Source organism: Lolium perenne, chromosome 1 (genome assembly GCF_019359855.2).
Source record: "Lolium perenne isolate Kyuss_39 chromosome 1, Kyuss_2.0, whole genome shotgun sequence".
In the NCBI taxonomy this organism is placed as follows: domain Eukaryota; kingdom Viridiplantae; phylum Streptophyta; class Magnoliopsida; order Poales; family Poaceae; genus Lolium; species Lolium perenne.
Window position 1 is genome coordinate 140,521,517 of NC_067244.2, and position 72,089 is coordinate 140,593,605.

Consider the following 72,089-nt stretch of genomic DNA (forward strand, 5'->3'; position numbering starts at 1 on the left):
CCACACGTGGGACAAGGAGTCTCCGGAGATCACATAAGTAAAATCCACTTGACTAGCATAATGACATCTAGATTACAAGCATCATCATATGAATCTCAATCATGTAAGGCAGCTCATGAGATTATTGTATTGAAGTACATAGGGAGAGAGATGAACCACATAGCTACCGGTACAGCCCTTAGCCTCGATGGAGAACTGCTCCCTCCTCATGGGAGACAGCAGCGGTGATGAAGATGGCGGTGGTGTCGATGGAGGAGCCTTCCGGGGGCACTTCCCCGTCCCGGCGGCGTCTTTGGAACAGAGACTCCTGTCCCCCGGATCTTGGCTTCGATGGCGGCGGCTCTGGAAGGTTTCTCGTACCGTGGCTTTTCCGTATCGAAGATTTAGGTCAGGGACCTTTATATAGGCGAAGAGGCGGAGTCGGAGGGCTGACGAGGCGACGACACAGTAGGGGGGCGCGGCCCCCCCTCTGGCCGCGCCAGCCTGGTGTGTGGGGCCCCTAGGGCTCCCCTCTGGTGGCTCTCGGGTGTTCTGGAAGCTTCCTGGGATTTTAAGATCTTGGGCGTTGATTTCGTCCAATTCCGAGAATATTTCCTTACTAGGATTTCTGAAACCAAAAACAGCAGAAAACGAGAACTGGCACTTCGGCATCTCGTCAATAGGTTAGTTCCGGAAAACGCATAAAAACAATATAAAGTGTGAACAAAACATGTAGGTATTGTCATAAAACAAGCATGGAACATAAGAAATTATCGATACGTCGGAGACGTATCACTGCCTATCTGAGATAATGGTGTAGTATCCAAATTTCCCTGTGAATGGATTGTAGCGAACAAGAGGGGGGGTGAATGGCGCTACGGCAAGTTTTAGTCTTTTTCAATTTTTATGCAACGGAAGGTAAAGGTGAGAACTTTTGCAATAGGGGTGATCCTACAATGAATATCGGACAAGTGCAACAAGTAAAGGAATCAACAAGATAACGAGAGTAAGGAGCGAGACAACCGGGGGCGCGAGGTGAGTCAAGGTTTGTTTCCCGCAGTTCCTTCCACAATAGGAAGTACGTCTGCGTTGAGGAGGTGCTAGTCTCACACAAGAGACTAGACGGCCACACCACGAAGGAAGGCCTCACCTTCTTCCTCGAGAGAGCTCCACGAAGTTGCTCTCCCTCTTCCACTAAGGCACCGGTCGAGGCGGTGATTCCTTCACAAGGTTGGGGCTAGCTCCACACACAAGGATGCTCCCAACACCCTATGGAGCTAGTACATCACCAAGCTAGACTCCATAGCTGCACATCTCCAATGCTCTACCATAGGAACCCTTCTCCAATGCTCCACCATAGGAACCCTTCCGATGCTCCACCAAAGGAACCCTTCCAATGATCCACCAAAGGAACCCTTCCAATGCTCCACTAAAAGAACTCTTCTCCAATGCTCCACTAAAGGAACCCTACCACCAAGATCCACTAAGGAATAGCTAGTATTGGTGAAATATCTCTTGGTAGAACTATAGATCGGGGTCTCCTCCACCAATCCTCAAAGTTTGGGCAAGATTGGTTGGATGGTGAAGGAGATCCTCAGGGATTAAGCTCAGCAACAATGGAGGAGAGAGAGAGAGAGGGAAGAGATAAAATCGTGTTGGGGAAGAATGAGCCCTTAAATAGGTGTCTTCCCAAGACCTTTGCGAAAGTAGAGGCGATTAGTAGCGTGGCATGCGGTAGAGATAGCTTCCGCCCAAAAATTGTAGTTAGACTTGTATTCAATCATCATGGTTCGAGCGGCTTCGATCGATGTTCGATTCTTCCTTTCGGCGATCCCATTTTGTTGGGGAGTATATGGCGTGGAGTATTGGTGTTGGATTCCTTCTTCGCCGAGGAAGTCATCCAAGGTGTAGTTCTTGAACTCCGTTCCATTGTCGCTCCTTATTGCAAGGATCTTGTTTTCGTACTTGCGTTAAACTTGGTTGGCAAACTCCATCATGGTCCGTTGAGTCTCACTCTTGTACTTGAACAAGAATACCCAACAATAGCGTGAATAGTCATCAACGATGACGAGGCAATACTTATTTCCTCCAAGACTTTCATGAGATGGTGGACCAAAGAGATCAACATGTAGGAGCTCCAAGCATCTTGTGGTAGAGATGATAGTCTTGGCCTTGTGAGGAGCTCCATGCATTTTTCCTTGTACGCAAGCCCTACAAACACGATCCTTGCAAAAAGAGACATCTTCTTTTAGTCCGAGAATGTGGCCACCCTTGTGGAGACTTTGCAAAGTCCTCATGTTGACATGGGCTAGTCGGCGATGCCATAACCAACCCTTGTCACCTTTGGCGAATAGGCAAAGAGCGGAAGACGTTGTCTTTCCGGAGATATCGACAACATACAAACCGTTCTCTACATATCCAACAAAAGCTACATTGAGTGTCTTGCTCCACAAGAGGACCACCATATGTTTATCAAAGAATGTGCATAGACCCATACGAGCAATTTGATGAACGGAGAGTAAGTTGTAACCAAGGGTCTCGACAAGGAGGACATTCACAAGTGAGATGTCGGGTGTTACCACCACCTTGCCAAGACCCAATACCTTAGAGCACGTGTTGTCGCCATATGATACGGTAGAGAGAGAAGGCTTGAGGTCGACAACAATATCCTTGCTTCCGGTCATATGACTTGTGGCTCCACTATCAACCACCCATTTAGCGCCACCGGAAGCATAGTCCTACAAGGAATCAAGTCTTGGATTTAGGTACCCATTTTTCAATGGGTCCTAGCATGTTAGTAACAAGGGGTTTGGGAACCCAAATAGTCCAATCAACATTGTCCTTTTGAGGACCAATAAAGCGAGCACGAATATGTCCATAGTAATCAACAAAAAGAACATGAGAAGGGTTGTTAGAGCCGACGAAACCCGTCGAGGCGGAGTTGGGTACTCCATCCCTTCTTGAGCTAGCATTGCTCTCTTCAAGGTTGGTCTCCATGTTCTCCTTGTTCTTCTTCTTCTTGGTCCTCTTCTTCCTCTTCCTCTTTGGCTTGGTAGCCACTCCTCCTTCATTGCACGAGCCCTCTTTGGCTCCATCTTTAGCTTCAATGATTCCTTCCAAGTACTTGGCTTGAACTTGGAGTCTATCAACTTTGGCCTTCAAACGATTGACTTCATCTTCATGCTCCGGGTGAGGATGGCAAATATCAAACACTTGGACTTCCTTTGCCTTGTTCACCCGGAAGTGTTCCATCAAAGCTTCTTCTTGGAGAGTGTTCATCTTCATGAGCATGCGCTTGTCATTCTCCATCTTGGTAATGTCACATTCATGAGTGCAACATGCACGGTCCTTGCTCAAAGGAAAGTACTCCTTCAATGTTTCCTCTTGCATGGAATTGACCTCCATGAGCTTGGCTTCCCTTCTCTTCAAGGCGGCTATTTTCTCCTCATGATCACAACATGTGTCCTTCTCCTTGCTCATGCGGAGACATTCCACCAAAGACTCTTCTTGCTTGTTTCTCAAACTCAATAGCTTGGCCTTGGTGATCTCAAGAGCTGCAATTTCTTCTTCATGGTTGCAACATGAGGTCTTCTCTTTGAACAAGCGGTAATATTCATCCAAGGCTTATTCTTGAAGAGCATTGACTTCCAAGAGAAGAGCATTGTGCCTCCTCAAGGAGGTAACTTGATCAACAAGCTCATCATGACAAGGATTGGGGTCTTCATCATCTTTCTCTTTGTTAGCTTCCTCAAGAGAGAGCATCTTCTTTTTGAGCTCACCAATCAACTCAAGAGCATGGTCTCGATCCTTGGTGAGTCGAGAAACAATAGCTTCTGTGGTGTCTTCAAGGACGATGACGCTAGCTTCAAGAGACATGCGAAGATTTCGTTCATCATCAAGCTCCTCTTTGAGATTGGCAATCTCATTCGCCGCTTCCCTTTCCAACATCTCCCTCTCCTCAATAAGATCTTGTGCCGCACCAAGTTGGGCTAAGAGAGCCCCAACATGAGTCTTGGTATACCCTTTCATGTTAGTGAGAAAAGAATCCAAAGAATCCAAACCCATAATCTCACGTTTAACGGTGAGACTAGTGGCATCATCAATATATAAGGCATTAGTTGAAGATGATGGTTTGGAAGGGGATTTTACCTCCGTGGATACCTTTGCCATAAGGCAACGATCATTGTTGGTGACGAGGTTCTCATTAGGAGAGTCGAAGAGGGAGATAGAGGGAGTGGAAATGGCAATGGCGGCCACTCCCTCTCCTTCCTTGTTGGATCGCTTGTCTTCATGTTCTCCATCTTCATCGGAGGAGTACTCTTCTCGAATGATGAAGGCTCTAGGCTTCTTGTTGGAGGAGACCTTGTCGTCATCGGACTTTGGGGAGAACTTGGAGAATCCTTTGGAGAGTGACTTGAACTTATCCTTGCGGATAAGCCTTCCACCATGATCTTCTCTTCTCTCAAACATACAATCCGCGACAAAATGATTCTTGTCGCCGCAATTGTAGCATGTTCTTCCCCTTTGCCCCTCCCTTGGGCTCTTGGAGAAACTTCTTGGAGAATCACGTGATCTTCTTGGTCTTGTGCTTCGGGACATGTTTCCATCCCAAAATTTCTTGGCGGCGAGAGCCATGTGCTCATGATAGTTGATCTTGAGATCATCCGGTCCCCACTCAACGGGATCCTCATCGCTTTCACTAGCTTCATGTACCTTCATCTTCAATGCAAGGTTGGGCTTGCGGGAGTTGTGGGCGCGAGCAACAAGATCCTCCGCATTCTTATTGGAGATGTCCAAAGCGATGACTTCGCTAAGAACTTCATCGGATGTCATAGCACGGAAGGAGGCGTTTTGGCGGATGGCCGTCAACTTCACTTCCTCATAAGGGAGGAGAGCGTTGTAGAACTTGCGCTTGATCCAATGGTCATCCACAAACATTGCTCCAAGATCTTGCATTTGTACGGTAAGAGCGATGAGGCGCCGATACATTTCTTCGGGGGACTCTCCTTCAATCATGACGAAGTTGTCGACCATGTTGTTCACTTCATCAAAACGAGAGCTTTGGATGCTTGCATTTCCAAGGAAGAGCTTCTCAAGTTTATCCCATGCTTCCTTGGCGGTCTTGAGCGAGCGGATATGAGCACGGTCCTTGGGCGTGATGGCCATGTGAATCATGTTGATGGCGGTGGCGTTGAGTTGGTCATCCACCACATCTCTTCTTGTCAAGCTCTTTGGATCTCGTGGTGAATAGCCCTCCTCGATGATACGCCAAAGCTCGGTAGAAGCACTGCGCACATGAGAACGCATTAAGAATTGCCAATTCTCAAAGTTGTTCGACTCAAGTAACGGTGGTGAACCATGCGACAAGATATGCGGCATAGGTATTGGAACGTTTATGGTGTAATCATTTGGTGGTGGCACCGCATGATAACCCCCTAGACGTTCCGCAACCGGTGTCTCATCCTCCTTCCCTTTTGATGAAGTGCCAGTATCCCCAAGCCCTTCCTTTTGTGGATATTTTGTCACTTGCGTGACAAAATCAACAAGAGGAAGGGGGTTAGCTTTTGGTGGCGGATCCTCGGCACTTGCTTTTGGTGGAGGGTTTGGTTGTTGTGTAACCAACTCCATCATCATTGCCTTCATTTGGGCAACGATGGATGACTCCAATTTCTTGAGGTCATCCAACGTAGCCATCGTGGAATCGATGGGCGATGATGGAGCGGGTGGCACAAGGGCAGGTGATCCATTCTTATCCGCCTCTTGTTCGGCCATTTCTTAGGCGGTAAAGCCCGAGCAAGAAAACCTTGCTCTGATACCACTTGAATGGATCGTAGCGAACAAGAGGGGGGTGAATGGCGCTACGGCAAGTTTTAGTCTTTTTCAATTTTTATGCAACGGAAGGTAAAGGTGAGAAATTTTGCAATTGGGGTGATCCTACAATGAATATCGGACAAGTGCAACAAGTAAAGGAATCAACAAGATAACGAGAGGAAGGAGCGAGACAACCGGGGGCACGAGGCGAGTCGAGGTTTGTTTCCCGCAGTTCCTTCCACAATAGGAAGTAGGTCTACGTTGAGGAGGTGCTAGTCTCACACAAGAGACTAGACGGCCACACCACGAAGGAAGGCCTCACCTTCTTCCTCGAGAGAGCTCCACGAAGGTGCTCTCCCTCTTCCACTAAGGCACCGGTCGAGGCGGTGATTCCTTCACAAGGTTGGGGCGAGCTCCACACACAAGGATGCTCCCAACACCCTATGGAGCTAGTACATCACCAAGCTAGACTCCATAGCTGCACATCTCCAATGCTCCACCATAGGAACCCTTCTCCAATGCTCCACCATAGGAACCCTTCCAATGCTCCACCAAAGGAACCCTTCCAATGCTCCACCAAAGGAACCCTTCCAATGCTCCACTAAAGGAACTCTTCTCCAATGCTCCACTAAAGGAACCCTACCACCAAGATCCACTAAGGAATAGCTAGTATTGGTGAAATCTCTCTTGGTAGAACTATAGATCGGGGTCTCCTCCACCAATCCTCAAAGTTTGGGCAAGATTGGTTGGATGGTGAAGGATATCCTCAAGGATTAAGCTCAGCAACAATGGAGGAGAGAGAGAGGGAAGAGATAAAATCGTGTTGGGGAAGAAGGAGCCCTTAAATAGGCTCCTCCAAATCCAACCGTTATGTCCAGTTTTTGCCTAAGCGGTACTACCGCTTCTGGGAAGCGGTACTACCGGTCTGAGTTCGAATTTCCCCAGATCTGGTCAATGGACGCAGAGCGGTACTACCGCTCGAGGTACCGCAATGGGGTCCAAACCTTACTGGATCCAAAGCGGTACCGGAGCGGTACCAGAGCGGTACTTCCGTAACTAGTTTACGGTACCTAGGCGGTACCGTGAGCGGTACTACCGCTCGTGAGCGGTACTACCGCTCCAGGTAGTGCAGGGGTACCACAACTCGTACTGTGGGACACTTCAGCTCAGAACTCAGAGCGGTACCGTGGGCGGTACCTATAGGGGTAACGGTACTACCGCTACAGGTACCGGTAGTACCGGCCTGGCTAAAACTGGTTTTCTCCCCTTTTTCTCTCCATCCATGTCACCTCTCTAAACACACACAAAACCAGAAAACCTATCAACTACGCTTCAGTCTTCCGATCTTGACGAGTCCAGCGAGGTCACCGTGCTCTTGCAAATCTAACAATGATACTCAAGACACACGGTGAGATTACTCAAGTGTTGTCATCAAACACACAAAACTTGGGGTTTAAAGTTTGCTCTTACACCCTGCCTCACCACCAAGTGCATATTTGAGCTGTGTTAGAAACCAAGACCATGATGTTGTCTCCTCCTTGTCAACCAAACCAAAAGCAATAGGGAATAGGTTGTTGTTCCCATCCCTTCCAGTAGCACACAGAATTTGTTGTCCAGTGCTAAGGTTGAAAAAGCAACCATCTAACCTTGCAGAACAATAGAATAATGTAAGAAAATATGGAATTTATAACCTTTGCAGCATATTTGTATAAAGCTACCATGCAACTCACCAAAGAATGGTCTGCACCCTTTAAGAAACCCTTCAATGGATGCACCAAGACAGTAGAACAACCCATGAAATCTAGGGTTCTTACTAGGATGCTCCAGAAGCATTTTTGTTGTCACAATGCATCTGGAGCTAGGATTTGTATCTATAACTGTCTGCAGATAATCTCTCAGCCTCATGTACTGCTCAATCTAATCTCCTAGAACAACTTGCAAAGCTTTCTTCTTTGCTCTGTATGCCATCATCTTCTTGACATCTACACCATATTTTTCTTTTGTTGTCTCAATCACTGCCTCAACCCCAGTCCTAGGATCAATTTTGATGCTAGACTCACATACCTTTGCAACCCATTTTCCTGTAACTTTGCAGTGCTCACCTGATGTGCCACAAGTGTGTTCAAGGTGACACTTTCTCAGACAGAAGGTTTTTTCATGTTTAATGACTGACCCAATCATGTAAAAAGGACAACCTTCTGTAGAGCACACTGCCATCACTCTGTCTTTGCAATTCCTGTGGTACCCGAAGTTTCTAAGATGTGCAATATCCAGGGTTTGCAGTGCTCTTACGAACTTGGTACACATCTTGGAAACACATCTTCATGCATAAGCCTTGTTCTGGGTGCAATCTACTCTCATCATACTGCACCCTAGGGTCCATCTTCTTGGCCCTGCTCTTTCTTCCCTTTGGCAGAGCCCAGGACATTGTATCAAAGCCATCATCATCCTCTGGGTCTAAATCACCATCTTTCCCTTCATCATCAGATGGCAGCCAATCTGCTAGTGTTGTGCTCTAATTGGCTGCTATGTGATCTGGTGGTAGGTCCTTTCCTCACTGGCAATTTCTTTTTGGTTACTGCAACTGTCTCTTGCAAAACCTCACAGTCAGTTTCATCATCAGAGTTATCTGAATCACGAATATATCTTCAGGTTCCTCATCCTCACATAACTCCTTGGTTCCACCTCTCTTTCTCTTCTTCAAATCAATAAGTTTCTCATTGAGCTCAGTTTCTTCATCATATTCTGTCTCAACTTCATCCTCTTCCATGAAATCTCCATCTTGCTCATCATCTGAAGACTCTTACCTGTCTTCTGCAATTTCTTCTTGCTCATCATCTGAACAGCCTTCTGCAATTTATTCTTCCTCATCATCTGTACAACCTGCTACAATTTCTCTTTGCTCATCAACATTACCTTGCCTTTGTCATCAATATTGCTCTGTTGGGTGCACGGGTAAAGCATAGCTGAATCATTAGTGCACCGAACAATTTCTTCCTGGCTAGTTATAACCACACCATCATCATCCTTGTGTAAACAACATGGTAACCTATTTCTGATATAGGAATTTGCTCTTCTACTGCTGGTTTGTTGATGTTTACTGGCAATGAGCTACCTCTCTTAATAACACTGATATTTATGCACATCTCCTCCTCATATAGCTCAATCATCTGCTCCACCTTACTCATTCCATCCAGTACTTCCATTCCAGCAACCCCTATGTCCTTTTCTTTCACAAAATACATGCAGTCATTGATTCCATACCCCTCTAACTCAATTAGAGCTAAAAAATTCAGATATGTGATGTCTGATCGGCCTAAACTTCGTTCTAAATTGTCCTGTCCATCTAAATTGAACCTTACATCCCAATTTTCGTCATCCAGACTACAAATATTGATAGGAAGAACAATTAATTCTCTATTTTTCCTAGCACAAATCGGTTACACACTATGTCGACATAAAGAACAAAAAGATGTGAGAAAGGAAGTACTTACTCGATGCCGCCCAGGAATCCAGATGTAAAACGGCTGTTGGAGGCAGGGTTCTGCTTCCAAACCTCGGCCACGGCGGTGGCGGCTGCTTTCTCCGGTGAATAAAGCATCAGGGTCGACGGATTTGAGCTCCCGCAGCAATCCACGTCCGCCGCGACCTGGCCTCCCAAATCGGAAACCTCGCCGTCTACGCCATCCTCTCTTCCCAGCTCCGGCGCCGCCCTCACCATCAACGACACCGTCTCTTCCAGCTCCTGGCGGCGGCGGCTGAGGTGAGGTCGGATGAATCCACCACCGAGAGTAGGCCCCCGAAATTGGCTAACACGTCGTCGCCACCCTCTCCCTCAACGCCACCCTCTCTTCCAGCTCCAGGGCCGCAAACCGGTGAGGTCAGGCCGAAAGAATTCGCGGGAGACGTCTGGTGGCCCCGACTTGTCGGCGACAAAGGCCGATCGTCGTCGTCGTCGCATCGTCTTCCCGAGATACGGCACGCGTGCGTTTGGGGGGAAATTTATAGTTCTATATAACTTGAAGAGGTCGTCGTAGTGGTTGCGGTGTCGCGCTGCTTTTTAAGAGGACGTGAGTTCGACTCCACGGCCTCCCGCGTGATAATTTGTTCTGATCGTCTGTGAAGTTTGCACGAATCTCGAGGAATGATCCAACGGCTCTTAAGGTCGACTGAGACGTAAGGAAATCTCAGTCGCCTGAGATTTAGCAAAACCGATAAAATAGAAAACTGCCCTCCAGCGAGGAGGCCATGGTCCGCTATACCTCTAAGAGCTTCTCCAGCCGTCTCCCCGGGAAGGCCCCCAAGACGCCTTTTTTTCATCCGGATGGACGAAAATGGTCCAGTCGTGTCCCCGGATCCTGGTTTTCGCCCGAATTAGGCCTTTCACCCATCCGGTGAACCCAGTCCATCCCTGGGTCCCCGGGGAGCGCTCGGGGACTCCGTACGAGGGAAAAGCGCGGGAGCCGTCTGGTGGCCCCGACTTGTCGGTGACAAAGGCCGATCGTCGTCGTTGTCGCATCGTCTTCCCGAGATACGGCACGCGTGCGTTTAGGGGAAAATTTGCAGTTCTACGGCAATACCCTCGAACGAAAGCTTTGAATAAACTAAGTGGTGTAACATAGACAAATTACGTATAAAACTTCGAAAAAACATAAAACATACATATAAAAACTTTGAAACAAAATTAAACTACTTCTTCTTCCTAGATGGCCCCGCATCATCGTCCTGACGGTGACGCTTCCGGCTCGTCACCTCCTCTGAAGAGCCGGTGTCCTTCGACGTGTCGGAGGAAGTTGTGTCCTCCTCGTCGTCGAAGGTGCTCGCCGGCTGCGCCTTCGCCTTCGCCCGGGCCGCCGCGTGCTCAGCCTCTTCCTCCTCCTCCTCAGCCTCTTCCTCGGCCTGCTCCTCGGCCTCTTCGTCCTCCTCCTCGTCGGCATCCCATTCCTCCTCGCTGCCCGGCGGCGGGGAATCGTCCCGGCTAGACGATGCAGCTCGGTCCCACCAATGGCGCCATCCAGGCGATTTCCCCTCGCTGTCGGTGTCCGATAGCAAAGAGAGATTGCTCATGCTGACAGAGGATGGTGAGGAGAGAAGAGAAGAGATGAATGGCGTCGGTCGTCGGAAACCGTGTATGTAGGTCTATCGACGAAGAGAGCGGCGGTTGCTCTTCCGCGGAGTTCGTGCTCCATTAGGCGGTTCTCGCGTCGAGGCCACTGCGACCATTCCCGACGAGGCGGTTGGGCTCCCTAGAGCACTTCGCGGACCATTACGGCGGTTCAATGCGTCGAGGCCACTTCAACGGTTTCCCTTTCCCGACGCAATGCACCGTCGCTATGCACGCGGTGGGTGAGCGTCCAGCGACGACCATGGGCTAACCGCTGGAAAAATGGGCCTCCCCAAACCAAAAAAATACATTCATCCGGCGCTAAATAGCGCCGGATTTCGGCCTGGAGAGGCCCTATTTAGCGCCGGATTTCGGCCTGGAGAGGCCCAACGGCTGCTGGAGATGCTCTAAATCCGCAGGGCCCTCGAGGTGGAGCAAACCAGCAGTGTCGCCCACGACGAGGATGAAAGAGTAGATTGGTTTTGTGGCGGCTGCCGCCTACCGATCGCTCTGCTGACTAAATTATCATCTATTATCTCCTCTGAAATCTTTGGCTACAAGGTAGGAGTATTATGGATGTTAAGTAGTGAAACTCTCGTATGCAACAGACTTCTAAACACCTTCTCGCTCCAGCTCTCGACCTCGCCAATGCGTCTCTCCAGCCCTTCCAAGGCCGCGGCCACCGTCGCCGTCGCCGTCTCTGGCAGTGGCAGTGGCACTGCCTTCTTGGCCGCCGACACCACTCGCAGTCTCGTCAGCCACGCGTTCGATGACACCGTGTGGGCTACTGCCGATACGTCCGGGGACATCGCCGCGCACCTCAGGAAGATGGCCTCCGACGCTGACGCTGTGGCCGCCGCCACCTCCGCCACCACGCCGATCACCTCACCGTCCGCCGGCGACGGAAAGGCGTGCCTCGAGGCGTGCCCCATCGCGGCAGCGAGGTGGCACAGCTCCTTCTCCGCGCGCTTGCGTGCCCGAAGCGATTCGGCGACCATCGCGCCGTCCCCGCGCCGGACACCCGCACGCAGCTCCGCGGCGCTCTGCTTGAGCGCGAGCAGCGCCGGCTCGAACGAGCCGTACGCGTCGGCGAGAGCGAGGGACCCGTCGAGGATCCGATCGTAGGCAGCCGCGTCTTCGCGGAGGGCCGCCGCGGCCTGCGGCAGCGCGAGGAACTCGCCGAGCACGGCCAGCACGGCGTCGACGCGCGCGAGCCCCGAAGGCCCGTCATTGACGCCAGAGCACGTGGCGGAAGCCGACCATGCCCCTAGCGAGCGGATGCCGGCGTCGAGGCGAGTGTGCACGTGGTGGCACTGGCAGTGGCACGGCTCGCTCGCCGACCGGGCGTGCGCGGCCTTGCTCTTCCCCGCGGCGCCGCCTCCGAGTGTGAAGTGCATCATGTGACAGCGTGCCGAGTATCAGTAGGCACTAGGCAGTAGCGTTTGCGACGTTGGATTCTTGGTGCGTCGGTGGGTGGCATTGAGACGACAAGGACGCCAGCTTATATGGTGGTGGGCTGGCGCCATGGCTGCAACTTGCATCAAAGAAAAGGGTCGCGGGGGTGGAGCTGGCGCTGGCCGTAGCTTGGGCTGCTGTTTTGTGTACCGCGGCGCCGGGGCAAAACTACTTCCTCGGCTTGACTTAATTATATATAGTGTATATGAACTCGGTTGGGAACAGCTTTGCCTACGAACGTGGTGCTAGGATCATATTCTTGTGAATTAGGTGTGCGTTGACAAGATTCGTACGATGATAAGGCGGGAGTGAACTGTCAACCTCCTCTAGTCATCCGATCGGATGGAGTGGAGAATTCCGGGTCGTCGGGGCCATTATGGTTCGGGGCCTCTGGTTTGAGGGATCGTGCGGGCAAATCAGAATCATGGGGCTGGGTCAATTCTACATGATCAACTATCAGTCTACATTCTCTCTCAGAAAAAACTATCAATCTAGCCCGTTTGATGTATGTGATCATGTACTTTGCCTATCTGAGGCTTTCTTCTTCTTAATCAAGCACATGCAGTTCTCCTGCATGGTTTGAAAAAAAAATGAGCCTACTCACAAAGGGTCCTTGGGATGGCTGGATCACCTCTGCGTTGTGGCCAGCACGTTCATTAAAACATCTCTCATTTAGACTCGATCGAAGCGCTCGATTCGGTCGTTTTCATGAAGACATTCTTGTTGCATGCTTCAGGAATGCAACTTGGTATGTAAGGTTGCTTTCACTTACTCCCCTTAATCTACTTCATCTCTTCTCTTCTAATCAATGCAACAATGTTTCAATTTAAAATAAGCTCTACATAAGAGAAAAAATGCACATTCACGATGTGATTCCAGTCTGGTGATTGCTTCCAACTTTTGTTAACTGTTCATTTTTAATTCTGTGTTCGTGTTTGGAGTTTTTGAGACAAATTTTATCAAATTAATCGCACAAGGTTGACTGTTTGAATTTTTTAGTAGTAGCGCTTCAACTCGCCATTTCACACAACTCATGTTTTAAGTTTTTCATCTTGGTGTTTATGTGTGCCTTCTTCACGTGGTGTGGTTTATGGTTTTAATTTAAAGTGTCCATGTTTGTAGCTCAATTTCTTACTTGCCTCTTGATTATATAGTTTATCTGTCCACCGTTTCATCACGAGGTCTACGAGAAAAGGATAAGGACTGACAACGTGATTCCATTTCGGCAATCAATTCCAAGTTTCATTAACTCATCGACAAAAAAAGTATTTTTACAGCAACTTCTGAATTTGTGTTCAAGTTTGGACTTGTTTTAAATGAATTTCATCAAATTGATTGCACGTGATCGACAGTTTGAAAAAATATGAAGTAGTAACTTCAACTTGTCATTTTGCACAACTCTTGGGTAATAAGTTTTTCATTTTGGTGGCCATGGATGAATAGATGTGTATCTACCTATGGCACCGTAAGATACTAAGATGTTCACTTATGAGATAAGTTCACTAGTTATGTGGATAAGAGATGGGAGTGATGTAACCAAACAACCAATGCTTGCATTTCTGCTGAGAAAATTACAAAAAAACCACCACATCTCAGATAGTCGTTTCAAAAAGCAACCACTATTCGAAATGTTTTCAAAAAAACCACCACTCTATGGTTAACACGTTGCAATGTGCACTGATTCACGTCCGAACCGATTTTAATCACGAATCTGAAGAATCGGACCCACCGTCAGGTCGACGTGGCACATCATAGATGGTGCGCGCGGAGCGCCGTTGACGACCGTTAACGGCGCAGTGGGGCCCACCACTTGGTCGTCTTTTATGGACGGATCGCGTGGAGTTGACCAGCTCACTCTCCCCTACCCAGCTCACTGCTCGTCGCCGTCGCCGCACTGGAGAAGCGCCGCCGCCTGAAGACTTGTCGCCGTTCCCGCGAGGCACCAACGAGGGAGGCGATGCCGAGCTGGCACGACGGGTCGACGAGCTCAGAGAGGCTCCCTGTAAGTGGCCGATTTAAATTTCTAGGGTTTCCGATTTGGGGATTTCTATGCATTGGTCGATTTATTTCGATTCCGTTTGCATTTTTGCTCAATAGGAGTTCAATGACATCGACTATGCTCCTGATACTACTGAGGAACCTACATTTCACGGATTGGCCGTGGGATCTGGCGAACGATGCCGTGTCCACAACCTTGAGCCGGTGAGATGTGTGGCTTTTGAAGGGACGAACACTGGGCGTCGTTTCTACCTCTGCTCCATTGAAAATGTGAGTGTTATTTTTTGCTATTGAACCATAGAAATATTTGTATGCCTGAACCATAGAAAATTGTAGTGTGTAATTATATGTGTGTAATACTCTAATTTAACCATAGCAAATGTCTGTATATTTAGTAATTTCATAGCAAAAATCTATGTAATTGAACCATATCATGTGAACCATTTGTTGGCAGCATATTTGAAATTATTTATGCCTAAACCATATTCTTTTCCAGTTGATATAAATTAAGTGCAGCATGGTATTATTATGTATGTGTAGAAATATAGATTGAGTACATGGAGTACTGCAGCATGATATACATAATTTCCCTAATTGTGTTCATTTTTATGCAACATGTTCTGAACTGTGGCTTCCATGCATGGGTAGATAGTGAGTGGCCTGAGCCACTACAAAATGCTTTGAAGAAACTATGGGAAATGTACTACTCTAGCAATTCAGGTAGAATTGATGACAAGTTAGAGCATGCCAGATTTGTTGAGGAGCTTGTTGTAGAGAAAAACAAGATTGAGAAGAAGTATGCAAGCCTGCTAGTTGATGTGAAGAAATTTGCAGAAGAGACTGAGAAAAGAGTGGTGGAGAGAAATTACAAGTTGATAACTTCAGGAGCTGCTGATGAAATTAATGAGCTAAAGAAGGAGGTTGCCGAGCTGAAGCAGTTGCAGAAAACACAGGCTGAGGTCATTAGGGCAAAGAAGGAGGAATTGGAGGCAGGAAGAGAAGCTTGGAAGACAGAAACTGATGCTTTGAAGAAAGAGAAGGATGCATTGAATGAGGAGAAGAGAAAGCTGGAGTACATGCTCTATGACCAGCTAAAGCTTAGCAATGGAAACAAGGACAAGCTCAAAAGGATTAGGAAAGTGTGTGAGGAGGAGTTGATCATTTGATGTCCTGCTGCAAAATTGCAATGGTTAATTGTGGAGCTGGTAGTTTGTAATGGTTAATTGTGCTACTACTAAGCTATATAAGTGAAGCCAGGTGATGTAGTATGTCATTTGTATGTGTTCTGTACCCATTTGTTAGGGTACAGATTTGTTGGACATGTGATTTGTATGGTACTTGGTAGTATGTCAAACTTATATTATTTATGAACATGTCCTTGTGAACCTATCCATTTGTTCTGTACCCATGTGTTATCTTATTTGGATTGTACTGGTAGTATGTCAAACTGGAGCTGGAAGTTATCTTCCAGGTTTTTTACAGAAAGCAACCACTTTTGGGGATGTGAATGACAGAAAACCACCACTCTGAGATCCAGCAGCACAAGGTCTAGACAGTACATACATAACTGGTAGACACATGGTTCAGTCACTTAAAAAACTGATAGACACATGGTTCAGACACTTAAATAACTGATAGACACATGTTTCAGACACTTAAATAACTGGTAGACACATGGTTCAGACACTTAAATAACTGATACACACATGGTTCAGTAGCTCCTGGTTCAGACACTATCCTGGTACACATATTGACATTACAGAAGTTCATTACAGAAGTTCATCACAGAACACCTTTTTTGATATCTGCCATGGTGAGGTTGTCAATGTTGCTTGCTGTCAGGTATCCCTTCATCCTAGTGCTCTCTCTCCTCTCTCTTGATGGCCTGGGTACTTTGAATGGAGCTGCAGCAGGTGTAGCAGCAGCAGATGCTCTAGCACTTGGAGCAGCAGATGCTCTAGCACTTGGAGCACCAGATGCTCTAGTAGCTGCAGCAGGAGCAGATGTTGTAGGACCTGCAGCAGTAGTACTTCCTGATGCTTCAGTTGATGTTGTTTTCTTCCTCTTAGGTGCAGCTGGAGCAGTTGCAACTGCTGAAGCACTTGTCTTCCTCTTCCATGGTGCTGGGTTCAGAGGTGCAGAAGCTTGAGCTGTCCTCCTCTTAGGTGCACCAGGAGCAGGTGATGAAGAGGCTTGGGTAGCAGCTGGAGCAGCACTTGGTGGTGCATCACTTGATCCTCCTGGAGCAGCACTTGGTCCTCCTGGAGCAATTGCTTCCTCTCTGTTCTCCTGTGAAATAAAGAAACATAAGGTACTAATCCAGGTGGACAAGGGATGAAGCATAGCAACCGTACCTGATGTTTGTTTTTCCTCATCTGTAATGAAGGATTCAGTGGGACACCACAGTTGGTGTACCTGTGCCCAACTTTGCCACAGTTGCTACATGTGATGCTTGCCATTCTAGAGGTTTGTTTTGGCTCTGGCACTTCAAACTTCCCCTTTCTCCTCTTTGTTTGACTTCACAAAGTCTTCAGGGTGTAGGAATGCCTTGTAGATGGCACTGATAGCATGACTGCATGGGATTCCACTAATTAGGTCCCATCTTTTGCAACCACATGTCATTGCTGTCAAATTCACAGCATAGGTTTTGTCAGTCCCATTGGTTACTTCCCACAAACCATCAACAGATTTCTTTGATCTGTACATTCTTGACTACTTCTTGTTCTCTTCCAGAATCTATGTGTTGGGCAGATCACCCATCTTGCCTTTGCTGCTCCAGTTCTCTTGTCATCATTCCTGACCATCAACTTCTTTCTGATGCCATCAAACATTGTTCTAACTGGTTTTCCTCTGACATCTAAAATCATCCTTTTGAAAACCTCACTTAGATTGTTGACAACCAGGTCAGTCTTGCAGTTGTAATCCATGGCATATCTAGCCCAAGTTGCAACATGGATCTTCATTAGCCACTCCCAAGCCTCTAGGCACTCCTCTTTCATGTTAGCCATGGCAACATCAAAACCATGTTGAGTGTAAGAGTAGATGGCTGCATCCATAAATTTCTTGAGCTCTTCACCTCTGAACCCAGCAGTTTGAAAGTTTGCATAAATGTGTCTAAGGCAGTATCTTTGAGGACAATTGGGAAATATTTGGTTGATTGCATTAAGGGGACCCTATTAATAGCTTTAATTAGTAAACTCCGATAATAAGTGTCGAGGTTTAGGTTAGAGTTCGAGGATAAATGTCGAGGTTTAGGTTAGAGTCCTAGGATAAGTGTCGAGGTTTAGGTTAGAGTCCGAGGATAAGTGTCGAGGTTTAGGTTAGAGTCCGAGGATAAATGTCGAGGTTTAGGTTAGAGTCCTAGGATAAGTGTCGAGGTTTAGGTTAGAGTCCGAGGATAAGTGTCGAGGTTTAGGTTAGAGTCCGAGGATAAATGTCGATGTTTATCTTCAAGTCCTAGGATAAATGTCGATGTTTATCTTAAAACTCGGAGTTTTAAGATAAACATCGACACTTATCCTCGGACTTTAAGATAAACATCGACACTTAGCCTAGGACTTGGAGATATAAATCGACACTTATCCTCGGACTCTAACTTAAACCTCGACACTTATCCTCGGACTCTAACCTAAACCTCGACACTTATCCTAGGACTCTAACCTAAACATCGACACTTATCCTCAGACTCTAACCTAAACCTCCACACTAAACCTAAACTTGTCAACCAAACTTAGGTACAATGGAACATATATCAAATTTAAATTAGCTAGGTACAAAAAAAGGGAACATACCTTCTGCCTGATGTCTACGGGTGCTTCTATTCTTGTAGACAGTGTTGGGCCTCCAAGAGCAGAGGTTTGTAGAACAGCAGCAAGTTTCCCTTAAGTGGATCACCCAAGGTTTATCGAACTCAGGGAGGAAGAGGTCAAAGATATCCCTCTCATGCAACCCTGCAACCACAAAGCAAGAAGTCTCTTGTGTCCCCAACACACCTAATACACTTGTCAGATGTATAGGTGCACTAGTTCGGCGAAGAGATAGTGAAATACAGGTGGTATGAATGTATATGAGTAGTAGTAACGGCACCAGAAAATAGCTTGATGCTACAACTGGCGTGTGGTTGATGGTGGAAATATTGCAGGCAGTACAAATGCAGTAAAACAGTAAACAGGCGATGATTTCAGTATTTGGGAACAAGGCCTAGGGATTATACTTTCACTAGTGGATACTCTCAACATTGATCACATAACAGAATAGATAAATGCTATATTCTACACTCTCTTGTTGGATGATGAACACCACTAATTGTGTAGGATTACACGAACCCTCAATGCCGGAGTTAACAAGCTCCACAGTATTCGATATTCATGTTTAAACAACCTTAGAGTGCACGATAGATCAACACAACTAAACCAAGTACTAACATAGCATGCACACTGTCACCTTCACACTATGAAAGGAGGCATAGATCACATCAATACTATGAAAGGAGGTTGCTACAATAGTAACAACTTCCAAGAATCAAATATAAAACAAAGTATTGTAGTAAAATAAACACATGGGTTATCTCCCAAGAAGTTCTTTCTTTATAGCCATTAAGATGGGCTCATCAGTTTTAATTATGCACTCGCAAGAAATAGTATTTGAAGCAAAAGAGAGCATCAAGAAGCAAATTCAAAACAAATTTAAGCCTAACATGCTTCCTATGAAAAGGAATCTTGTAAATAAACAAGTTCATGAAGAGCAAAGTAACAAGCATAGGAAGATAGAATAAGTGTAGCTTCAAAAATTTCAGCACATAGAGAGGTGTTTTAGTAACATGAAAATTTCTACAACCATATTTTCCTCTCTCATAATAATGTCTAGTGGCATCATGAGCAAACTCAACAATATAACTATCACATAAAGCATTCTTATCATGAGTCTCATGCATAAAATTATTACTACTCCCAACATAAGCATAGTCAATTTTATTAGTTGTAGTGGAAGCAAATTCAACAAAGTAGCTATCATTATTATTCTCATCAAGTGTAGGAGGCATAGTATAATCATCATAAAATGTACTCTCCATAGTAGGTGGCACCAAAAGGCTACTATCATTATAATCATCATAAATAGGAGGTAAAGTATCATCAAAGTAAATTTTCTCCTCAACGCTTGGGGGACTAAAAATATCATGCTCATCAAAGCCAGCTTCCCCAAGCTTAGAATTTTCCATATCATTAGCAACAATGGTGTTCAAAGTGTTCATACTAATATGTTCCATGGGTTTTTTAATTTTCGCATCAAACCATCCATGTCTTAACTCAGGAAAAAGAATAAAAAGATCCATGTTGCTTTCCATTATGCCAAACTAGTGTAAAACAAGAAACAAAAAGATGCAATTGCAGGATCTAAAGGAAATAGCTTCGAGTACTTACAACAGCGCCGGAAAATAGCTTAGTAGCCGAGATCCGGAGTGTGAGTACCTTTTACCTTTCCTCCCCGGCAACGGCGCCAGAAAAGTGCTTGATGTCTACGGGTGCTTCTATTCTTGTAGACAGTGTTGGGCCTCCAAGAGCAGAGGTTTGTAGAACGGCAGCAAGTTTCCCTTAAGTGGATCACCCAAGGTTTATCAAACTCAGGGAGGAAGAGGTCAAAGATATCCCTCTCATGCAACCCTGCAACCACAAAGCAAGAAGTCTCTTGTGTCCCCAACACACCTAATACACGTGTCAGATGTAAAGGTGCACTAGTTCGGCGAAGAGATAGTGAAATACAGGTGGTATGAATGTATATGAGCAGTAGTAACGGCACCAAAAAATAGCTTGATGCTACAACTGGCGTGTGGTTGATGGTGGAAATACTGCAGGCAGTACAAATGCAGTAAAACAGTAAACAGGCGATGATTTCAGTATTTGGGAACAAGGCCTAGGGATTATACTTTCACTAGTGGACACTCTCAACATTGATCACATAACTGAATATATAAATGCTATACTCTACACTCTCTTGTTGGATGATGAACACCACTAATTGTGTAGGATTACACGAACCCTCAATGCCGGAGTTAACAAGCTCCACAATATTCGATATTCATGTTTAAATAACCTTAGAGTGCACGATAGATCAACACAACTAAACCAAGTACTAACATAGCATGCACACTGTCACCTTCACACTATGAAAGGAGGCATAGATCATATCAATACTATCATAGCAATAGTTAACTTCATAATCTACAAGAGATTACAATCATAACCTACGCCAAGTACTACACGATGCACACACTGTCACCATTACACCGTGCAGGAGGAATAGAGTACTTTAATAACATCACTAGAGTAGCACATAGATTAATAGTGATATAAAGCACATTGTAATCATAAAGGGATATAAATAAGCACTTCACTATGCTATTCATAACAGTGAATAAGTATTCTGTGAAATATAGCCTAAGAGACTGATACGTCTCCAACGTATCCATAATTTCTGACGTTCCATGCTTGTTTTATGACAATACTTACATGTTTTGCTTGCACTTTATAATGATTTTATGCGTTTTCCGGAACTAACCTATTAACAAGATGCCACAGTGCCAGTTCCTGTTTTCTGTTTTTGGTTCCAGAAAGGCTGTTCGGGCAATATTCTCGGAATTGGACGAAATCAACGCCAAACATCCTAATTTTCCCGGAAGTATCCAGAACACCGAAGGAGAGTCGGAGGAGAGCCAGGGGCCACCACACGGGTGGGCCTCGCGGGCCACACCCTGGCCGCGCCCCCCTATGGGGAGGCCACCCTGTCGACTCCTGCGCCGCCTCTTCGCCTATATAACCCCTTTCGACCGAAAAACGCAGTACCAATTGAAAAACTCCAGAAAGACTCCAGGGGCGCCGCCGCCATCGCGAAACTCCAATTCGGGGGACAGAAGTCTCTATTCCGGCACCCTGCCGGGACGGGGAAGTGCCCCCGGAAACCATCTCCATCGATGCCACCGCCTCCATCATGCTCCGTGAGTAGTTCCCCCATGGACTATGGGTTCTAGCAGTAGCTAGTTGGTACTCTCTATCCCATGTACTTCAATACAATGATCTCATGAGCTGCCTTACATGATTGAGATCCATCTGATGTAATCAGTGTTGTGTTTGTTGGGATCCGATGGATGATACATTATGATTAGTCTATCTATAAAGTTTGTGAAGTTATTGTTGCTGCAATCTTGTTATGTTTAATGCTTGTCACTAGGGCCCGAGTGGCATGATCTTAGATTTAAGCTCTATACTTATTGCTTAGATTGTATCTACAAGTTGTATGCACATGTCGCTGTCCGGAACCAAAGGCCCCGAAGTGACAGAAATCGGGACAACCGGAGGGGGTGGCGGTGATGTGAGGATCACATGTTTTCACGGAGTGTTAATGCTTTGCTCCGGTACTCTATTAAAAGGAGTACCTTAATATCCAGTAGATTCCCTTGAGGCCCGGCTGCCACCGGCTGGTAGGACAAAAGATGTTGTACAAGTTTCTCATTGCGAGCACGTATGACTATATATGGAAAACATGCCTACATGATTAATGAATTGATGTTCTATCTTAATGCTTTATCAATCCTATCAATTGCCCAACTGTAATTTGTTTACCCAACACTTGTCACTTGTTATTGGAGAGTTACCACTAGTGTAGATCGCTGGGAACCCCGGTCCATCTCTCATCATTATATACTCGCTCTATATGTCATTGGAAGTAGTATCAACTATTTTCTGGTGCCATTGCTCTCATATTGCTATTACTGCTGCTGTGTTACTGTTACTATTGCTCTCATATTACTGCTACTTTCACATCACCTCTGTTACTAGTGCTTTTCCAGGTGCAGCTGAATTGACAACTCAGTTGTTAAGGCTTATAAGTATTCTTTACCTCCCCTTGTGTCGAATCAATAAATTTGGGTTTTACTTCCCTCGAAGACTGCCGCGATCCCCTATACTTGTGGGTTATCAAGACTGTTTTCTGGCGCCGTTGCCGGGGAGGCATAGCTCTACTCATATGTTCACCTGGGGAGTACACTCTACCTCTCTCTCTGTTTTATTTTATTTTGTTTTGTTTGCAAGGACCTCAAAGATTATGTCTCTTCTATCCTTAATTTTTGCAATGAAAGTTACAGTGATAATCTGTATATCATTGACTATAAAGAGAGACTCATTAATGCACAAGAATGCACTCACAATTTGCAGGAACATGTGGAAGAAGAAATTGATGAACCTGAAAGCTCATTGGATGAAAAAGAGGAGGAAATTGATGAACCTGAAAGCTCATTGGATGAAAAAGAAGAGGAGAGTGATGAACAAAAGGAGGAAGAATGGATTAGCTACCCATGCCAACCTTCTAATGAGAGTAACTCTTTATCTCTTGCACTATTTGATTGTCCTCCATGCTTACCGAAAGAGGTTGAATGTTATGTTCCTGTGGATTCTCTTGAAATATTACCTATGAGTAAAACTTGTGAGAATAATTATGCTATTGTTATCTATGATAATCCATGCTACTTTGATAAATCTTATGATAATGCTTTGTTTGTGCCTGATGTCGAAATGCATGGTACTAAAGAATTTTGCGTAGCAAATATTTATGATAAAGCTCTTGATGATGGTCCTATGTTACTTGATAATATTAATTGTACTACTAATGAAAATGGGATTGAAGAGTTCTTGACTTTATCTATGAGTCCCATATCTCTTGAGATTGATCAATCATCATGCTATATTATTGATAAAAGTGGATTTGAAAGTTTTGATACTACTATTTTTGAACTTGATAAGAATTATGTGTCTATGGATCATGAAAAGAATGCTTTATGTGATAGTTATATTGTTGAGTTTATTCATGAAGCTACTGAAAATTATTATGAGAGAGGAAAATATGGTTGTAGAAATTTTCATGGTACTAAAACACCTCTCTATATGCTTAAAATTTTGAAGTTACTCTTGTTTTATCTTCTTATGCTTGTCACTTTGTTCTTCATGAATTTATTTGTGTACAAGATTCCTATGCATAGGAAGTGGGTTAGACTTAAATGTGTTTTGAGTTTGCCTTTTGATGCTCTCTTTTGCTTCAACTCTTATTTCTTGCGAGTGCATCATTAAAACTGCTGAGCCCATCTTAATGGCTATAAAGAAAGAACTTCTTGGGAGATAACCCATGTGTTTATTTCGCTACTGTTTTGTTGTGTTTTGGAAGTTGTTACTACTGTAGCAACCTCTCCTTATCTTTATTTTATTGCAATGTTGTGCCAAGTGAAGCCTCTAATAGAAGGTTGATGCTAGATTTGGATTTCTGCGCAGAAACAGATTTCTATCTGTCACGAATCTGGTCTGTTTTCTCTGTAGGTAACTCAGAAAAATCTGCCAATTTACGTGCGTGATGCTCAGATATGTACGCAACTTTCATTAGTTTTGAGTTTTCTGATTTGAGCAACGGCAGTACCTCTTTAAAATTCGTCTTTACTGGCTGTTCTGTTTTGGCAGATTCTGTCTCTGTTTTTTGCATTGTCTTTTGTGGACTTTAAGCAAGGCATTCTAGACGTGGAGAGCTGTAGCTAATGTTTTATTGAGTTCTTGCAATGTGTCACTACAGGACCAAGGTGGATTCAAATTTTTTGAGTACTAACCCCTCTAATGAAGTTTATGAGAAGTTTGGTGTGAAGGAAGTTTTCAAGGGTCAAGAGAGGAGGATGATATATGATCAAGAAGAGTGAAAAGTCAAAGCTTGGGGATGCCCCCGTGGTTCATCCCGGCATATTTCAAGAAGACTCAAGCATCTAAGCTTGGGGATGCCCAAGGCATCCCCTTCTTCATCAACTTATCAGGTCACTTCTATTGAAACTATATTTTTATTCGGTCACAACATATGTGCTTTACTTGGAGCGTCTGTGTGCTTTTATTTTTGTTTTTGTTTGAATAAGATCGGATCCTAGCAATCCTTGTTTGGGAGAGAGACACGCTCCGCTTTTTCATATGAACACTTGTGTTCTTCGTTTTACTTTTAATGTTCAATGATAAAAGTTGGAAGCTACAATACTTATGGTTATTTGGTTGGAAACAGAAAATGCCTCATAATGTCTTGGATAATTTGACACTTGGCAATTGTTTTGAGCTCTCAAGTAGATCATAATTAAGTTTTTTCATGTAGTTTAAACCTATTAGTAGAGAACTACTGTAGAGCTTGTTAAAATTGGTTTGCATAATTGGTCTCTCTTAAGGTCTAGATATTTTCTAGTAAAAGTGTTTGAGCAACAAGGAAGACAGTGTAGAGTATTATAATGCTTGCAATATGTTCTTATGTAAGTTTTGCTGTACCGGTTCATACTTGTGTTTGCTTCGAATAACCTTGCTAGCCTAAGCCTTGTACTGAGAGGAAATGCTTCTCGTGCATCCAAAATCCTTGAGCCAACCACTATGCCATTTGTGTCCACCATACCTACCTACTACATGGTATTTCTCCGCCATTCCAAAGTAAATTGCTTGAGTGCTACCTTTAAACAATTCAAAATTTATCACCTCTGATTTGTGTCAATGTTTTATAGCTCATGAGGAAGTATGTGGTGTTTATCTTTCAATCTTGTTGGGCAACTTTCACCAATGGACTAGTGGCTTCATCCGCTTATCCAATAATTTTGCAAAAAGAGCTGGCAATGGGATTCCCAGTCCCAAATTAATTAACAAAAATAGACACTCCTCCATGGTATGTGATTGTTGGACGGCACCCGAAGGATTCGGTTAGCCATGGCTTGAGAAAGCAAAGGTGGGGAGGAGTGTCATCATAATAAAACTAAAATAAAAAGGCACTCCTTCATGGTATGAGATTGTTGGCAGGCACCCGATGATTCGGTTAGCCATGGTTTGTGAAAGAAAGGTTGGAAGGAGTGCCACTGATACGTCTCCGACGTATCAATAATTTCTTATGTTCCATGCCACATTATTGATGTTATCTACATGTTTTATGCACACTTTATGTCATATTCGTGCATTTTCTGGAACTAACCTATTAACAAGATGCCGAAGTGCCAGTTGCTGTTTTCTGCTGTTTTTGGTTTCAGAAATCCTAGTAAAGAAATATTCTCGGAATCGGACGAAATCAACGCCTGTGTTCCTATTTTGCCCGGAAGCATCCAGAACACCCGAGAACCGCCAGAGAGGGGGCACAGGCCCACCAAACCCTAGGCCGGCGCGGCCAAGGGGGGGCCCGCGCCCCCCTATAGTGTCGTCGCCCCGTTGACCTTCTGACGCCGCCTCTTCGCCTATATAAAGCCCCTCGACCTAAAACCTCGAAAAAAAGCCACGGTACGAGAAACCATCCAGAGCCGCCGCCATCGCGAAGCCAAGATCTGGGGGACAGGAGTCTCTGTTCCGGCATGCCGCCGGGACGGGGAAGTGCCCCCGGAAGGCTTCTCCATCGACATCACCGCCATCTTCATCAACGCTGCTGTCTCCCATGAGGAGGGAGTAGTTCTCCATCGAGGCTCGGGGCTGTACTGGTAGCTATGTGGTTAATCTCTCTCCTATGTACTTCAATACAATGATCTCATGAGCTGCCTTACATGATTGAGATTCATATGAGTTTTGTATCACTATTCATCTATGTGCTATTCTAGTGATGTTATTAAAGTATTCTATTCCTCCTGCATGATGTAATGTGGACAGTGTGTGCATCATGTAGTACTTGGCGTAGTATATGATTGTGATCTCTTGTAGATTATGAAGTTAACTATTACTATGATGGTATTGATGTGATCTATTCCTCCTTTCATAGTGTGAAGGTTACGGTGTGCATGCTATGTTAGTACTTGGTTTGGTTGTGTTGATCTATCTTGCACTCTAAGGTTATTTAAATATGGACATTGATATTGTGGAGCTTGTTAACTCCGGCATTGAGGGTTCGTGTAATCCTACGCAATGGTGTTCATCATCCAACAAGAGAGTGTAGAGTATGCATTTATCTATTCTATTATGTGATCAATGTTGAGAGTGTCCACTAGTGAAAGTATGATCCCTAGGCCTTGTTCCTAAATACTGCTATCGCTTGTTTACTGTTTTACTGCGTTACTACTGCTGCGTTACTACTGCTGCGTTACTACTGCTTGTTTACTGTCCTGGGCAAAGCACTTTTCTGGTGCCGTTGCTACTACTTATTTATACCACCTGTATTTCACTATCTCTTCGCCGAACTAGTGCATCTATTAGGTGTGTTGGGGACACAAGAGACTTCTTGCTTTGTGGTTGCAGGGTTGGATGAGAGGGATATCTTTCACCTCTTCCTCCCTGAGTTCGATAAACCTTGGGTGATCCACTTAAGGGAAACTTGCTGCTGTTCTACAAACCTCTGCTCTTGGAGGCCCAACACTGTCTACAGGAAAAGGAGGGGGCGTAGACATCAAGCACTTTTCTGGCGCCGTTGCCGGGGAGGAAAGGTAAAAGGCACTCATACTTCGGTTCCAGGTTAAGTACTTTTCTGGCGCCATTGTGTTTGTGCTCGAAGCTATTTCCTTTAGATCCTGCAATTGCATCTTTTTGTTTCTTGTTTACACTAGTTAGGCATAATGGAAAACAACAAAAATATGAGAGATCTTTATGAACTTTATCTTGAATTAGGACATGATGTGTTTGAAGAGAGAATTAAAAAACCCATGGAACTTTATATACATGCTAATGGGAATGTTATTAATATGAATGCTTTGAACACTATTGTTGCTAATGCTATGGAAAATTCTAAGCTTGGGGAAGCTGGTTTTGATGAGCATGATCTTTTTAGTCCCCCAAGCATTGAGGAGAAAATTTACTTTGATGATACTTTGCCTCCTATTTATGATGATTATAATGATAGTATCCTTTTGGTGCCGCCTGTTATGGAGGATAAATTTGATTATGAATACAATATGCCTCCTATATTTGATAATGAGAATAATAATGATAGCTACTTTGCTGAATTTGCTCCCACTACAACTAATAAAATTGATTATGCTTATGTGGAGAGTAATAATTTTATGCATGAGACTCATGATAAGAATGCTTTATGTGATAGTTATATTGTTGAGTTTGCTCATGTTGCTACTGAAAGTTATTATGAGAGAGGAAAATATGGTTGTAGAAATTTTCATGTTACTAAAACACCTCTCTATATGCTGAAATTTTTGAAGCTATACTTGTTTTATCTTCCTATGCTTGTTACTTTGCTCTTCATGAACTTGTTTATTTACAAGATTCCTTTTCATAGGAAGCATGTTAGACTTAAATGTGTTTTGAATTTGCCTCTTGATGCTCTCTTTTGCTTCCAATACTATTTCTTGCGAGTGCATCATTAAAACTGCTGAGCCCATCTTAATGGCTATAAAGAAAGAACTTCTTGGGAGATAACCCATGTGTTTATTTTGCTACAGTACTTTGTTTTATATTTGTGTCTTGGAAGTTGTTTACTACTGTAGAAATCTCTCCTTATCTTAGTTTTGTGTTTTGTTGTGCCAAGTAAAGTCGTTGATAGCAAGGTTGATACTAGATTTGGATTACTGCGCAGAAACAGATTTATTTGCTGTCACGAATCTGGGCAAAATTCTCTGTAGGTAACTCAGAAAATTATGCCAATTTACGTGAGTGATCCTCAGATATGTACGCAACTTTCATTAAATTTGAGCATTTTCATTTGAGCAAGTCTGGTGCCTCAATAAAATTCGTCTTTACGGACTGTTCTGTTTTGACAGATTCTGCCTTTTATTTCGCATTGCCTCTTTTGCTATGTGGGATGGATTTCTTTGTTCCATTGACTTTCAGAAGCTTTGGGCAATGTCCAGAAGTGTTAAGAATGATTGTGTCACCTCTGAACATGTGATTTTTGATTATGCACTAACCCTCTAATGAGTTTGTTTCGAGTTTGGTGTGGAGGAAGTTTTCAAGGGTCAAGAGAGGAGGATGATACAATATGATCAAGAAGAGTAAATGCTCTAAGCTTGGGGATGCCCGGTGGTTCATCCCTGCATATTTCAAGAAGACTCAAGCATCTAAGCTTGGGGATGCCCAAGGCATCCCCTACTTCATCGACAAATTATCAGGTTCCTTCTCTTGAAACTATATTTTTATTCGGCCACATCTTATGTACTTTACTTGGAGCGTCTGTGCGTTTTTGTTTTTTGTTTTGTTTGAATAAAATGGATCCTAGCATTCATTGTGTGGGAGAGAGACACGCTCCGCTGTAGCATATGGACAAGTATGTCCTTAGGCTTTACTCATAATATTCATGGCGAAGTTTCTTCTTCGTTAAATTGTTATATGGTTGGAATCGGGAAATGCTACAGGTAGTAATTTGTAAAATGTCTTGGATAATGTGATACTTGGCAATTGTTGTGCTCATGTTTAAGCTCTTGCATCATATACATTGCACCTATTGATGAAGAAATACATAGAGCATGCTAAAATTTGGTTTGCATAATTGGTCTCTCTAAGGTCTAGATAATTTCTAGTATTGAGTTTGAACAACAAGGAAGACGGTGTAGAGTCTTATAATGTTTACAATATGTCTTTTATGTGAGTTTTGCTGCACCGGTTCATCCTTGTGTTTATTTCAAATAACCTTGCTAGCCTAAACCTTGTATCGAGAGGGAATACTTCTCATGCATCCAAAATACTTGAGCCAACCACTATGCCATTTGTGTCCACCATACCTACCTACTACATGGTATTTCTCCGCCATTCCAAAGTAAATTGCTTGAGTGCTACCTTTAAATTTCCATTCTTCACCTTTACAATATATAGCTCATGGGACAAATAGCTTAAAAACTATTGTGGTATTGAATATGTACTTATGCATTTTATCTCTTATTAAGTTGCTTGTTGTGCGATAACCATGTTCCTGGGGACGCCATCAACTACTCTTTGTTGAATATCATGTGAGTTGCTATGCATGTTCGTCTTGTCTGAAGTAAGGGCGATCTACCACCTTATGGTTAGAGCGTGCATATTGTTAGAGAAGAACATTGGGCCGCTAACTAAAGCCATGATCCATGGTGGAAGTTTCAGTTTTGGACATATATCCTCAATCTCATATGAGAAAAATTAATTGTTGCTACATGCTTATGCATAAAAGAGGAGTCCATTATCTGTTGTCTATGTTGTCCCGGTATGGATGTCTAAGTTGAGAATAATCAATAGCGAGAAATCCGATGCGAGCTTTCTCCTTAGACCTTTGTACAGGCGGCATAGAGGTACCCCTTTGTGACACTTGGTTAAAACATGTGCATTGCGATAATCCCGGTAGTCCAAGCTAATTAGGACAAGGTGCGGGCACTATTAGTATACTATGCATGAGACTTGCAACTTGTAAGATATAATTTACATGATACATATGCTTTATTACTACCGTTGACAAAATTGTTTCTTGTTTTCAAAATCAAAGCTCTAGCACAAATATAGCAATCGATGCTTTCCTCTTTGAAGGACCTTTCTTTTACTTTTATTGTTGAGTCATTTCACCTATTTCTCTCCACCTCAAGAAGCAAACACTTGTGTGAACTGTGCATTGATTCCTACATACTTGCATATTGCACTTATTATATTACTCTATGTTGACAATTATCCATGAAATATACATGTTATGAGTTGAAAGCAACCGCTGAAACTTAATCTTCCTTTGTGTTGCTTCAATGCCTTTACTTTGAATTATTGCTTTATGAGTTAACTCTTATGCAAGACTTATTGATGCTTGTCTTGAAGTACTATTCATGAAAAGTCTTTGCTATATGATTCATTTGTTTACTCATGTCATATACATTGTTTTGATCGCTGCATTCATTACATATGCTTACAATAGTATGATCAAGTTTATGATGGCATGTCACTCCAGAAATTATCTTTGTTATCGTTTACCTGCTCGGGACGAGCAGGAACTAAGCTTGGGATGCTGATACGTCTCCGACGTATCGATAATTTCTTATGTTCCATGCCACATTATTGATGTTATCTACATGTTTTATGCACACTTTATGTCATATTCGTGCATTTTCTGGAACTAACCTATTAACAAGATGCCGAAGTGCCAGTTGCTGTTTTCTGCTGTTTTTGGTTTCAGAAATCCTAGTAAAGAAATATTCTCGGAATGGGACGAAATCAACGCCCAGGTTCCTATTTTGCCCGGAAGCATCCAGAACACCCGAGAACCGCCAGAGAGGGGGCACAGGCCCACCAAACCCTAGGCCGGCGCGGCCAAGGGGGGGCCCGCGCCCCCTATAGTGTCGTCGCCCCGTTGACCTTCTGACGCCGCCTCTTCGCCTATATAAAGCCCCTCGACCTAAAACCTCGAAAAAAAAAGCCACGGTACGAGAAACCATCCAGAGCCGCCGCCATCGCGAAGCCAAGATCTGGGGGACAGGAGTCTCTGTTCCGGCACGCCGCCGGGACGGGGAAGTGCCCCCGGAAGGCTTCTCCATCGACATCACCGCCATCTTCATCAACGCTGCTGTCTCCCATGAGGAGGGAGTAGTTCTCCATCGAGGCTCGGGGCTGTACCGGTAGCTATGTGGTTAATCTCTCTCCTATGTACTTCAATACAATGATCTCATGAGCTGCCTTACATGATTGAGATTCATATGAGTTTTGTATCACTATTCATCTATGTGCTATTCTAGTGATGTTATTAAAGTATTCTATTCCTCCTGCATGATGTAATGTGGACAGTGTGTGCATCATGTAGTACTTGGCGTAGTATATGATTGTGATCTCTTGTAGATTATGAAGTTAACTATTACTATGATGGTATTGATGTGATCTATTCCTCCTTTCATAGTGTGAAGGTTACAGTGTGCATGATATGTTAGTACTTGGTTTGGTTGTGTTGATCTATCTTGCACTCTAAGGTTATTTAAATATGAACATTGATATTGTGGAGCTTGTTAACTCCGACATTGAGGGTTCGTGTAATCCTACGCAATGGTGTTCATCATCCAACAAGAGAGTGTAGAGTATGCATTTATCTATTCTGTTATGTGATCAATGTTGAGAGTGTCCACTAGTGAAAGTATGATCCCTAGGCCTTGTTCCTAAATACTGCTATCGCTTGTTTCTTGTTTCAATGCGTTACACGCTGCGTTACTACCGCTGCGTTACTACTGCTTGTTTACTGTCCTGGGCAAAGCACTTTTCTGGTGCCGTTGCTACTACTTATTTATACCACCTATATTTCACTATCTCTTCGCCGAACTAGTGCATCTATTAGGTGTGTTGGGGACACAAGAGACTTCTTGCTTTGTGGTTGCAGGGTTGCATGAGAGGGATATCTTTCACCTCTTCCTCCCTGAGTTCGATAAACCTTGGGTGATCCACTTAAGGGAAACTTGTTGCTGTTCTACAAACCTCTGCTCTTGGAGGCCCAACACTGTCTACAGGAAAAGGAGGGGGCGTAGACATCAGCCACCCAAAAATAAAATAAAATGGGAGCCGCTCTTTGAAGGTTTGTCTGGCAAGGGGGTTAGAGTACCCGCTACCATTCGTTGACAACAACAAACACCTCTCAAAACTTTACTTTTATGCTCTCTTTATGTTTTCAAAACCAAAGCTCTAGCACAAATATAGCAATCGATGCTTTCCCCTTTGCGAAGGGCCATTCTTTTACTTTTATGTTGAGTCAGTTTACCTATTTCCTTCCTTCTTAGAAGCAAACACTTGTGTCGACTGTGCATTGATTCTTACATATTTGCTTATTTGCATTCATCATATTACTTTATGTTGACAATTATCCATGAGATATATATGTTGAAAGTTGAAAGCAACCGCTGAAACTTATATCTTCCTTTGTGTTGCTTCGATGCCTTTACTTTGAATTTATTGCTTTATGAGTTAACTCTTGTGCAAGACTTTTGATGCTTGTCTTGAAAGTACTCTTCATGAAAAGTTTTGCTATATGTTATCTATTTGTTAGCAACTATAGATTATTGCCGTGAGTCACTTCATTCATTTCATATGCTTTGTAATAGTATGATCAAGGTTATGTAAGTAACATGTCACTACAGAAATTATTCTTTTTATCGTTTACCTACTCGAGGACGAGTAGGAACTAAGCTTGGGGATGCTGATACGTCTCCAACGTATCCATAATTTTTGACGTTCCATGCTTGTTTTATGACAATACTTACATGTTTTGCTTACACTTTATAATGATTTTATGCGTTTTTCGGAACTAACCTATTAACAAGATGCCACAGTGCCCAGTTCCTTTTCTGCTGTTTTTGGTTCCAGAAAGGCTGTTCGGGCAATATTCTCGGAATTGGACGAAATCAACGCCAAACATCCTATTTTTCCGGAAGCATCCAGAACACCGAAGGAGAGTCGGAGGAGAGCCAGGGGGCCACCACACGGGTGGGCCACGCGGGCCACACCCTGGCCGCGCCCCCCTATGGGGAGGCCACCCTGTCGACCCTCCTGCGCCGCCTCTTCGCCTATATAACCCCTTTCGACCTAAAAACGTAGTACCAATTGAAAAACTCCAGAAAGACTCCAGGGGCGCCGCCGCCATCGCGAAACTCCAATTCTGGGGACAGAAGTCTCTGTTCCGGCACCCTGCCGGGATGGGGAAGTGCCCCCGGAAGCCATCTCCATCGACGCCACCGCCTCCATCATGCTCCGTGAGTAGTTCCCCCATGGACTACGGGTTCTAGCAGTAGCTAGTTGGTACTCTCTATCCCATGTACTTCAATACAATGATCTCATGAGCTGCCTTACATGATTGAGATCCATCTGATGTAATCAGTGTTGTGTTTGTTGGGATCCGATGGATGATACATTATGATTAGTCTATCTATAAAGTTTGTGAAGTTATTGTTGCTGCAATCTTGTTATGTTTAATGCTTGTCACAGGGGCCCGAGTGGCATGATCTTAGATTTAAGCTCTATACTTATTGCTTAGATTGTATCTACAAGTTGTATGCACATATCGCTATCCGGAACCAAAGGCCCCGAAGTGACAGAAATCGGGACAACCGGAGGGGATGGCGGTGATGTGAGGATCACATGATTTCACGGAGTGTTAATGCTTTGCTCCGGTACTCTATTAAAAGGAGTACCTTAATATCCAGTAGATTCCCTTGAGGCCCGGCTGCCACCGGCTGGTAGGACAAAAGATGTTGTACAAGTTTCTCATTGCGAGCACGTATGACTATATATGGAAAACATGCCTACATGATTAATGAATTGATGTTCTATCTTAATGCTTTATCAATCCTATCAATTGCCCAACTGTAATTTGTTTACCCAACACTTGTCACTTGTTATTGGAGAGTTACCACTAGTATAGATCGCTGGGAACCCCGGTCCATCTCTCATCATTATATACTCGCTCTATATGTCATTGGAAGTAGTATCAACTATTTTCTGGTACCATTGCTCTCATATTGCTATTACTGCTGCTGTGTTACTGTTACTATTGCTCTCATATTACTGCTACTTTCACATCATCTCTGTTACTAGTGCTTTTCCAGGTGCAGCTGAATTGACAACTCAGTTGTTAAGGCTTATAAGTATTCTTTACCTCCCCTTGTGTCGAATCAATAAATTTGGGTTTTACTTCCCTCGAAGACTGCCGCGATCCCCTATACTTGTGGGTTATCAGAGACCCACACGGTGCACACACTGTCACCTTTACACACGTGGGACAAGGAGTCTCCGGAGATCACATAAGTAAAATCCACTTGACTAGCATAATGACATCTAGATTACAAGCATCATCATATCAATCTCAATCATGTAAGGCATCTCATGAGATTATTGTATTGAAGTACATAGGGAGAGAGATGAACCACATAGCTACCGGTACAGCCCTTAGCCTCGATGGAGAACTACTCCCTCCTCATGGGAGACAGCAGCGGTGATGAAGATGGCGGTGGTGTCGATGGAGGAGCCTTCCGGGGGCACTTCCCCGTCCCGGCGGCGTGCCGGAACAGAGACTCCTGTCCCCCAGATCTTGGCTTCGCGATGGCGGCGGCTCTGGAAGGTTTCTCGTACCGTGGCTTTTCCGTATCGAAGATTTAGGTCAGGGACCTTTATATAGGCGAAGAGGCGGAGTGATACGCGTTCAACACGCGTCCGTTGGGAACCCCAAGAGGAAGGTGTGATGCGTACAGCGGCAAGTTTCCCTCAGTATGAAACCAAGGTTATCGAACCAGTAGGAGCCAAGAAGCACGTTGAAGGTTGATGGCGGCGGGATGTAGTGCGGCGCAACACCAGGGATTCCGGCGCCAACGTGGAACCTGCACAACACAACCAAAGTACTTTGCCCCAACGAAACAGTGAGGTTGTCAATCTCACCGGCTTGCTGTAACAAAGGATTAACCATATTGTGTGGAAGATGATTGTTTGCAGAAAACAGTAGAACAATATTGCAGTAGATTGTATTTCAGTAAAGAGAATTGGACCGGGGTCCACAGTTCACTAGAAGTGTCTCTCCCATAAGATAAACAGCATGTTGGGTGAACAAATTACAGTTGGGCAATTGACAAATAAAGAGGGCATGACCATGCACATACATATCATGATGAGTATAGTGAGATTTAATTGGGCATTACGACAAAGTACATAGACCGTCATCCAACTGCATCTATGCCTAAAAAGTCCACCTTCAAAGTTATCATCCGAACCCCTCCGGTATTAAGTTGCTAACAACGAGACAATTGCATTAAGTATTGCGCGTAATGTAACTAGTAACTACATCCTTGAACATAGCACTAATGTTTTATCCCTAGTGGCAACAGCACAACACAACCTTAGAACTTTCTCCTTTGTCCCGTGTGTCAATGCAGGCATGAACCCACTATCGAGCATAAATACTCCCTCTTGGAGTTACAAGCATCTACTTGGCCAGAGCATCTACTAGTAACGGAGAGCATGCAAGATCATAAACAACACATAGATATAACTTTGATAATCAACATAACAAGTATTCTCTATTCATCGGATCCCAACAAACGCAACATATAGAATTACAGATAGATGATCTTGATCATGTTAGGCAGCTCACAAGATCCGACAATGATAGCACAATGGGGAGAAGACAACCATCTAGCTACTGCTATGGACCCATAGTCCAGGGGTAGACTACTCACACATCACTCCGGAGGCGACCATGGCGGCGTAGAGTCCTCCGGGAGATGATTCCCCTCTCCGGCTGGGTGCCGGAGGTGATCTCTGGATCCCCGAGATGGGATCGGCGGCGGCGGCGTCTGCGGAAGGTTTTCCGTATCGTGGCTCTCGATGCGGGGTTTCGCAACGGAGGCTATTTGTAGGCGGAAGGGCAGGTCAAGAGGCGGCACGGGGGCCCCACACCACAGGGCCGCGCGACCAAGGGGGGGGCCGCGCCGCCCTAGGGTGTGGCCCCCTCGTGGCCCCTCTTCGTCTCCTCTTCGGACTTCTGGAAGCTTCGTGGCAAAATAGGACCCTGGGCATTGATTTCGTCCAATTCTGAGAATATTTCGTTACTAGGATTTCTGAAATCAAAAACAGCAGAAAACAGCAACTGGCACTTCGGCATCTTGTTAATAGGTTAGTTCCAGAAAATGCACGAATATGACATAAAGTGTGCATAAAACATGTAGATAACATCAATAATGTGGCATGGAACATAAGAAATTATCGATATGTCGGAGACGTATCAGCATCCCCAAGCTTAGTTCTGCTCGTCCCGAGCAGGTAAAACGATAACACAGATAATTTCTGGAGTGACATGCCATCATAATCTTGATCATACTATTTGTAAAGCATATGTAGTGAATGCAGCGATCAAAACAATGTATATGACATGAGTAAACAAGTGAATCATATAGCAAAGACTTTTCATGAATAGCACTTCAAGACAAGCATCAATAAGTCTTGCATAAGAGTTAACTCATAAAGCAATAATTCAAAGTAAAGGTATTGAAGCAACACAAAGGAAGATTAAGTTTCAGCGGTTGCTTTCAACTTGTAACATGTATATCTCATGGATAATTGTCAACATAGAGTAATATAATAAGTGCAATATGCAAGTATGTAGGAATCAATGCACAGTTCACACAAGTGTTTGCTTCTTGAGGTGGAGAGAAATAGGTGAACTGACTCAACAATGAAAGTAAAAGAATGGTCCTCCATAGAGGAAAAGCATCGATTGCTATATTTGTGCTAGAGCTTTGATTTTGAAAACATGAAACAATTTTGTCAACGGTAGTAATAAAGCATATGTATCATGTAAATTATATCTTATAAGTTGCAAGCCTCATGCATAGTGTACTAATAGTGCCCGCACCTTGTCCTAATTAGCTTGGACTACCGGATCATCACAATGCACATGTTTTAACCAAGTGTCACAAAGGGGTACCTCTATGCCGCCTGTACAAAGGTCTAAGGAGAAAGCTTGCATTGGATTTCTCGCTATTGATTATTCTCAACTTAGACATCCATACCGGGACAACATAGACAACAGATAATGGACTCCTCTTTTATGCATAAGCATGTAACAACAATTAATAATTTTCTCATTTGAGATTGAGGATATTTGTCCAAAACTGAAACTTCCACCATGGATCATGGCTTTAGTTAGCGGCCCAATGTTCTTCTCTAACAATATGCATGCTTAACCATAAGGTGGTAGATCTCTCTTACTTCAGACAAGACGGACATGCATAGCAACTCACATGAAATTCAACAAAGAGTAGTTGATGGCGTCCCCAGTGAACATGGTTATCGCACAACAAGCAACTTAATAAGAGATAAAGTGCATAATTACATATTCAATACCACAATAGTTTTTAAGCTATTTGTCCCATGAGCTATATATTGCAAAGGTGAATGATGGAATTTTAAAGGTAGCACTCAAGCAATTTACTTTGGAATGGCGGAAAATACCATGTAGTAGGTAGGTATGGTGGACACAAATGGCATAGTGGTTGGCTCAAGTATTTTGGATGCATGAGAAGTATTCCCTCTCGATACAAGGTTTAGGCTAGCAAGGCTTATTTGAAACAAACACAAGGATGAACCGGTGCAGCAAAACTCACATAAAAGACATATTGAAAACATTATAAGACTCTACACCGTCTTCCTTGTTGTTCAAATTCAATACTAGAAATTATCTAGACCTTAGAGAAACCAAATATGCAAACCAAATTTTAGCATGCTCTATGTATTTCTTCATTAATGGGTGCAAAGCATATGATGCAAGAGCTTAATCATGAGCACAACAATTGCCAAGTATCACATTACCCAAGACATTAATAGCAATTACTACATGTATCATTTTCCAATTCCAACCATATAACAATTTAACGAAGGAGAAACTTCGCCATGAATACTATGAGTAGAAACTAAGGACATACTTGTCCATATGCTACAGCGGAGCGTGTCTCTCTCCCATAAAGTGAATGCTAGGATCCATTTTATTCAAACAAAACAAAAAACAAAAACAAACCGACGCTCCAAGAAAAGCACATAAGATGTGATGGAATAAAAATATAGTTTCAGGGGAGGAACCTGATAATGTTGTCGATGAAGAAGGGGATGCCTTGGGCATCCCCAAGCTTAGACGCTTGAGTCTTCTTGATATATGCAGGGGTGAACCACCGGGGCATCCCCAAGCTTAGAGCTTTCACTCTCCTTGATCATGTTGCATCATACTCCTCTCTTGATCCTTGAAAACTTCCTCCACACCAAACTTAGAACAACTCATTAGAGGGTTAGTGCACAATAAAAATTAACATATTCAGAGGTGACACAATCATTCTTAACACTTCTGGACATTGCATAAAGCTACTGGACATTAATGGATCAAAGAAATTCATCCAACATAGCAAAAGAGGCAATGCGAAATAAAAGGCAGAATCTGCCAAAACAGAACAGTTCATATTGACGAATTTTAAAATGGCACCAGACTTGCTCAAATGAAAATGCTCAAATTGAATGAAAGTTGCGTACATATCTGAGGATCATGCACGTAAATTGGCTTAATTTTCTGAGCTACCTACAGGGAGGTAGACCCAGATTCGTGACAGCAAAGAAATCTGTTTCTGCGCAGTAATCCAAATCTAGTATGAACTTTTCTATCAACGACTTAACTTGGCACAACAAAACACAAAACTAAGATAAGGATAGGTTGCTACAGTAGTAAACAACTTCCAAGACACAAAATAAAAACAAAGTACTGTAGGTAAAAACATGGGTTCCCCATAAGCGCTTTTCTTTAACGCCTTTCAGCTAGGCGCAGAAAGTGTGTATCAAGTATTATCAAAGGGTGGTGTATTCTCAGCGGGGTGTGGAGCTTTCTCAACCAGGCATAATATATTAGATACATAAGTTTTAGTATCTCCCTTTTCATTGGTCTTAGGCGTGCTACTCTCGTCAAACAAATTTTCAGGAACAAGCCAGGCATAGTTATTTTCTAGTGCATCATTCATAGCTAGGAGTTTACATGGTATTGGTGCTTTGATCTCCCCACCATCATCCATATTATTGGTGTATCTTATTCTATCCATGTCCATCTTTTCAAGGAGACTAACAAAATTAGTATGCGAACCAAGCATATTAAATTTAGCAAAGACCTTTCTAGCTTCTCTTGCTAGACCACCAAATTCTCTAAGAAGGGTTTCTAAAACAAAATCTTTCTTTTCCCCTTCTTCCATATCACCAAGTGTGAGAAACATGTGTTGGATTATAGGATTAAGATTAACAAATTTAGTTTCCAACAGGCGAACTAAAGGCGTAGCAGCAATTTCATAAGTAGGCGCAAGGTCTACCAAGTGTCTATCTTCAAAATTTTCAATGGTACTAACATGATTGAAGAATTCTTCTATATTATTTCTCCCAACTATAGACCCACGTCCTACCAGTATGTCTTTCGTGGTAAAATTAAAAGGAAACATGATGAATCAAGTAAAGTAAATGCAAGTAACTAGTTTTTTTGTGTTTTTGATATAGCAAACAAGATAGCAAATAAAGTAAAACTAGCAACTAATTTTTTTGTATTTTGATTTAGTGCAGCAAACAAAGTAGTAAATAAAACTAAGCAAGACAAAAACAAAGTAAAGAGATTGAGAAGTGGAGACTCCCCTTGCAGCGTGTCTTGATCTCCCCGGCAACGGCGCCAGAAAAAGCTGCTTGATACGCGTTCAACACGCGTCCGTTGGGAACCCCAAGAGGAAGGTGTGATGCGTACAGCGGCAAGTTTCCCTCAGTATGAAACCAAGGTTATCGAACCAGTAGGAGCCAAGAAGCACGTTGAAGGTTGATGGCGGCGGGATGTAGTGCGGCGCAACACCAGGGATTCCGGCGCCAACGTGGAACCTGCACAACACAACCAAAGTACTTTGCCCCAACGAAACAGTGAGGTTGTCAATCTCACCGGCTTGCTGTAACAAAGGATTAACCATATTGTGTGGAAGATGATTGTTTGCAGAAAACAGTAGAACAATATTGCAGTAGATTGTATTTCAGTAAAGAGAATTGGACCGGGGTCCACAGTTCACTAGAGGTGTCTCTCCCATAAGATAAACAGCATGTTGGGTGAACAAATTACAGTTGGGCAATTGACAAATAAAGAGGGAATGACCATGCACATACATATCATGATGAGTATAGTGAGATTTAATTGGGCATTACGTCAAAGTACATAGACTGCCATCCAACTGCATCTATGCCTAAAAAGTCCACCTTCAGGTTATCATCCGAACCCCCTCCAGTATTAAGTTGCAAAGCAACAGACAATTGCATTAAGTATGGTGCGTAATGTAATCAACAACTACATCCTTAGACATAGCATCAATGTTTTATCCCTAGTGGCAACAGCACAACACAACCTTAGAACTTTCTGTCTTTTGTCTCGGTGTCAATGCAGGCATGAACCCACTATCGAGCATAAATACTCCCTCTTGGAGTTACAAGCATCTACTTGGCCAGATCATCTACTAGTAACGGAGAGCATGCAAGATCATAAACAACACATAGATATAACTTTGATAATCAACATAACAAGTATTCTCTATTCATCGGATCCCAACAAACGCAACATATAGAATTACAGATAGATGATCTTGATCATGTTAGGCAGCTCACAAGATCCGACAATGATAGCACAATGGGGAGAAGACAACCATCTAGCTACTGCTATGGACCCATAGTCCAGGGGTAGACTACTCACACATCACTCCGGAGGCGACCATGGCGGCGTAGAGTCCTCCGGGAGATGATTCCCTCTCCGGCAGGGTGCCGGAGGTGATCTCCTGGATCCCCCGAGATGGGATCGGCGGCGGCGGCGTCTCTGGAAGGTTTTCCGTATCGTGGCTCTCGGTACTGGGGGTTTCGCAACGGAGGCTATTTGTAGGCGGAAGGGCAGGTCAAGAGGCGGCACGGGGGCCCCACACCACAGGGCCGCGCGGCCAAGGGGGGGGCCGCGCCGCCCTAGGGTGTGGCCCCCTCGTGGCCCCTCTTCGTCTCCTCTTCGGACTTCTGGAAGCTTCGTGGCAAAATAGGACCCTGGGCGTTGATTTCGTCCAATTCCGAGAATATTTCATTACTAGGATTTCTGAAACCAAAAACAGCAGAAAACAGCAACTGGCACTTCGGCATCTTGTTAATAGGCTAGTTCCAGAAAATGCACGAATATGACATAAAGTGTGCATAAAACATGTAGATAACATCAATAATGTGGCATGGAACATAAGAAATTATCGATACGTCGGAGACGTATCACGGAGTCGGAGGGCTGACGAGGCGACGACACAGTAGGGGGGCGCGGCCCCCCTCTGGCCGCGCCAACCTGGTGTGTGGGCCCCCCAGGGCTCCCCTCTGGTGGCTCTCGGGTGTTCTGGAAGCTTCGTGGGATTTTAAGATCTTGGGCGTTGATTTCGTCCAATTCCGAGAATATTTCCTTATAGGATTTCTGAAACCAAAAACAGCAGAAAACAGGAACTGGCACTTCGGCATCTCGTCAATAGGTTAGTTCCGGAAAACGCATAAAAACGATATAAAGTGTGAACAAAACATGTAGGTATTGTGATAAAACAAGCATGGAACATAAGAAATTATCGATACGTCGGAGACGTATCATCATCCCCAAGCTTAGTTCCTACTCGTCCTCGAGTAGGTAAACGATAAAAGATAATTTCTGAAGTGACATGCTACCAACATAATCTTGATCAAACTATTGTAAAGTATATGAGATGAATGCAGTGATTCAAGACAATGGTAATGCAATGAGTAAACAATTGAATCATATAGCAAAGACTTTTCATGAATAGTACTTTCCAGACAAGCATCAATAAGTCTTGCATAAGAGTTAACTCATAAAGCAATAAATTCATAGTAAAGGCATTGAAGCAACACAAAGGAAGATTAAGTTTCAGCGGTTGCTTTCAACTTTCAACATGTATATCTCATGGATATTGTCAACATAAAGTAATATGATGAATGCAAATACGCAAGTATGTAAGAATCAATGCACAGTTAACACAAGTGTTTGCTTTTTGAGATGGGAGGAAATAGGTAAACTGACTCAACATAAAAGTAGAAGAATGGCCCTTCGCAGAGGGAAGCATTGATTGCTATGTTTGTGCTAGAGCTTTTATTTTGAAAACAAGAAACAATTTTGTCAACGGTAGTAATAAAGCATATGTATCATGTAAATTATATCCTACAAGTTGCAAGCCTCATGCATAGTATACTAATAGTGCCCGCACCTTGTCCTAATTAGCTCGGATTACCTGGATTATCATCGCAATACATATGTTTTAACCAAGTATCACAAAGGGGTACCTCTATGCCGCCTGTACAAAGGTCTAAGGAGAAAGCTCGCATTGGATTTCTCGCTTTTGATTATTCTCAACTTAGACATCCATACCGGGACAACATAGACAACAGATAATGGACTCCTCTTTAATGCTTAAGCATTCAATAACAATTAATTTTCTCATATGAGATTGAGGATATTTGTCCAAAACTGAAACTTCCACCATGGATCATGGCTTTAGTTAGCGGCCCAATGTTCTTCTCTAACAGTATGCATGCTCAAACCATTCAACTCATGGTAAATCGCCCTTACTTCAGACAAGACGGACATGCATAGCAACTCACATGATATTCAACAAAGAGTAGTTGATGGCGTCCCCGGGAACATGGTTATCGCTCAACAAGCAACTTATAAGAAATAAAATGCATAAGTACATGTTCAATACCACAATAGTTTTTAGGCTATTTGTCCCATGAGCTATATATTGCAAAGATAAAGGATAGAAATTTAAAGGTAGCACTCAAGCAATTTACTTTGGAATGGCGGATAAATACCATGTAGTAGGTAGGTATGGTGGACACAAATGGCATAGTGTTTGGCTCAAGGATTTTGGATGCATGAGAAGTATTCCTTCTCGATACAAGGCTTAAGATAGCAAGGTTATTTGAAACAAACACAAGTATGAACTAGTACAGCAAGACTCACATAAGAACATATTGCAAGCATTATAAGACTATACATTGTCTTCCTTGTTGTTCAAACACCTTTACCAGAAAATATCTAGACTCTAGAGAGACCAATCATGCAAACCAAATTTTAGCAAGCTCTATGTATTTCTTCATTAATAGGTGCAAAGTATATGATGCAAGAGCTTAAACATGAGCACAACAATTGCCAAGTATCACATTATTCAAGACATTCTACCAATTACTACATGTAGCATTTCCCGTTTCCAACCATATAACAATTAACGAAGCAGTTTCAACATTTGCCATGAAAATTAAAAGCTAAGAACGCATGTGTTCATATGAACCAGCGGAGCGTGTCTCTCTCCCACACAAGCATTTATTCAAACAAAAATAAAAACAAAAACAAACAGACGCTCCAAGTAAAGTACATAGGATGTGACCGAATAAAAATATAGTTTCAAGAGAAGTGACCTGATAATTTGTCGATGAAGAAGGGGACGCCTTGGGAATCCCCAAGCTTAGATGCTTGAGTCTTCTTGAAATATGCAGGGATGAACCACCGGGGCATTCCCAAGCTTAGACTTTTCACTCTTCTTGATCATAGTATATCATCCTTCTCTCTTGACCCTTGAAAATTTCCTCCACACCAAACTCGAAACAAACTCATTAAAGGGTTAGTGCATAATCAAAAATTCACATGTTCAGAGGTAACACAATCATTCTTAACACTTCTGGACATTGCACAAAGCTACTGAAAGTTAATGGAATAGAAAAATCCATCAAGCATAGCAAAACAGGCAATGCGAAATAAAAGGCAGAATCTGTCAAAACAGAACAGTCCGTAAAGACGAATTTTATTGAGGCACCATACTTGCTCAAATGAAAATGCTAAAATTGAATGAAAGTTGCGTACATATCTGAGGATCACTCACGTAATTTGGCATAATTTTCTGAGTTACCTACAGAGAATTAGGCCCAGATTCGTGACAGCAAGAAATCTGTTTCTGCGCAGTAATCCAAATCTAGTATGAACCTTACTATCAAAGACTTTACTTGGCACAACAATGCAATAAAATAAAGATAAGGAGAGGTTGCTACAGTAGTAACAACTTCCAAGAATCAAATATAAAACAAAGTACTATAGTAAAATAAACACATGGGTTATCTCCCAAGAAGTTCTTTCTTTATAGCCATTAAGATGGGCTCATCAGTTTTAATGATGCACTCGCAAGAAATAGTATTTGAAGCAAAAGAGAGCATCAAGAAGCAAATTCAAAACAAATTTAAGCCTAACATTCTTCCTATGAAAAGGAATCTTGTAAATAAACAAGTTCATGAAGAGCAAAGTAACAAGCATAGGAAGATACAACAAGTGTAGCTTCAAAAATTTCAGCACATAGAGAGGTGTTTTAGTAACATGAAAATTTCTACAACCATATTTTCCTCTCTCATAATAATGTCCAGTGGCATCATGAGCAAACTCAACAATATAACTATCACATAAAGCATTCTTATCATGAGTCTCATGCATAAAATTATTACTACTCCCAACATAAGCATAGTCAATTTTATTAGTTGTAGTGGGAGCAAATTCAACAAAGTAGCTATCATTATTATTCTCATCAAGTGTAGGAGGCATAGTATAATCATCATAAAATGTACTCTCCATAGTAGGTGGCACCAAAAGGCTACTATCATTATAATCATCATAAATAGGAGGTAAAGTATCATCAAAGTAAATTTTCTCCTCAATGCTTGGGGGATTAAAAATATCATGCTCATCAAAGCCAGCTTCCCCAAGCTTAGAATTTTCCATATCATTAGCAACAATGGTGTTCAAAGTGTTCATACTAATATGTTCCATGGGTTTTTTAATTTTCGCATCAAACCATCCATGTCTTAACTCAGGAAAAAGAATAAAAAGATCCATGTTGCTTTCCATTATGCCAAACTAGTGTAAAACAAGAAACAAAAAGATGCAATTGCAGGATCTAAAGGAAATAGCTTCGAGTACTTACAACGGCGCCAGAAAATAGCTTAGTAGCCGAGATCCGGAGTGTGAGTACCTTTTACCTTTCCTCCCCGGCAATGGCGCCAGAAAAGTGCTTGATGTCTACGGGTGCTTCTATTCTTGTAGACAGTGTTGGGCCTCCAAGAGCAGAGGTTTGTAGAACGGCAGCAAGTTTCCCTTAAGTGGATCACCCAAGGTTTATCGAACTCAGGGAGGAAGAGGTCAAAGATATCCCTCTCATGCAACCCTACAACCACAAAGCAAGAAGTCTCTTGTGTCCCCAACACACCTAATACACTTGTCAGATGTATAGGTGCACTAGTTCGGCGAAGAGATAGTGAAATACAGGTGGTATGAATGTATATGAGCAGTAGTAACGGCACCATAAAATAGCTTGATGCTACAACTGGCGTGTGGTTGATGGTGGAAATATTGCAGGCAGTACAAATGCAGTAAAACAGTAAACAGACGATGATTTCAGTATTTGGGAACAAGGCCTAGGGATTATACTTTCACTAGTGGACACTCTCAACATTGATCACATAACAGAATAGATAAATGCTATACTCTACACTCTCTTGTTGGATGATGAACACCACTAATTGTGTAGGATTACACGAACCCTCAATGCCGGAGTTAACAAGCTCCACAATATTCGATATTCATGTTTAAATAACCTTAGAGTGCACGATAGATCAACACAACTAAACCAAGTACTAACATAGCATGCACACTGTCACCTTCACACTATGAAAGGAGGCATAGATCACATCAATACTATCATAGCAATAGTTAACTTCATAATCTACAAGAGATTACAATCATAACCTACGCCAAGTACTACACGATGCACACACTGTCACCATTACACCGTGCAGGAGGAATAGAGTACTTTAATAACATCACTAGAGTAGCACATAGATTAATAGTGATACAAAGCACATTGCAATCATAAAGGGATATAAATAAGCACTTCACTATGCTATTCATAACAGTGAATAAGTATTCTGTGAAATATAGCCTAAGAGACCCACACGGTGCACACACTGTCACCTTTCCACACGTGGGACAAGGAGTCTCCGGAGATCACATAAGTAAAATCCACTTGACTAGCATAATGACATCTAGATTACAAGCATCATCATATGAATCTCAATCATGTAAGGCAGCTCATGAGATTATTGTATTGAAGTACATAGGGAGAGAGATGAACCACATAGCTACCGGTACAGCCCTTAGCCTCGATGGAGAACTGCTCCCTCCTCATGGGAGACAGCAGCGGTGATGAAGATGGCGGTGGTGTCGATGGAGGAGCCTTCCGGGGGCACTTCCCCGTCCCGGCGGCGTGCTGGAACAGAGACTCCTGTCCCCCAGATCTTGGCTTCGCGATGGCGGCGGCTCTGGAAGGTTTCTCGTACCGTGGCTTTTCCGTATCGAAGATTTAGGTCAGGGACCTTTATATAGGCGAAGAGGCGGAGTCGGAGGGCTGACGAGGCGACGACACAGTAGGGGGGCGCGGCCCCCCCTCTGGCCGCGCCAGCCTGGTGTGTGGGGCCCCTAGGGCTCCCCTCTGGTGGCTCTCGGGTGTTCTGGAAGCTTCCTGGGATTTTAAGATCTTGGGCGTTGATTTCGTCCAATTCCGAGAATATTTCCTTACTAGGATTTCTGAAACCAAAAACAGCAGAAAACAGGAACTGGCACTTCGGCATCTCGTCAATAGGTTAGTTCCGGAAAACGCATAAAAACAATATAAAGTGTGAACAAAACATGTAGGTATTGTCATAAAACAAGCATGGAACATAAGAAATTATCGATACGTCGGAGACGTATCACTGCCTATCTGAGATAATGGTGTAGTATCCAAATTTCCCTGTGAATGGATTGTAGCGAACAAGAGGGGGGGTGAATGGCGCTACGGCAAGTTTTAGTCTTTTTCAATTTTTATGCAACGGAAGGTAAAGGTGAGAACTTTTGCAATAGGGGTGATCCTACAATGAATATCGGACAAGTGCAACAAGTAAAGGAATCAACAAGATAACGAGAGTAAGGAGCGAGACAACCGGGGGCGCGAGGTGAGTCAAGGTTTGTTTCCCGCAGTTCCTTCCACAATAGGAAGTACGTCTGCGTTGAGGAGGTGCTAGTCTCACACAAGAGACTAGACGGCCACACCACGAAGGAAGGCCTCACCTTCTTCCTCGAGAGAGCTCCACGAAGTTGCTCTCCCTCTTCCACTAAGGCACCGGTCGAGGCGGTGATTCCTTCACAAGGTTGGGGCTAGCTCCACACACAAGGATGCTCCCAACACCCTATGGAGCTAGTACATCACCAAGCTAGACTCCATAGCTGCACATCTCCAATGCTCTACCATAGGAACCCTTCTCCAATGCTCCACCATAGGAACCCTTCCGATGCTCCACCAAAGGAACCCTTCCAATGATCCACCAAAGGAACCCTTCCAATGCTCCACTAAAAGAACTCTTCTCCAATGCTCCACTAAAGGAACCCTACCACCAAGATCCACTAAGGAATAGCTAGTATTGGTGAAATATCTCTTGGTAGAACTATAGATCGGGGTCTCCTCCACCAATCCTCAAAGTTTGGGCAAGATTGGTTGGATGGTGAAGGAGATCCTCAGGGATTAAGCTCAGCAACAATGGAGGAGAGAGAGAGAGAGGGAAGAGATAAAATCGTGTTGGGGAAGAATGAGCCCTTAAATAGGTGTCTTCCCAAGACCTTTGCGAAAGTAGAGGCGATTAGTAGCGTGGCATGCGGTAGAGATAGCTTCCGCCCAAAAATTGTAGTTAGACTTGTATTCAATCATCATGGTTCGAGCGGCTTCGATCGATGTTCGATTCTTCCTTTCGGCGATCCCATTTTGTTGGGGAGTATATGGCGTGGAGTATTGGTGTTGGATTCCTTCTTCGCCGAGGAAGTCATCCAAGGTGTAGTTCTTGAACTCCGTTCCATTGTCGCTCCTTATTGCAAGGATCTTGTTTTCGTACTTGCGTTAAACTTGGTTGGCAAACTCCATCATGGTCCGTTGAGTCTCACTCTTGTACTTGAACAAGAATACCCAACAATAGCGTGAATAGTCATCAACGATGACGAGGCAATACTTATTTCCTCCAAGACTTTCATGAGATGGTGGACCAAAGAGATCAACATGTAGGAGCTCCAAGCATCTTGTGGTAGAGATGATAGTCTTGGCCTTGTGAGGAGCTCCATGCATTTTTCCTTGTACGCAAGCCCTACAAACACGATCCTTGCAAAAAGAGACATCTTCTTTTAGTCCGAGAATGTGGCCACCCTTGTGGAGACTTTGCAAAGTCCTCATGTTGACATGGGCTAGTCGGCGATGCCATAACCAACCCTTGTCACCTTTGGCGAATAGGCAAAGAGCGGAAGACGTTGTCTTTCCGGAGATATCGACAACATACAAACCGTTCTCTACATATCCAACAAAAGCTACATTGAGTGTCTTGCTCCACAAGAGGACCACCATATGTTTATCAAAGAATGTGCATAGACCCATACGAGCAATTTGATGAACGGAGAGTAAGTTGTAACCAAGGGTCTCGACAAGGAGGACATTCACAAGTGAGATGTCGGGTGTTACCACCACCTTGCCAAGACCCAATACCTTAGAGCACGTGTTGTCGCCATATGATACGGTAGAGAGAGAAGGCTTGAGGTCGACAACAATATCCTTGCTTCCGGTCATATGACTTGTGGCTCCACTATCAACCACCCATTTAGCGCCACCGGAAGCATAGTCCTACAAGGAATCAAGTCTTGGATTTAGGTACCCATTTTTCAATGGGTCCTAGCATGTTAGTAACAAGGGGTTTGGGAACCCAAATAGTCCAATCAACATTGTCCTTTTGAGGACCAATAAAGCGAGCACGAATATGTCCATAGTAATCAACAAAAAGAACATGAGAAGGGTTGTTAGAGCCGACGAAACCCGTCGAGGCGGAGTTGGGTACTCCATCCCTTCTTGAGCTAGCATTGCTCTCTTCAAGGTTGGTCTCCATGTTCTCCTTGTTCTTCTTCTTCTTGGTCCTCTTCTTCCTCTTCCTCTTTGGCTTGGTAGCCACTCCTCCTTCATTGCACGAGCCCTCTTTGGCTCCATCTTTAGCTTCAATGATTCCTTCCAAGTACTTGGCTTGAACTTGGAGTCTATCAACTTTGGCCTTCAAACGATTGACTTCATCTTCATGCTCCGGGTGAGGATGGCAAATATCAAACACTTGGACTTCCTTTGCCTTGTTCACCCGGAAGTGTTCCATCAAAGCTTCTTCTTGGAGAGTGTTCATCTTCATGAGCATGCGCTTGTCATTCTCCATCTTGGTAATGTCACATTCATGAGTGCAACATGCACGGTCCTTGCTCAAAGGAAAGTACTCCTTCAATGTTTCCTCTTGCATGGAATTGACCTCCATGAGCTTGGCTTCCCTTCTCTTCAAGGCGGCTATTTTCTCCTCATGATCACAACATGTGTCCTTCTCCTTGCTCATGCGGAGACATTCCACCAAAGACTCTTCTTGCTTGTTTCTCAAACTCAATAGCTTGGCCTTGGTGATCTCAAGAGCTGCAATTTCTTCTTCATGGTTGCAACATGAGGTCTTCTCTTTGAACAAGCGGTAATATTCATCCAAGGCTTATTCTTGAAGAGCATTGACTTCCAAGAGAAGAGCATTGTGCCTCCTCAAGGAGGTAACTTGATCAACAAGCTCATCATGACAAGGATTGGGGTCTTCATCATCTTTCTCTTTGTTAGCTTCCTCAAGAGAGAGCATCTTCTTTTTGAGCTCACCAATCAACTCAAGAGCATGGTCTCGATCCTTGGTGAGTCGAGAAACAATAGCTTCTGTGGTGTCTTCAAGGACGATGACGCTAGCTTCAAGAGACATGCGAAGATTTCGTTCATCATCAAGCTCCTCTTTGAGATTGGCAATCTCATTCGCCGCTTCCCTTTCCAACATCTCCCTCTCCTCAATAAGATCTTGTGCCGCACCAAGTTGGGCTAAGAGAGCCCCAACATGAGTCTTGGTATACCCTTTCATGTTAGTGAGAAAAGAATCCAAAGAATCCAAACCCATAATCTCACGTTTAACGGTGAGACTAGTGGCATCATCAATATATAAGGCATTAGTTGAAGATGATGGTTTGGAAGGGGATTTTACCTCCGTGGATACCTTTGCCATAAGGCAACGATCATTGTTGGTGACGAGGTTCTCATTAGGAGAGTCGAAGAGGGAGATAGAGGGAGTGGAAATGGCAATGGCGGCCACTCCCTCTCCTTCCTTGTTGGATCGCTTGTCTTCATGTTCTCCATCTTCATCGGAGGAGTACTCTTCTCGAATGATGAAGGCTCTAGGCTTCTTGTTGGAGGAGACCTTGTCGTCATCGGACTTTGGGGAGAACTTGGAGAATCCTTTGGAGAGTGACTTGAACTTATCCTTGCGGATAAGCCTTCCACCATGATCTTCTCTTCTCTCAAACATACAATCCGCGACAAAATGATTCTTGTCGCCGCAATTGTAGCATGTTCTTCCCCTTTGCCCCTCCCTTGGGCTCTTGGAGAAACTTCTTGGAGAATCACGTGATCTTCTTGGTCTTGTGCTTCGGGACATGTTTCCATCCCAAAATTTCTTGGCGGCGAGAGCCATGTGCTCATGATAGTTGATCTTGAGATCATCCGGTCCCCACTCAACGGGATCCTCATCGCTTTCACTAGCTTCATGTACCTTCATCTTCAATGCAAGGTTGGGCTTGCGGGAGTTGTGGGCGCGAGCAACAAGATCCTCCGCATTCTTATTGGAGATGTCCAAAGCGATGACTTCGCTAAGAACTTCATCGGATGTCATAGCACGGAAGGAGGCGTTTTGGCGGATGGCCGTCAACTTCACTTCCTCATAAGGGAGGAGAGCGTTGTAGAACTTGCGCTTGATCCAATGGTCATCCACAAACATTGCTCCAAGATCTTGCATTTGTACGGTAAGAGCGATGAGGCGCCGATACATTTCTTCGGGGGACTCTCCTTCAATCATGACGAAGTTGTCGACCATGTTGTTCACTTCATCAAAACGAGAGCTTTGGATGCTTGCATTTCCAAGGAAGAGCTTCTCAAGTTTATCCCATGCTTCCTTGGCGGTCTTGAGCGAGCGGATATGAGCACGGTCCTTGGGCGTGATGGCCATGTGAATCATGTTGATGGCGGTGGCGTTGAGTTGGTCATCCACCACATCTCTTCTTGTCAAGCTCTTTGGATCTCGTGGTGAATAGCCCTCCTCGATGATACGCCAAAGCTCGGTAGAAGCACTGCGCACATGAGAACGCATTAAGAATTGCCAATTCTCAAAGTTGTTCGACTCAAGTAACGGTGGTGAACCATGCGACAAGATATGCGGCATAGGTATTGGAACGTTTATGGTGTAATCATTTGGTGGTGGCACCGCATGATAACCCCCTAGACGTTCCGCAACCGGTGTCTCATCCTCCTTCCCTTTTGATGAAGTGCCGGTATCCCCAAGCCCTTCCTTTTGTGGATATTTTGTCACTTGCGTGACAAAATCAACAAGAAGGAAGGGGGTTAGCTTTTGGTGGCGGATCCTCGGCACTTGCTTTTGGTGGAGGGTTTGGTTGTTGTGTAACCAACTCCATCATCATTGCCTTCATTTGGGCAACGATGGATGACTCCAATTTCTTGAGGTCATCCAACGTAGCCATCGTGGAATCGATGGGCGATGATGGAGCGGGTGGCACAAGGGCAGGTGATCCATTCTTATCCGCCTCTTGTTCGGCCATTTCTTAGGCGGTAAAGCCCGAGCAAGAAAACCTTGCTCTGATACCACTTGAATGGATCGTAGCGAACAAGAGGGGGGTGAATGGCGCTACGGCAAGTTTTAGTCTTTTTCAATTTTTATGCAACGGAAGGTAAAGGTGAGAAATTTTGCAATTGGGGTGATCCTACAATGAATATCGGACAAGTGCAACAAGTAAAGGAATCAACAAGATAACGAGAGGAAGGAGCGAGACAACCGGGGGCACGAGGCGAGTCGAGGTTTGTTTCCCGCAGTTCCTTCCACAATAGGAAGTAGGTCTACGTTGAGGAGGTGCTAGTCTCACACAAGAGACTAGACGGCCACACCACGAAGGAAGGCCTCACCTTCTTCCTCGAGAGAGCTCCACGAAGGTGCTCTCCCTCTTCCACTAAGGCACCGGTCGAGGCGGTGATTCCTTCACAAGGTTGGGGCGAGCTCCACACACAAGGATGCTCCCAACACCCTATGGAGCTAGTACATCACCAAGCTAGACTCCATAGCTGCACATCTCCAATGCTCCACCATAGGAACCCTTCTCCAATGCTCCACCATAGGAACCCTTCCAATGCTCCACCAAAGGAACCCTTCCAATGCTCCACCAAAGGAACCCTTCCAATGCTCCACTAAAGGAACTCTTCTCCAATGCTCCACTAAAGGAACCCTACCACCAAGATCCACTAAGGAATAGCTAGTATTGGTGAAATCTCTCTTGGTAGAACTATAGATCGGGGTCTCCTCCACCAATCCTCAAAGTTTGGGCAAGATTGGTTGGATGGTGAAGGATATCCTCAAGGATTAAGCTCAGCAACAATGGAGGAGAGAGAGAGGGAAGAGATAAAATCGTGTTGGGGAAGAAGGAGCCCTTAAATAGGCTCCTCCAAATCCAACCGTTATGTCCAGTTTTTTGCCTAAGCGGTACTACCGCTTCTGGGAAGCGGTACTACCGGTCTGAGTTCGAATTTCCCCAGATCTGGTCAATGGACGCAGAGCGGTACTACCGCTCGAGGTACCGCAATGGGGTCCAAACCTTACTGGATCCAAAGCGGTACCGGAGCGGTACCAGAGCGGTACTTCCGTAACTAGTTTACGGTACCTAGGCGGTACCGTGAGCGGTACTACCGCTCGTGAGCGGTACTACCGCTCCAGGTAGTGCAGGGGTACCACAACTCGTACTGTGGGACACTTCAGCTCAGAACTCAGAGCGGTACCGTGGGCGGTACCTATAGGGGTAACGGTACTACCGCTACAGGTACCGGTAGTACCGGCCTGGCTAAAACTGGTTTTCTCCCCTTTTTCTCTCCATCCATGTCACCTCTCTAAACACACACAAAACCAGAAAACCTATCAACTACGCTTCAGTCTTCCGATCTTGACGAGTCCAGCGAGGTCACCGTGCTCTTGCAAATCTAACAATGATACTCAAGACACACGGTGAGATTACTCAAGTGTTGTCATCAAACACACAAAACTTGGGGTTTAAAGTTTGCTCTTACACCCTGCCTCACCACCAAGTGCATATTTGAGCTGTGTTAGAAACCAAGACCATGATGTTGTCTCCTCCTTGTCAACCAAACCAAAAGCAATAGGGAATAGGTTGTTGTTCCCATCCCTTCCAGTAGCACACAGAATTTGTTGTCCAGTGCTAAGGTTGAAAAAGCAACCATCTAACCTTGCAGAACAATAGAATAATGTAAGAAAATATGGAATTTATAACCTTTGCAGCATATTTGTATAAAGCTACCATGCAACTCACCAAAGAATGGTCTGCACCCTTTAAGAAACCCTTCAATGGATGCACCAAGACAGTAGAACAACCCATGAAATCTAGGGTTCTTACTAGGATGCTCCAGAAGCATTTTTGTTGTCACAATGCATCTGGAGCTAGGATTTGTATCTATAACTGTCTGCAGATAATCTCTCAGCCTCATGTACTGCTCAATCTAATCTCCTAGAACAACTTGCAAAGCTTTCTTCTTTGCTCTGTATGCCATCATCTTCTTGACATCTACACCATATTTTTCTTTTGTTGTCTCAATCACTGCCTCAACCCCAGTCCTAGGATCAATTTTGATGCTAGACTCACATACCTTTGCAACCCATTTTCCTGTAACTTTGCAGTGCTCACCTGATGTGCCACAAGTGTGTTCAAGGTGACACTTTCTCAGACAGAAGGTTTTTTCATGTTTAATGACTGACCCAATCATGTAAAAAGGACAACCTTCTGTAGAGCACACTGCCATCACTCTGTCTTTGCAATTCCTGTGGTACCCGAAGTTTCTAAGATGTGCAATATCCAGGGTTTGCAGTGCTCTTCTGAACTGGTACACATCTTGGAAACACATCTTCATGCATAAGCCTTGTTCTGGGTGCAATCTACTCTCATCATACCAGACCCTAGGGTCCATCTTCTTGGCCCTGCTCTTTCTTCCCTTTGGCAGAGCCCAGGACATTGTATCAAAGCCATCATCATCCTCTGGGTCTAAATCACCATCTTTCCCTTCATCATCAGATGGCAGCCAATCTGCTAGTGTTGTGCTCTAATTGGCTGCTATGTGATCTGGTGGTAGGTCCTTTCCTCACTGGCAATTTCTTTTTGGTTACTGCAACTGTCTCTTGCAAAACCTCACAGTCAGTTTCATCATCAGAGTTATCTGAATCACAGAATATATCTTCAGGTTCCTCATCCTCACATAACTCCTTGGTTCCACCTCTCTTTCTCTTCTTCAAATCAATAAGTTTCTCATTGAGCTCAGTTTCTTCATCATATTCTGTCTCAACTTCATCCTCTTCCATGAAATCTCCATCTTGCTCATCATCTGAAGACTCTTACCTGTCTTCTGCAATTTCTTCTTGCTCATCATCTGAACAGCCTTCTGCAATTTATTCTTCCTCATCATCTGTACAACCTGCTACAATTTCTCTTTGCTCATCAACATTCTGCTTGCCTTTGTCATCAATATTGCTCTGTTGGGTGCACAGGTAAAGCATAGCTGAATCATTAGTGCACTGAACAATTTCTTCCTGGCTAGGTAAAACCACACCATCATCATCCACTGTGTAAACAACATGGTAACCTATTTCTGATATAGGAATTTGCTCTTCTACTGCTGGTTTGTTGATGTTTACTGGCAATGAGCTACCTCTCTTAATAACACTGATATTTATGCACATCTCCTCCTCATATAGCTCAATCATCTGCTCCACCTTACTCATTCCATCCAGTACTTCCATTCCAGCAACCCCTATGTCCTTTTCTTTCACAAAATACATGCAGTCATTGATTCCATACCCCTCTAACTCAATTAGAGCTAACAAATTCAGATATGTGATGTCTGATCGGCCTAAACTTCGTTCTAAATTGTCCTGTCCATCTAAATTGAACCTTACATCCCAATTTTCGTCATCCAGACTACAAATATTGATAGGAAGAACAATTAATTCTCTATTTTTCCTAGCACAAATCGGTTACACACTATGTCTGACATAAAGAACAAAAGATGTGAGAAAGGAAGTACTTACTCGATGCCGCCCAGGAATCCAGATGTAAAACGGCTGTTGGAGGCAGGGTTCTGCTTCCAAACCTCGGCCACGGCGGTGGCGGCTGCTTTCTCCGGTGAATAAAGCATCAGGGTCGACGGATTTGAGCTCCCGCAGCAATCCACGTCCGCCGCGACCTGGCCTCCCAAATCGGAAACCTCGCCGTCTACGCCATCCTCTCTTCCCAGCTCCGGCGCCGCCCTCACCATCAACGACACCGTCTCTTCCAGCTCCTGGCGGCGGCGGCTGAGGTGAGGTCGGATGAATCCACCACCGAGAGTAGGCCCCCGAAATTGGCTAACACGTCGTCGCCACCCTCTCCCTCAACGCCACCCTCTCTTCCAGCTCCAGGGCCGCAAACCGGTGAGGTCAGGCCGAAAGAATTCGCGGGAGACGTCTGGTGGCCCCGACTTGTCGGCGACAAAGGCCGATCGTCGTCGTCGTCGCATCGTCTTCCCGAGATACGGCACGCGTGCGTTTGGGGGGAAATTTATAGTTCTATATAACTTGAAGAGGTCGTCGTAGTGGTTGCGGTGTCGCGCTGCTTTTTAAGAGGACGTGAGTTCGACTCCACGGCCTCCCGCGTGATAATTTGTTCTGATCGTCTGTGAAGTTTGCACGAATCTCGAGGAATGATCCAACGGCTCTTAAGGTCGACTGAGACGTAAGGAAATCTCAGTCGCCTGAGATTTAGCAAAACCGATAAAATAGAAAACTGCCCTCCAGCGAGGAGGCCATGGTCCGCTATACCTCTAAGAGCTTCTCCAGCCGTCTCCCCGGGAAGGCCCCCAAGACGCCTTTTTTTCATCCGGATGGACGAAAATGGTCCAGTCGTGTCCCCGGATCCTGGTTTTCGCCCGAATTAGGCCTTTCACCCATCCGGTGAACCCAGTCCATCCCTGGGTCCCCGGGGAGCGCTCGGGGACTCCGTACGAGGGAAAAGCGCGGGAGCCGTCTGGTGGCCCCGACTTGTCGGTGACAAAGGCCGATCGTCGTCGTTGTCGCATCGTCTTCCCGAGATACGGCACGCGTGCGTTTAGGGGAAAATTTGCAGTTCTACGGCAATACCCTCGAACGAAAGCTTTGAATAAACTAAGTGGTGTAACATAGACAAATTACGTATAAAACTTCGAAAAAACATAAAACATACATATAAAAACTTTGAAACAAAATTAAACTACTTCTTCTTCCTAGATGGCCCCGCATCATCGTCCTGACGGTGACGCTTCCGGCTCGTCACCTCCTCTGAAGAGCCGGTGTCCTTCGACGTGTCGGAGGAAGTTGTGTCCTCCTCGTCGTCGAAGGTGCTCGCCGGCTGCGCCTTCGCCTTCGCCCGGGCCGCCGCGTGCTCAGCCTCTTCCTCCTCCTCCTCAGCCTCTTCCTCGGCCTGCTCCTCGGCCTCTTCGTCCTCCTCCTCGTCGGCATCCCATTCCTCCTCGCTGCCCGGCGGCGGGGAATCGTCCCGGCTAGACGATGCAGCTCGGTCCCACCAATGGCGCCATCCAGGCGATTTCCCCTCGCTGTCGGTGTCCGATAGCAAAGAGAGATTGCTCATGCTGACAGAGGATGGTGAGGAGAGAAGAGAAGAGATGAATGGCGTCGGTCGTCGGAAACCGTGTATGTAGGTCTATCGACGAAGAGAGCGGCGGTTGCTCTTCCGCGGAGTTCGTGCTCCATTAGGCGGTTCTCGCGTCGAGGCCACTGCGACCATTCCCGACGAGGCGGTTGGGCTCCCTAGAGCACTTCGCGGACCATTACGGCGGTTCAATGCGTCGAGGCCACTTCAACGGTTTCCCTTTCCCGACGACTGCACCGTCGCTATGCACGCGGTGGGTGAGCGTCAGCAGGCGACCATGGGCTAACCGCTGGAAAAATGGGCCTCCCCAAACCAAAAAAATACATTCATCCGGCGCTAAATAGCGCCGGATTTCGGCCTGGAGAGGCCCTATTTAGCGCCGGATTTCGGCCTGGAGAGGCCCAACGGCTGCTGGAGATGCTCTAAATCCGCAGGGCCCTCGAGGTGGAGCAAACCAGCAGTGTCGCCCACGACGAGGATGAAAGAGTAGATTGGTTTTGTGGCGGCTGCCGCCTACCGATCGCTCTGCTGACTAAATTATCATCTATTATCTCCTCTGAAATCTTTGGCTACAAGGTAGGAGTATTATGGATGTTAAGTAGTGAAACTCTCGTATGCAACAGACTTCTAAACACCTTCTCGCTCCAGCTCTCGACCTCGCCAATGCGTCTCTCCAGCCCTTCCAAGGCCGCGGCCACCGTCGCCGTCGCCGTCTCTGGCAGTGGCAGTGGCACTGCCTTCTTGGCCGCCGACACCACTCGCAGTCTCGTCAGCCACGCGTTCGATGACACCGTGTGGGCTACTGCCGATACGTCCGGGGACATCGCCGCGCACCTCAGGAAGATGGCCTCCGACGCTGACGCTGTGGCCGCCGCCACCTCCGCCACCACGCCGATCACCTCACCGTCCGCCGGCGACGGAAAGGCGTGCCTCGAGGCGTGCCCCATCGCGGCGGCGAGGTGGCACAGGTCCTTCTCCGCGCGCTTGCGTGCCCGAAGCGATTCGGCGACCATCGCGCCGTCCCCGCGCCGGACACCCGCACGCAGCTCCGCGGCGCTCTGCTTGAGCGCGAGCAGCGCCGGCTCGAACGAGCCGTACGCGTCGGCGAGAGCGAGGGAGCCGTCGAGGATCCGATCGTACGCAGCCGCGTCTTCGCGGAGGGCCGCTGCGGCCTGCGGCAGCGCGAGGAACTCGCCGAGCACGGCCAGGACGGCGTCGACGCGCGCGAGCCCCGAAGGCCCGTCATCGACACCGGAGCACGTGGCGGAAGCGGACCATTCCCCTAGCGAGCGGATGCCGGCGTCGAGGCGACTGTGCACGTGGTGGCACTGGCAGTGGCACGGCTCGCTCGCCGACCGGGCGTGCGCGGCCTTGCTCTTCCCCGCGGCGCCGCCTCCGAGTGTGAAGTGCATCGTGTGACACCGTGCCTGAGTATCAGTAGCGTTTGCGATGTTGGGTTCTTTGTTCGTCGGTGGGTGGCATTGAGACGACAAGGTCGTGAACTTTATAAGTTTATATGGTGGTGGCGGGCGCCATGGCTGCAACTTGCATCAAAGAAAAGAAAAGCCTCGAGGGGTGAGATGGCGCGGCGCTGGGCGTAGCTGGGCTGCTGTTTTGTGTACTGCGGCGCGGGCGCAAAACTACTCCCTCGACTTGACTTTACTACTCCTAGTATATGAAATCGGTTGGGAACAGCTTTGCCTACGAACGTGGTGCTACTAATTTCATATTCTTGTGAATTAGGTATGCGATGAAAAGATCGGTACGATGATAAGACGGAAGTGAACTGTCAACCTCCCTCGGATCAGATGGAGTGGAGTTCGTCGGAGCCATTAAGGTTGGGGCTTTGGGGGCTCTGGTTTGAGGAATCGTGCGGCCAAATCGGAAACCTGGGGCTGGCTCGATTCAATATGATTAACCATCAGTCTACCTCTGTCTAAGACTTGTTTATTTAGACCTTGTTTACTTAGTGCGTGTACTGGATGGATAATCCCATTATATTCCACACAAACCCCATGAAGCATCTTGTCTAGATTTAAAACTCTTCACCATAGTAGTGTCTTTTAGGGGAATATTATTTGAGGGGATTGGATAATAGGGAGAGATTCACCAGCTCGCTTCCATACCCAAGCCCCTTGAGGGCGGAAATACCATAGAAGTAAACATGATCTTAAAGTATATTTCATAGGATTATCCCGTCCTTTAAAAAATCTAAATAATGCATTCACGAAGCAATTTTTTTTTGGCAATCATTACCATACATATTTATAGTAGCAATAGATCATGGTAGAGATACATGAGTTGTCTCCTGGGATTACAGAAGAGAGTCTAAAACAAATGAGCAATCTTTGAGGTCTTCAAACTCTTTCTTCGTCATGACATAGTCATGTACATTTCGGGGGAAACAGAATAGGAAACTGCCTCCGGGTCACACGCGCGGGCGGCTCCGGGGCAATCACATCTCCAGCCAAAGAAGACTCCAGATCGGGCCTTCCTGGCCGTCGCGGCCGCCGGCGCCGGCGACCGTGGCGGCGCCCTGGCCGGCGAAGACGGCGAGGGGTGGGCGGCGCTCTCCTGGCTTCTTCTCTTCGCGCGGGGAGGCGGAGCAAGGGGAGAGCGCAGGGGTTGGTGCTCGGGCCGGTGTGGGGGCAGTTTGCAGCGATGGAGGGGCGATCTTAGGCGGCGGTGCGCGGCGGCGCAAGCGGCGGATGGAGGAGGTCTAGGCCCTTGGGCCGATGGACTCCGGCTGATGCCCTCTGGCCAAGGCCGACTCTGCCTGCTCTGGTCGTCTTCTCCGCCGCAGCACCACTCGTCCTCGTGCGGGCTTGGCGGCCAGGGTCGCCTTCGCTACCGTTTCGGTGTGAAGGGCGGCCGGGATGGCCGTTGCGTGGGGGCTCGGCCTGAATAAAGGCGACGGTCCTAGGGCCTCTCTTGCGTGAAGAGGAGAACCTACCGGAGGCCTGGCCTCGTGATCTGGCCGGAGGGTTGAGTTCCGGAAGGCTCCGCCGGCGAATGGAACAGTGCTTTGCCTGGAGTTTGCTGGATCGGAGGTATTCGGTCGTGCGCACCCATGCGTTTATTCCGACCGTTTGGTTCTGGAGGGAGCGGCGCGAAGCTCTTTTTCTGTGTTGACATCAAGTGACTATGGATCCATGATGAAAGTCGGAAGAAGAGAATTTCATGACGGCCGGAGGGGAGGACTAGCTAAGGGAGGTTCAAGTCTCCGCGTTGTTGAGGGGCTTGCTTGGTGTCCGGTCTTCACATCAGCGGTATGAAAGTGGGGGCGACAACACATGTGAAGCGCAGAGTCCTACCTTTCAGGGTGAAAACCCAATGTCTGGCCTTAACTGGTTGTACCTGGCAGTGACCTTGGTGGAGGCATTGTTTTGAGAGTGGGGACTATCTTCAGGGTGAAAACCTAAGATCTTTGATCGGGCGACGACAGTGTTGGAGCACTGTTCCCTTCTTGGAGGCGTCGTTTTTTGGAGAGTCTGCAATTCAGGTGTTGTTATGGTGGTGGATGTATTGCTGTTGTTAGGTCCATGATGCTGTAGCGGGACTTTTGTTTCTTAGTTTTCTTTTTTTTTTTTTGCTGTGTGCATCCGTAGTGCCATTAGGGTGGTGCATTGTTGCAGAGGCTGGGTGTAATTGGTATCTCTCGATATTAATATATTCCCTTTATCGAAAAAAGTCATGTACATTTCTGAAGGCAACCCAACGTCTCCCATAATTTTAATTTCAGCCGCAATACCAAAGCTACGTGCACACGCAATCATTAAAGTAGTCAATCAACATCGCCAAAAGTACCAACATAATTATGCCTGGAAAAAGCAACCGAACAGCCTTGCCGATATCGTTTGGGAGCCGAGATTACGGATTAAAGCACGTATAATCCTAAGATATTCCCATAATTACTGCACAAACCCTGTCATTTTTGTTTGGATTAAAAACTCTTCACATCACTAGTGTAACGGGGTGAAAGTATATTGGAGATTATCAGAGGACATTGGGTGAAATAAACAGATTAACCCAGTCTCCTCCCATCTCCAAACCCCTCCAGGGTGGAAATACAGAACAAAAATAAATCTAAGCGTGTGTTTGGTTGCTCACGAAGTCGTTTCTTGCATCCAGTATGTTTGATTGCGCACGCATTTTGGTGAACGTGCATCACATGGTTCTCAAACAGGCCAAAAGTTAGCCCGTGAGGAACGCCTGAATCGACCGTCAGTGATAGGATAGGCGCTAGCGAGCGCAAAAGGGGCATGCAGATGTGTGTGCAGGGAATAACGGGAGATGCCTCGATGCATCGAGAATGCACCATAAATCCCGTCACTGCCCACTCTCCCTCTCACTCGCCATTTTACACCCTCCCTCTCTCTCCTATCGCCGTTGGTGGTTGCAATGTCGTCGATAGATCGAACAACACCATAGCGAGAAGAGAAGGTGGGAGAGAAGGCAACCGAAGCCCTCTATCCACAATCCTCCATTAATGTTCACGCCTTGTTCCTTGCCTCAAGCTCTACTTGCTGAGGTTCATCAATGGCAGTAAATCCTCAACCTAGTCTCTGACGATTGTATGGTCGTAGATCTGTATGTAGGATGCTAGTTCCGTGTTAACCCATGACATGCATGACATATCTTAACTGATATTTTTCATCCATATGAGAGACTATCTTTGTACTTATTCATCATGTGTATCCGTGGGGGTCAAAAAGTGCATATCTACCTTTACGCAGCTTCGATTTATGGTTAGATTTTTTTCCATAAGGCCAGATCTGTTGTTTCGGCTTCGGGCTTGCGGCATTTGGGGAAAGATGCTCCATGAATGCTAAGAAGGGAGTGCCTCCGAGAGGGTGATGGGAAGGCCGGTGACGGTGGGCCACTTTCATGACGACGTTGGTCCAACCCATTTTGCCAAGGTCACCATGACACCAGGGTTGAATTTTTTTTCCAATTACTGACTCCTTACATCCCTATCGTGACTCCATCCCAAGGATCATTATCCTGAAAGCCAACACCGGCTGCTCCTGGATGGTGAGGCTGAAGATGTCAATGGATTATCGCAAAAAAAAAGGATTGTCAGCATTCAAAGTTGGGTTGGATATTCCATTACAGACGACATCAAGATCAGGTACTTCGTAACATTCAAGGTCCTCAAGGTGTTGGAGATATGCCCAAGAGGCAATAATAAATGGTTTTTATATATCTTTTTGTTTATGATAATGTTTACATACCATGCTATAATTGTATTAACCGAAACATTGATACATGTGTGTTATGTGAACAACAAGGAGTCCCTAGTAAGCCTCTTGTATAACTAGCTTGTTGATTAATAGATGATCATGGTTTCGTGATCATTAACATTGGATGTTATTAATAACAAGGTTATGTCATTATATGAATGATGTAATGGACACACCCAATTAAGCGTAGCATAAGATCACGTCATTAAGTTATTTGCTATAAGCTTTCGATACATAGTTACCTAGTCCTTATGACCATGAGATCATGTAAATCACTTATACCGGAAAGGTACTTTGATTACACCAAACGCCACTGCGTAAATGGGTGGTTATAAAGGTGGGATTAAGTATCCGGAAAGTATGAGTTGAGGCATATGGATCAACAGTGGGATTTGTCCATCCCGATGACGGATAGATATACTCTGGGCCCTCTCGGTGGAATGTCGTCTAATGTCTTGCAAGCATATGAATAAGTTCATAAGAGACCACATACCACGGTACGAGTAAAGAGTACTTGTCAGGAGATGAGGTTGAACAAGGTATAGAGTGATACCGATGATCAAACCTCAGACAAGTAAAATATCGCGTGACAAAGGGAATTGGTATCGTATGTGAATGGTTCATTCGATCACTAAAGTCATCGTTGAATATGTGGGAGTCATTATGGATCTCCAGATCCCGCTATTGGTTATTGGTCGGAGTGAGTACTCAACCATGTCCGCATAGTTCGCGAACCGTAGGGTGACACACTTAAAGTTGGATGTTGAAATGGTAGAACTTGAATATGGAATGGAGTTCGAATATTTGTTCGGAGTCCCGGATGAGATCCCGGACATCACGAGGAGTCCCGGAATGGTCCGGAGAATAAGATTCATATATAGGAAGTCATTTTATAAGATTTAAAATGATCCGGAAGGTTCTATGGAAGGTTCTAGAAGGTTCTAGAAAAGTCCGGAAGAAACCACTAAGGAAGGCGGAGTCCCGGAGGGACTCCACCTCCATGGCCGGCCAACCCTAAAAGGGGAGGAGTCCCAAGTGGACTCCCCAAGGGGGGCCGGCCACCCCCCCACATGGAAGGGGGGAATCCCACCCCAAGTGGGATTCCCACCTTGGGTAGGTTTCCCTATCACAAGGAAGGTTTTGGGTTCGGGTCTTATTTGGAGACTTGTAGTCCAACACTTGGGGCTTCCACCTATATAATGAGGGACAAGGGGAGGGGGCCGGCCACCCCAAGAACCACCAAGGTGACCGCACCCCTTAGTGGCCGGCGCCCCCCTCTCCCCAAACCCTAGCCGCCCCGCTCCTCCACTTCCCGCACGCTTAGCGAAGCTCCGCCGGATTTCTCCACCACCACCGGCACCACGCCGTCGTGCTGTCGGGTTCAAGAGGATCTACTACTTCCGCTGCCCGCTGGAACGGGGAGGTGGACGTCGTCTTCATCAACAACCGAACGTGTGATCGAGTACGGAGGTGCTGCCCGTTCGTGGCGCCGTGATCAAGATCTTCTACGCGCTTTTGCAAGCGGCAAGTGAACGTCTACCGCAGCAACAAGAGCCTCATCTTGTAGGCTTTGGAATCTCTTCAAGGGTGAGACTCGATAATCCCCTCGTTGCTACCGTCTTATAGATTGCATCTTGGCTTGGATTGCGTGTTCGCGGTAGGAAATTTTTTGTTTTCTATGCAACGTTATCCTATAGTGGTATCAGAGCCGTGTCTATGCATAGATGGTTGCACGAGTAGAACACAATGGTTTTGTGGGCGTTGATGCTCTTGTTGTCTTTAGTTTGAGTACTTTGCATCTTTGTGGCATAGTGGGTTGAAGCGGCCCGGACTAACTTTACATGACCGCGTTCATGAGACTTATTCCTCGTTCGACATGCAACTTGTATTGCATAAGAGGCTTTGCGGGTGTCTGTCTCTCCTACTATAGTGAAGATTCAATTTACTCTTCTATTGACAACATTAGTATCACCGTTGTGGTTCATGTTCGTAGGTAGATTAGATCTCTCTCGAAAACCCTAAACCACGTAAAATATGCAAACCAAATTAGAGACGTCTAACTTGTTTTTGCAGGGTTTGGTGATGTGATATGGCCATAATGTGATGATGAATATGTATGAGATGATCATTATTGTATTGTGGCAACCGGCAGGAGCCTTATGGTTGTCTTTAAATTTCATGTTGAGTAGTATTTCAAAGTAGTTGTAATAGTTGCTACATGAGGTGAACAACCATGAAGACGGCGCCATGGACCTTGACGCTACGCCGACGATGATGAAGATCATGCCCGAAGATGATGGAGATCATGTCCGTGCTTTGGAGATGAAGATCAAAGGCGCAAAGACAAAAGGGTCATATCATATCACATATGAATTGCATGTGATGTTAATCCTTTATGCATCTTATTTTCCTTAGAACGCGACGGTAGCATTATAAGATGATCCCTCACATTAATATCAAGATAATAAAGTGTTCTCCCCTCGTATGCACCGTTGCCAAAGTTCGTCGTTTCAAAGCATCTCGTGATGATCGGATGTGATAGATTCAACGTTCATATACAACGGGTGTAAGCCATGTTGCACACGCGGAATACTTGGGTTTGCTTGACGAGCCTAGCATGTACAGACATGGCCTCGGGACAACGGAAACCGAAAGGTTGAACACGAGTCATATGGATGATATGATCAACATGTTGATGTTCACCATTGAAGCTACATCATCTCACGTGATGATCGGTTTTGGTGTAGTGGATTTGGATCGTGTACCACTTAACAACTATGAGGGATGTTGTATTAAGTGGGAGTTCATTAGTAATTAGATTAAAACATGAACTAATTATCATAAACATAGTCTGAGTAGTATTTTGAATTAATTTGTAGAATTGGCATCCGTTTTCTACCATGTGCTAGTCTTGTAATTGAGATAGAAATACTGTTAAATCTGACAAGTAACTTTACGGACTGGTACCGTATTGTTAATGAATCAAGAAATGATTAAGTCCTATTGCAAACTTTTAGTAAACCTCACTTTGTTGATTCAGAGAGCTAAGGTTTCAATTAGTACCTAAAGTTATCTTGTCTCCGTGAAACTTGAAGTTCAAATATGTTTGAAAAGTAAGGAGCTGAAAATTTAGTTTTCAGAAATAATCAACGTACGAGATATATGTGATATCTAAGACCTTATTGCAAGATGATAGAATATAATTTAGTGAGACTACATAAACTCATAAGTTTTATGGGAATGTACGAAGGTTGAAGACGCAAGGCATCTCAATCCTCCAACTATTGGGGCACTAACGATATTCGCATATCCATGAAGTAATCGTCCTTAGTATGCACCGTTGCTAAGACTCGTCGTTTCGAAGCATCACGTGATGATCGGGTGTTATAGATTCTACGTGTGCATACAACGGGTGCAAGACAGATTTGCACATGCGAATACTAAGGTTAAACTTTATGAGCCTAGCATGTATAGACATGGTCTCAGAAAGTCATCATGATACAATGGATAAAATTATGAATGAAATTGTTCATCATATTACAAGGTTACTAATAGTGAATTCCGGAACACTTGTCATATGATGATCAACTTCAAAGTAAGAACCTCAAGGTTATTGGTATTTGACCAACAAACCTAGAAGTTATTGATGTTGAAGTGTTTCTCTGAATAATGAGGAAAGCTAAAAGAGAAACTGCAAAAGATATTTTGGCAAAATGAAAAGAAAAGACTAGAAAGTCTAGCTCAGGTGTATATAAATGATATACATGTTATGGTTGTATTCCTAGTTAAGTCTCACTATGAAACTCTTGGGTATTAGTACTATATTGGTTGGTATGAAGTGTCATACAAAACAACACAATACAAGAATACAATGGCCAAGTGACTGACAAGGAATATGATAGGAATGCACATCTGGAACAAAATAAAGTGTTATTATGTTCGTCGTTAGCATTCTATCTAGCCCTTAGAATTTATAATAAAGAACTTAATAATTGTTATTTTGCTCTGGTCAAATGAAAACAATGAGTTGTTCAAATTATGACATTACTCCATGTACGATGGACAAGTTATTATAAATCTTAATGGTGAAACAAACATACATAACACTGACGCTAAAATGCCATAAGGCAAATGATTTGAATTCCACTTATTTGTGGAACCGCCATTTAGGTCATGTTAGAAAGGAACGCATGAAGAAACTCCATGCAAATGGATTTTTAGAGTCTTTGATTTTTGAATCGTTTGGCGCTTGCAAAATCTTTTCTAAAAGTAATGACTAAAATACCGTTCATAGGCCAAGAATTGAATGGGCAACTAACTTAGTGAAAACATACATAATGATATATGTGGTTCACTAGGCATAGTTGTGTGCGGGAGATTCTTCTACTTCATGAAAACTTCAAACAATGAATTGAGTATATATATGTGGATATATTCGATAAGGAAGAAGTTTGAAATATTTGAATAGATTCAAATAAATTTCAGCATTAAGTGGAAATCATCGTAATAGAAAAGTCAAATATCTATGATTGGATCATAGTGGAAATATTTGAATTACTAGTTTTAGCGAACATCTAAGAGAGTTATGAAATTGTTCTACAACTCACATTTCTTGGAGTATCATAGTGATGATGAAGTATCCGAGAGATGTATCCAAACCTTGTTGGGTCAATGATGAGATAAAATATTAATGCCATTATATTTTTGTGGATTATGCTTTAGAGACTACCACTTTTACACTGAATAGAGCATCATCATGATCCGTAGAAATGACACCATACGAGTTATGGCATGGGTATGAACCCTAATAGTCCTTTCTTAAATTTTGCTATGCATAGCATAAGTAAATAAGTTTACAACCAAAATCGGATGAATGTCTTTGTTGGTTATCCCAGAGAATTGATTGGGAATTCTTCCCACTATGAAGACAAAGACAAAAAGTGTTTGTCAATGTTTCTTATTTCCAAGAAATTGTTTCTAGCGAAGTTTTTAAGTGGGAGGACAATAGAACTTGATAAAGTTTATGAACCTGAGCATAATGATCAGAGTAGCGCAGCATCGGAATTGGTTCCGGAAGCGGCCACGACGATCATGGCTCCCATGACTACAAAGTGTTTTAGTCATGGAGATCAAAGTACATATTGAACCTTGTAGGTATGGTTTACTTTGTGATCAAATAAATGATTTGTGGACAAAGGATTGATTTTGAACAATGATAAACCAACTACAAACAAAGAAGTTATGATGGGCCCTGACTCCGTTAAAATGGCTATATGCCATGAAATCCAAGATAGATGAATACTTTTTGAAAGTAATGGATCTATAAAATTGATGGACTTGGATGAAATATCCTTGAAGAAGCTCAACTTGTCGAAAAGTTGTTTACGACAAAGTTCAAAGAGTTGACTACGATAAGATTAGATCTTCCGTAGCAATGCTTATAGTCTATGTGGATTATTCTAGTAATCACTACACATTTCTTTTATGAGATATGCTAGTAGGATGGCAAAATACACTACTTAACAGAAGTGTGTATTAAAGGTGTATACAAGATACAACCAATTGTTTTGCTAGTCCGTAGAATACTATATAGGTATACGAACTTCAAATGGATGAAGTGAGTATCACGGAGTTGGAATCTTCACCAGATGAAATAGTCAAAGAGTTTTTTATTTCATCAGAAACGATGAAGAGGCTTGCATTTGCAAGAAATTAAGTGGGAGTGCTGAGACATATTTATAATACTTTATGTAGATGACATATAGTTGGTTATAAATGATGTAATTATATACTTGATTAAAAAGGTTTCATTGAGAAATTAACTTCAATGAAAAGATATGGACTGAAACATATTTAGTGTCAAGATCTATGAAGATAGATTGAAACACATAATAAGTTTAAGTCAAAGTACATAGAATGGATATTGAAGTAGTTTAATATAGAAATATTAAGAAAATGTTCTTGTCATGTGAAGTTTTTAACAAGACTTGAGTGTATCTGACACTCAATGAGTAAAAACACATGAGTGATTATAGATCACAAATAATATGTACACAATCAGATGTCATGTACTCTTAAAAATATTATGAGCATGTACCAGAATGATTCATGTGATGATCATTGAAAAACAGTAAGAATATTCTTGAGTACTTAAGAAGAACCAAGGATATATATGTAGTTTTGTATGGAGAAATGACAAACAAATCACTGTAAAGTGTTGCACCGATATATGTTTTGTCACATATGAAAATAAAATTTCAGTCTCAAATTAAACTAAGTGTTGTTTAAAAGGTAGGATAATGAGCTAGAAGTTGTCTATGCTAGATTTAGAAGAGTTCTAAATATTATGACGGATTCTACAAAAGAAGGAAGAGTATGTCATTGTTTTGACAATAACAAAGGATGTTAAGTCAAGAGATTCTTTAAGAACTTGGTGTATTTCCGACAGAGTCAGAACTTTGAAGCTATATTGTGTGTGACAATATTAGTGACATATTTCAGACAGCGGAATTAAGGTTCCACCAGAAGACCAAACATATTTAATGCCGACTCATTTGGAAATGAGTGATGCGTTAAGACGCAAATGAATTACAAAATACATACGTTTCTGAGCGTGTCAGATCCGTTGACTAAAACTTCTCCCGTGAGCAAAACATGATAAAACACCGGAAGGCCAAGGTGTTATATCTTTACAAATGTAAACTAGATTATTGACTCTAGTGCAAGTGGGAGACTGTTAGAGATATGCCCAAGAGGCAATAATAAATGGTTATTATATATCTTTGTGTTTATGATAATGTTTACATACCATGCTATAATTGTATTAACCGAAACATTGATACATGTGTGTTATGTGAACAACAAGGAGTCCCTAGCAAGCCTCTTGTATAACTAGCTTGTTGATTAATAGATGATCATGGTTTCGTGATCATGAACATTGGATGTTATTAATAACAAGGTTATGTCATTATATGAATGATTTAATGGACACACCCAATTAAGCGTAGCATAAGATCACGTCATTAAGTTATTTGCTATAAGCTTTCGATACATAGTTACCTAGTCCTTATGACCATGAGATCATGTAAATCACTTATACCGGAAAGGTACTTTGATTACACCAAACGCCACTGCGTAAATGGGTGGTTATAAAGGTGGGATTAAGTATCCGGAAAGTATGAGTTGAGGCATATGGATCAACAGTGGGATTTGTCCATCCCGATGACGGATAGATATACTCTGGGCCCTCTCGGTGGAATGTCGTCTAATGTCTTGCAAGCATATGAATAAGTTCATAAGAGACCACATACCACGGTACGAGTAAAGAGTACTTGTGAGGAGACGAGTTTGAACAAGGTATAGAGTGATACCGATGATCAAACCTCGGACAAGTAAAATATCGCGTGACAAAGGGAATTGGTATCGTATGTGAATGGTTCATTCGATCACTAAAGTCATCGTTGAATATGTGGGAGCCATTATGGATCTCCAGATCCCGCTATTGGTTATTGGTCGGAGTGAGTACTTGATACGTCTCCGACGTATCGATAATTTCTTATGTTCCATGCCACATTATTGATGATATCTACATGTTTTATGCATACTTTATGTCATATTTATGCATTTTCTGGAACTAACCTATTAACAAGATGCCGAAGAGTCAGTTGCTGTTTTCTGCTGTTTTTGGTTTCAGAAATCCTAGTATGGAAATATTCTCGGAATTGGACGAAATCAACGCCCAGGGGCCTATTTTGCCACGAAGCTTCCAGAAGACCGAAGAGTCAACAAAGTGGGGCCACGAGGTGGCCAGGAGGTAGGGCGGCGCGGCCCAGGTCTTGGCCGCGCTGGCCTGTCTCCTGGGCCCCTCGTGACGCCCCTTGACCTGCCCTTCCGCCTACAAATAGCCTTCATCGCGAAACCCCCAGTACCGAGAGCCACGATACGGAAAACCTTCCAGAGACGCCACCGCCGCCAATCCCATCTCGGGGGATTCAGGAGATCGCCTCCGGCACCCTGCCGGAGAGGGAATCATCTCCCGGAGGACTCTACGCCGCCATGGTCGCCTCCGGAGTGATGAGTGAGTAGTTCACCCCTGGACTATGGGTCCATAGCAGTAGCTAGATGGTTGTCTTCTCCTCATTGTGCTTAATTGTCGGGTCTTCTGAGCTGCCGAACATGATCAAGATCATCTATCTGTAATGCTATATGTTGTGTTTGTTGGGATCCGATGAATAGAGAATACTATGTTATGTTGATTATCAATTCATGTCTATGTGTTGTTTATGATCTTGCATGCTCTCCGTTATTAGTAGAGGCTCTGGCCAAGTTTTTGCTAGTAACTCCAAGAGGGGGTATTTATGCTCGATAGTGGGTTCATGTCTCTGTGAATCTGGGGGAGTGACAGAAACCTCTAAGGTTATGGATGTGATGTTGCCACTAGGGATAAAACATTGATGCTATGTCCGAGGATGTAGTTATTGATTACATTACGCGCAATACTTAATGCAATTGTCTGTTGTTAGCAACTTAATACTGGAAGGGGTTCGGATGATAACCTGAAGGTGGACTTTTTAGGCATAGATGCATGCTGGATAGCGGTCTATGTACTTTGTCGTAATGCCCAATTAAATCTCACAATACTCATCATAATATGTATGTGCATGGTCATGCCCTCTCTATTTGTCAATTGCCCAACTGTAATTTGTTCACCCAACATGCTATTTATCTTATGGGAGAGACACCTCTAGTGAACTGTGGACCCCGGTCCAATTCTCTATACTGAAATACAATCTACTGCAATACTTGTTCTACTGTTTTCTGCAAACAATCATCTTCCACACTATACATCTAATCCTTTGTTACAGCAAGCCGGTGAGATTGACAACCTCGCTGTTTCGTTGGGGCAAAGTACTTGGTTTGTGTTGTGCAGGTTCCACGTTGGCGCCGGAATCCCTGGTGTTGCGCCGCACTACATCTCGCCGCCATCAACCTTCACGTGCTTCTTGACTCCTACTGGTTCGATAAACCTTGGTTTCTTACTGAGGGAAACTTGCCGCTGTGTGCATCACACCTTCCTCTTGGGGTTCCCAACGGACGCATGTCGAACGGAAAGACAATACGTCAACCACGCGCATCAAGCAAATTTTTGGCGCCGTTGCCGGGGAGATCAAGACACGCTGCAAGGGGAGTCTCCACAATCCAATCTCTTTACTTTGTTTTTGTCTTGCATTATTTTATTTACTACTTTGTTTGCTGCACTAAATCAAAATACAAAAAAATTAGTTGCTAGTTTTACTTTATTTGCTATCTTGTTTGCTATATTAAAAACACACAAAAATTAGTTACTTGCATTTACTTTATCTAGTTTGTTTTATTTACTACTGCTAAAATGGGTACTCCTGAAAATACTAAGTTGTGTGACTTCACAACCACAAATAATAATGATTTCTTATGCACACCTATTGCTCCACCTGCTACTACAGCAGAATTCTTTGAAATTAAACCTGCTTTACTGAATCTTGTTATGCGAGAGCAATTTTCTGGTGTTAGTTCTGATGATGCTGCTGCCCATCTCAATAATTTTGTTGAACTATGTGAAATGCAAAAGTATAAAGATGTAGATGGTGACATTATAAAATTAAAATTGTTCCCTTTCTCATTAAGAGGAAGAGCGAAAGATTGGTTGCTATCTCTGCCTAAGAATAGTATTGATTCATGGACTAAATGCAAGGATGCTTTTATTGGTAGATATTATCCCCCTGCTAAAATTATATCTTTGAGGAGTAGCATAATGAATTTTAAACAATTAGATACTGAGCATGTTGCACAAGCATGGGAAAGAATGAAATCTTTGGTTAAAAATTGCCCAACCCATGGACTGACTACTTGGATGATCATCCAAACCTTTTATGCAGGACTGAATTTTTCTTCGCGGAACCTATTGGATTCAGCTGCTGGAGGTACCTTTATGTCCATCACTCTTGGTGAAGCAACAAAGCTTCTTGATAATATGATGATTAATTACTCTGAATGGCACATGGAAAAAGCTCCACAAGGTAAGAAGGTAAATTCTGTCGAAGAAACCTCTTCCTTGAGTGATAAGATTGATGCTA

The 72,089-nt window shown here is 44.2% G+C and overlaps 2 protein-coding genes and 1 pseudogene across 2 annotated transcripts; all 3 read right to left on the reverse strand.

Annotated features, from left to right (window-relative positions):
• Nucleotides 1-11,448: 11,448 nt before the first annotated feature.
• On the reverse strand, nt 11,449-12,354 carry LOC127306196 (uncharacterized). Its single transcript, XM_051336821.1, has one exon. The coding sequence runs from the start codon at nt 12,292-12,294 to the stop codon at nt 11,449-11,451; it is 846 nt and encodes a 281-aa protein (XP_051192781.1). The 5' UTR covers nt 12,295-12,354.
• A 3,775-nt stretch (nt 12,355-16,129) lies between these two features.
• Nucleotides 16,130-54,414, reverse strand: LOC139833074 (uncharacterized; annotated as a pseudogene).
• A 2,889-nt stretch (nt 54,415-57,303) lies between these two features.
• LOC127306204 (uncharacterized) lies at nt 57,304-58,159 on the reverse strand. Its single transcript, XM_051336834.2, has one exon. It carries the CDS (start codon nt 58,144-58,146, stop codon nt 57,304-57,306), a length of 843 nt encoding a protein of 280 aa, XP_051192794.1. The 5' UTR covers nt 58,147-58,159.
• Between the last annotated feature and the right edge of the window lie 13,930 nt (nt 58,160-72,089).

What these genes read in the sequence shown, in the direction of transcription:
- LOC127306196 (XM_051336821.1), bottom strand. Translation starts at nt 12,294, where the DNA reads ATGATGCACTTCACACTCGGAGGCGGCGCCGCGGGGAAGAGCAAGGCC.
- LOC127306204 (XM_051336834.2), bottom strand. Translation starts at nt 58,146, where the DNA reads ATGCACTTCACACTCGGAGGCGGCGCCGCGGGGAAGAGCAAGGCCGCG.